The following is a 65,079-nucleotide window of genomic DNA, read 5'->3' on the forward strand; positions in this document are numbered from 1 at the left end:
ACTAATACGAATAGTTTGCATTAGTTATCACCTAAAATCTCAGTAAAATACAGTGATGTTTGTAGTTGCAAGCGTGACAAAAACTATGAAAGCATTCCAGGCACTCTAGATGTCAAGGCATTCAATTTTTGGTAATTACTTTTATGGATCATTGACATCTGCACACTTTGCATCCACAGAGCATGCAAAGTACTGCGCCTTGTGCAGAAACCCAAAGCTGGAGGTATACATTCTAGTGAAATTTTGACTCCCATTCCCCTCTTTCGTCAAACCCTTCAGATGGAAATGATGGGCTTAAAATGCCCAATGAAAGTGGCTACAGATGAGTAACAGAAAATCCTTGGTAGAGTCAACACACGGCTGCTGTCCAAACCACTGCTGTGTTTCGGCTTGAGAAGTCATTGACTGGTGTAATCTGCTGTCCAAATCTGCAGTTTGGCCCTGTCTGGTTGCTGTCTGGGTCCTGTGCACTTGGACAAAAGTGATGGACACCTCGCTCACCGACAAAGGCCCCGGCTCTAATTGGAGCAGACAAGGCTTGCTGATGGAGGCTTTTTAGGCAACTGAACTTGTTCAATAATTCTTAGAGGATCTGATGAAACATAAGAGACACCCAGTTGGGACTCTAACAACAGCAGGAGCACCGAACTGTCCTGTATCTGCCCATCAACTGGAGGACAGAAGTTGTGCTTTGACCCGTACCGCCCTTTAGCAAAAATAATGCCTCTACTGAACCTTTGAAGACTCTGAAAGTGTTGATATTGGGGGGAACATAAGGATTGGAGATGCTCCTCCTGCTGTCATAGAGAATTTTGGCTCAGGCTTTGAAGGCAAGCCCAAGTTTGAGCTTTCAACTCTCTTCTGCTGTGGTGCTTTCATCCAGGAATGTCACAGGCCCAGGAATAGGGCTTTTTTGTTTCCAGACCAAACGCTCCAGGAAGAACAATCTGTTCTTTTTTTTTTTTAACTCCGAGAAAGGAGACTGAGTTCCTTGTAGAGAGCCAGGACAACTGTGGATGGTATAACCTGTGTGGGCCGATGAAATTGCCTCAAAGTGAATAACTGCAATTTCAGCTCAGAGTTCTCACCACAGGAGAGCACCAGGTCTTTGTGATCACACATACCATGGAAAAAAACGTCCGCATTGTTCCCACTCTACTGGATTTTTGTTCTTCTGTTCCTGTGATTCACCCACAAAGACTTAGCCTCTCTGACCTTCCTCGAGCCTCACAAAAATGCCCACACAAGTCGCTGACACTGCATTTTATTGTCACCAAGTAACTTGACCAAGTCACATTGCTTGTTTTGCCAGAATACAGCATCCTCAATGTAATAGTTCTAGCAATTTTCTAGTCATACATACAACTCAAAGTACTTTATAGTCACATTACCCAATTGCATTCACTAAGACGTACAGTCATTAGGCAACTTTGGGTTAAGTGTTTTGCTAAAGGACGTATCAAGATGCGAAGGAAGCTGGAATACAACCCACAAACTTCTGATTGCAAGACTACTCCTCTGCCTACTGATCCACACTAGTGCCCAGCACAAAAATATCGTGTAGTAAAATTAGCGATTTGCTTCAACTTCTCTTCAAAATGAGAAAGAGAAATGAAGCTGACAAAGTAAACACGTGTTCCAATCTTCATGTTACGGAAGATGGCTTCAAGAAAGGACCAATCAGACTTAATGCGTCAATATTTACAGTCATAGCAACAATGAGGAGCTGAATGAAAACCAAAGTTTGTTTAGCCACTATGCTTAGCAAGGATGGTAAGAAATGGCAGAAAATGTAGCAAAGACTGCCATCTTGGGGTCACTGTAGTAGCCACCCTTTTATCCAGTCACCTATGCCTATACCCGGTTATCATTCCAGAGTCGTGGGGAGGAGAGATGTGGGGATGGCTGGTGCCAATCTCTAGCAACTATTAGACACTATCCACACACCAAGCTGTTTTTTTTGGGAGGGATGCCAAGAAAAAGCATTTTCTGTACTTCTATCACAAACATAACCATGTTGAGTTTACTAAAGACCAACACCGGACAAATATGTGGCAAGGCAGCCCATGTCCTCTGTCAAGTATTGTGGCAGAATCTCAGATGGCCAAACACTCACAGGCAACCTTTTGTGATGACTGTCAGACCTAGATCCATCAGGAACTTGTGGGGTGAGCTGAAGAGAATAAAGCTAAAGAGAGAATCTAGTCCACAGAAAATGACCCCTCTCTGTTTGCTCCAACTTTATGGAATGTTATAAAAGTAGCTATTGTACTGGCATAAAAAGGTTGTTTAGTTAAAGTATTAACAGCTGTAGTGCCAGTAGTTGTTCCATGAGTGATTTTATAAGGATTCTGAAACTGTAAAAGAATTTAATTAATAAAATGTAAGAGAATGCTATTACAGTTAAAGAGTATATCTTTATCAGGGGTTGAGGGTAAAAACAGAGGAATGATTACAACCTTCTTCTGACATACAAAGCTAAAGTAATGTTGCAAAACCCTGACCTAACTAAGTTAAAATTAATAATTCTACTGGTCTCTAAAAAAAAGAATGTTCCAGATGTATACAAATCAATGACAATATACAATAAGCACTAGGTAGGAGGAGCAGTTTCCCCACTAACTGTATGTTCTCTCTTTCACTTAAATTATCTCAGGAAAATGTGATTCTACCTCGGTCAGCTTCCAAAATAATGTTTTTTCTCACTAAAGCGACCCTGAAACAATTATTTCCTTCACATGGTAAAGACATTTTGTTTGCACTGAAACTCTCCATACATCAAGTAACCAGAGGTGGTCAAACAACTACCTCTAGTGTTGATAAATGGAGTTACACTGTCGAGCTCCTTTGTGGTCAGTCCACATAACATTCAAAGTACCAAATTAAAATATTAATAATGCTAATCATCAAGCATTGACAGTTTAATTCCCTTAAAAATATTACAGCTCAAATAAAAAAAGAGACTTTTATGCTTTTGCAATTCTTGTTGACAGGAAGCAATAAAAAAATAAAAAATGCGAAAATCAAAATTACTGGATGGAAAGGGAAACAAGCAAGAAAACATCAATAAAACAATACGCCTCTAGTCCCCCGTTATTAAAGTATCCACCTGGGTAAGTAATTGAACTATATACTAAAGCAGCTGAATGTTCAGATATTTGTTGCAGGACAAGTACATTTCCCCCGAACTGTTTACAAGACCATTTCCACGTCCACTTTGACCGTAAGGTGAAGTGACGTAGCTCGTAGCGTCATTTCCATGGAAACCGCCTCAACACTGAACGCAGGTCATGTTCGTTCAGCTATCTTCTTCGTTGTATAGCTGGGCACTATTTATCGATAACTTACTACCAACTGTACGCAAGACACGGATGAAAAGTGGTAATTACGCAAGGCCATTTTATTACTATGACAGAGAACAAGGACGTATGTGAAGCTAACTTACTAAGGCTTAATACGAATATAACTAAAGGAGACCCGGGCAGCTTCTACAACAGCGAGCTGGTGAGTCTAATTAATATGGACACAGCTGGCTTAATGAATGTTTAACTAACTTCATGTGAGTTGAACTTAAACTGGGATAACAAAACATCAGTACTGAAGTCATGCAGAAGTTTTCGACAACAGATGAGTTTTTGTCAGAAATATTTGTCAAGTTGACTTTGAACCCAGTCAGATTTGCAGATTGTGAAGAGAAGACAGCATGTGACTAAACAAGCTGACTATTTGATTCCAGGATGATATTCCACCTTCTCTGATCAGCTACTTTGAGATGTCAAAAAGCCGAGCAGCAGCCTGTGAGAAGCTGATCCTCGGGGAACTCGAAGGTATAGTTAGGAAGCAGTTCATTAATAGTCTTTTTTGGGACTTACTGTAATCCCATGGCAGAAATGTTTTTTCAGTTTATATTTATTAAATATAAGTCCTCATATTTAATATGTTCAGATGAGGTATTATTCCCGATCAAACTATAATGTGCATTTTTAGTTCATTTTGTGAACGATTAACACAGTTGTCCACAAGAGGTCACTGATGTCCATTTTTAGCTATCTTACAGACGGCAGGCTGTACAGAATCAGGAGGCCTAAATCGAAGAATGAATCTTTATCAGAGCAGCTAGATATTTTGGAAATGTGCGTATTACATATAATATATATTAGAGCTGATCATTGCAAACCATTAATCTACACCGTCTGCAGACAGACATTTTACAAAACTGGATAAAGTGCAGTGCAATTCCAAGAGGAAGGTGTACGTATATTCTCTATGTACGGAAGAGGATTAATCCCCCCAAAAATGTTTAGCCTTTTTCTTCTCGGGATTTTGAGAAAAAAGTTAGAATTTTCAAGAAAACTAACAAAAATAAAAAGATTAGTGTTAGAATGTTGAGATCAAAGTTACGTTTATTTTGTTCTCTGTGGCCCTAATCCTTTTCCGCACTTTTATGTTGCTTTCAAGGAGGTTTGCAGCTAAAGATTACACAAAGCAAATAGTAATTAAGAATATCTATATAGATTGATCCAGTTGATCGTGGGAACAATATTTTACAAGCTAGATTACTATTTCTACTGTTGTGATTGTTGCCACGCCTGTTAGAAACAAGAAATCCCACAAACAGATCTTCTCTGAGAGCAAGTAGGCTGAAGCATCTCAGAAAGCAGCAGCTCTACAAACATTCAAAAGATGATAAATAAAGGCATTGACGAAAGGAAATGAGTCCCACTGCATTTCTTAGGTTTTGGTTTTGTTTGGCCCTGTGGGAAATTCATCCAATGCTTCTGAATTACAACAATTCTGCACAGAAGACTAGAAGTTCCTCTTGTACAAGACTGTTGGTCACTTATTGTGGCACAGCCAGTTATTCGGCTTAGGGGCCAAGTTGGTTTGGTTTTCACCATTTAATCCCTGCATATGTAAAAACAAACAAACAAACCCTGACTTCAAAAGATTATGCAGAGATTTTTTTGTGATGTGATCTTTGATTTAAAATATTTGCTGTGATGAACTGAAACATGTACACGTGACAAAAAAAAAAAAAAAAAAAAAAAAAAGCATGAAGGGAATCTATTCTTCTTATTTTACAATACTGAACATTTAATGGACTGTTCACAGACGATAAAACAGAGACTGAGAAAGATTTTCCACTGAACCATCGGCCAGAGCGGGAGAAACCTCACCATGAGCAGCTGCAGAAAACAGAGCAAAGGCAGCAGAGAGAGAAAGACTTCCAGGAAGAGCTGAGGAGGATCACAGAGGCCGAAAAGGTACGCCACGGCGGACACGCTCAGCTTCAGTCTCATCATGCAGAGTAAAGATGGATGTTGGTAACACTGCCAGTGAAGGCAATCTGTAACCTGATGCAGATTGTTGGTTGTTGACTTTGACATTAGCAAACGGATGTCTTGATATTTTTCAATAATACCTGGTGTCCACAGTTTCAGCAGCTGGAACTTGAGCTCAGGAAGAGAAAAGCTCAGGAGAAACTTGAACAGGAGTTGCAGCTGCAGCAGGTATGTCTGCAGGTCGCATATGCTCCTGTTATGAAGATTATATTTTACGTTTTTTTGCATGTGTACACCGACGTGCCAAAGAATGTAGAGCTTAATTCAACTAACCTAAACCTCACCACTTTTTTTTTGTTGCAATTAGTGGGTCTTTTTTTCCCCCATTGTTGCCAAGCAGAAATTGTTTACCATTTCAATGCAGTTTGTAACATGATGAACCAGTCTTCTGCTCTACTGACTTTGCAAATTGAATAACCACTACTTCTTTACCAGGAGCTCCTCTGTAACTTCAAAAAGAAAGTGGAGAAAGAGAGGATGATGATTGAAGAGGAGGAAAGAAGAAAATCTGAGGAGGAGGCAAAGATAAGGGAGAAGAAAGAGAGGAGACAAAAGGAAGAGGAGGACCAAAGGAAAAGACGGGAGGAAAACCAAAGAGGCATCGAAGTGAGGCTTCAAAAAGAAAGAGAGAGGAGAGTGGCGGAAGAGACGAGGAAACAAGAGGGAGCTGAAAAGAGAAAACTCAAGCAGGAAAAAAACACTGAGGAAGATGGAATAAGGAGAGAGAAGGAAGAAATGAGACGACTGGCAGCAGAGGGACAGAGGAAAAAGAAGGAAGAGAGGAGATGTTTTATGATAACTGGAAAGAAGATTATGACGGAGAATGAAGAGAGAAAAAGGGATGAGGTAACACTTAAGGATGAACTGAACACAATACAAGAGAAGGATGATGAAGAAAAGAGACTAGATGAAGATTTAAGAATTAGTTCCCTTTGTGAGGTTAGGATGAATCGAGAAGAGATGAGGAAGGAAGAGGAAGACAGGAAGTCTTTAGAGAATGAAATGCAACACAGAGAAAGTGAAGATAAGAGAATGATGGATAACTGGAAGAGTCTTTGTTTGGAAAGTGATCGCCTTATAAGAAAGAAAGAGGAGACGGGAAGAGGCAAAGAGATCGGACAGAGGTTAGAGATTGTTACACAGAGAGGAGGAGAGGAACAAAGAAACACAAAACAAGAAACCAAAGTTCAGCAAGAAATGAAGGGAAGTAAAGGAAATGAACGAGAGAATAGAGAAGGAGAAGTTTTGGAGAAAACAGAGGATGAAGAGAAGATACAGGAAGAGTTGAAGGCTTCTGTAGAGAAAGATGACAACCAGATGAAAGACAATGGGACAAAAGGTGAGAACGTGGACAGAGCTGAAAAAGACGAACAGGTGGAGACAGCTGAAGACAGAGGAGACAATAATCTGAAAGAAAACAAGGGAGAAAATGACGTTTCAGAATCACAACATTCAGGAAGAACTGGTCAGCGGGTCTCACTAATGCCTGATCCAACACCCAATGAGGCCACAGCAAATCACAGCATCTGTGAAACCCCCCCTCTCCATCACCCAGACGACAACATCTCAGACACTTCCACATTACAAACTGTTGGCCAAATGCATCCAGAGTCACAGCCTGCTGCCTCTTCCTGCTCTCTGCCCGCTTCCCTTCCTGAGTGCACAGAGCTGAAGAGGTTGTCTTGGATGGAACACTGTGTGTCCTGGTCCGAATTGTCCCTCCAGAACAAAAGGAAGGAGAGGGGTTCCTTCCAGAGCCAGAGGAGGACGAGGAGGGCAGATGGACTTAGCGCTCTCATCCCTCTTTGTCCACGCACCCTGCTTGAGTCCACAGGCACAAAGTCCCTACAAGAGGTAACAGTGATGCTGACATCTGATGCCAAATAGGACCAATTTATATCCAAGTGCATGTTTCAGGTTTTAGCAGATGTACGCTGAAGTTTATGTTAGCTGAATCCCTGAAGTGGGTCATCCTCTTTGTCAGGTCACCATAGTGGCTTTAGAAGACCTGACGCCCTGCAGCCTGTCTACTCTCTCCCAGTGTGACCGACTGCAGTCCCTCACCCTCTGCCGCTGCGGCCTCCGGTCTTTGGAGGGCATCAGCCAGTTGCAGGAGCTCTGCTACATGGATTTAGGGGTGAGCGTAGACTCCAGTCATCAGAATACACACCAAATGAGTCAAGCGTTTTCTTTTTGTAAAAGCTGCGTTTGATCATTTGATATCCCAGGAAAACGAGATCTCCTTCTTGGACTGTGAAAACATGGACAGTTTGAGGGTTCTCCGGCTCGCCCACAACAAGCTGACTTCCATCCACGGTTTAAACGGCGCTCATAGTTTGGATGTTCTCGACCTGTCTCACAACTCTATCACTCGCATCGGTGAGAACAAGAGAAACTTCCACAAGAGGGCAGGATTTCCCTTCTTTTCCTCTGCCTCGGAAAAGGGAACGTCAGGTTCTATTTGCTCTTCCTGAGCTTCTGTCTGCACAGTTAGCTTCTAATTTTCTTTTTTCTAGCTGGTCTGGAGTCTATGAGGAGGCTGCAGAGGTTGTTAGTGGACCACAACCAGCTGATTAGTACCAAAGGCCTTAAGGATGTTTATACTCTCCACCACCTGGACTGCTCTCACAACCATCTGGCGAACGTTGAGGGTCTGGAGAACAGTGCTCTTCTCCACACTCTGGATCTAAGGTCTAACAGCCTTACTGAGGTAAAAACAAGTCCTGGTGATCAAAATAAGTGATAAACAAACAAAATCTAAAAGAAAAAACTCTCAAGAGAAGGCACCTTTGAATAAAAATGTCCTCAGCGGCTTTTTTAAAAGGTCAAGATTTCGAAGATAACTTTAAAAAAGAGGAGGTCTGGAAAGAGTGACTTCCTCCGACTTTTAAACCCGTTCCTCGGGAGTATGAGTCATTTTTTGCTTGTGGGGCAAATCCACAAGACTTGCGGCTCAAGTCTTAGAATGTCTTTTTTAACAATTCACTGACTTATCGGGCCCTGAATGTCAAAACCAGTATTAGTCTTTAAAATTGATTCTAAAATGAAAGGGTAAGCAGTGCAAAGATGTTGAAGCGAGAGTGTGGGCTATTAAGTTTGTTCTGGTTTAGACTCTTGCTGCTGGGCTGTTGGACCAGCTGAAAGTGATCAAGGGCCTTTTTGTTTTTTTTAATTTATACATCTGATACAGTAGAAGAGAGGAGTGGAAATAAATGCATGAATCAGCATCTAAAGTTCCTGTTTGAAACCAAACTTTTTAGTTTGGAAATAGTTCTTAACTGTTTTGGACAATTTTGTTTTAAATGACTTTCAAGAGAGACTGATTGTTCAAAAAAGCTTAAATTTGGCTCGACGGCCAAGTTAAAGAGTCTGACCTGCTTGTTATTTCTTTTAGGTGGTGAAATACTTTATTTTGAAAAACAGAAAGGAGCAGTACAGCAGAATGTCATCTGCATAAAACTGAATCTGAAGTAAATGATCTGGCCAATTCGGCGAGTATACATGAACATATGCTCCTCAATTGGCAACACTATATACATATATATAATATAAGTGATGTACAGCTCAAAATTTTGCAGGGAAGTCCCTTTGACTAGACATGAAAATTGGGAATGGGAAGCTTTTTCATCAACACGTTTTTTCTCTGTAATTGAGGTTAAATCCAGGGCAGTTACAAGAAAGTAAAGTGCCAAAATAAAGACCTAACCTGCCTTTCAGCAGACTGACTAGGACAGCCTCCTCAGTTGAAGCCCGTGCCGATGACAGTAACCACAGCAGGACTAAAGCAACTGACATTGATGGATGGGGTCAGCTAGTCGCTGCTGGATCAGCAGCAGCAGCAGTGTAAAGTTAGTCTAACCTCGCAGTGTGACTGGAGGGAACTGACAGCTTGTTTCTCTGTCAGCCTCCCAGCCTGAACAACCAGGTTCTCCTCAGAGAGCTGCTTCTGGACGATAACAGCATCTCTTCCCTGCATGGCCTCGCTGGCTGCTGGCTTCCTCTGCTGCTGCATCTTTCTGTCGCACAAAACAGGTTCACGGTTTGTTTTCTTCATTTGTCACTCGTATTTGTCCTGCTGTAACTCCTTTGTCGACTTGTACACTGGACATGAAGCCTTTAAAGATACATGCACTTATGGAAGGAATCTGTTGTGAAATGACTGTAATTCTCTATGTTTTGTAGAATAACCCAGCTGCCCTCCATGACTGACTTTGTGTCTCTGAAACATTTGGATCTGAGATTCAACTGCCTGTCAGGTAAAACCTTTTTCTGGGTAAACGGTGAGTCTGTTGTTTGTGTCATTTTTTAGTTTGGTTACTGTACTGATTCGGTTATTTAAATATGATGGCATTGCAATCCTTGGTTGTTTTTCAAATATCTACTTGCTAAGTTGTTTTGGTGTGCTCGATCAGAGTCAGGAAGTCCCCTTGAGGATCTGCTAAATATTCAGAATTTCTTTCACTGTTCCAAAGCTTTAGACTTTTATTTTAGAGCTACTAAAGGCTGTAAACTAAGCCTTTAGGAGCCTATTGATCTTAGTATGTTTTTCATCCTCTGCTCAAGAATCAGAGAGTTATTTGAAGCTTCAAACTGTTGTGGTGTGCAGTAGTGGTTGTGTTGTCATTTTTTTTAACATTTTTTATTAAAATCATTCTCAGAGATTTACAGGGTAGCCAATAATTGCTCTGAAGTGTTAGATAATTGTTTACTTAAGTAAAAGTAAACACACTCAACCCAAAATAAATGAATACTAAGCCATTGACCATATAATTGTGCAGTGTAACATTTCGAAAATAGATTTGCTTAACTAAGCTCATTTTTGCAATTGTACATTTTTTTGTGGCTTACATAATAAAAAAAGCTTGTTTTTTGCTAAAAGGTTTGGCGCTAGAATGATTTGGTTTTCCAGTCGTATTTTGGCCGTAACCTAATTTTTATTTCGCAAAACTGTATTGGGAACAGTTTCTTGCGTCACATTAGTCACGTGATCAACAACCGCATGTTGCCACCGGCGTTTTTTAATGACTTATTGTGTGAGCAAACTCTTTAGGACAGGAATGGTGTCTTAAAGGAATATTGGGAAATGAAGAAAACATAATGTATATTTGCATATTAAGTAAATCATTATTTAGTTATCTTCAGAATACAAAATAAAAAAAATAGAATTTAATAGATTAGATGTAAAGTAATGTTGCTACTCACTCATGTACAGTAGGTGGCAGACGTTTTATACATCATTGTGAGTCGTATGTAAAAGTTGAATTGCCTCCTTTAAGCGTACAGAGAAACAATCACCTGATGATCCTGATTTATAAATCTCTACTTAAGCTCTCTCTTGCATAGATCTGTTATTTCCTATTCTTTACACTCAAATGACATTTTTCTTTTGCCAGTTCCACATGTTTGAACTGAGAAGGAGAAGAAAGCATTCAGTGTTTTGGCTCCTTCAGCCTGGAATCAGCTCCAGTCTGAACTCAAGATGTCAGAACTGATTTCATTGGATTTATTTTGAGCGGTTCTTGAAAACAAGAAACAAGATTCTATTAAACAGTGTCACTGCTTTTAAATTATTTTCTATTGTTTTACACTTGTCCATATCTATTAATTTGTTTTCTTTTGTAACCAGGTTGTTGTGTATTGCAGATTTCTGCCCAGGTCCCTCTTGAAAATGAGATCCAGATCTCAATGGGGTTTACCTGGTTAAATAAAGGACATAAATAAAATAAATAAATTCAAATTTTAATTTCAACACTGCAATTGCGAAGTTGTGTTTTATCAACATCAGCGGAACAGTGACAGAATTTTGCACACATTTGTTTAGGAAGCGTAGATAATGTTGCTTTGCAGTTTGCAAAGAAACCAAGGCTTCAAAACAATCTTGGCATTATACCTGTAGAGACCCAGTTACAGGAAAAGAATTGGAAGTGAATTCCCATGATGTGTGTATGTAATCTTAATACTGTGTTTAAATTTAAATGTCCATATTTTTCCTCCTCAGAGTTACAAGATGTGTGTGAGAATCTGGAGGGATGTGGGTTTCTACAGGAAGTTCACCTGACCGGGAATCCTCTTCAGCAGGAGACTGACTGGAAGTAAGCTGAAGTTTTAATAGATGGATAGAAAGAGATATTGTTTTTTTTTATGTAAGTATGTCTAATAACTTGTACTTTACATCAAACATACCAACCACTGCTGGTCTCTTAAGCTAAACTTACCAATATCTGTTTTTGCTGCATACCGTGTCACATTTTTTAGCTCTCACATTTAAATGAATTCTTTGAGAAAAAGTTCCAGCTTCCTGTTCTCTGAAACGCCAGTTGCCTTGAACGACGTTCAAAGAGCGTGCCACCAAAAAGCCGATATTTGTCTATCAAATTCTTCTATTGGCTGATTTAGTGTAAACATTCCTGGAGAACATAGGCCTTCCTGTTCCCGTCCCAGGATTAAACATGTGATCCCGCCTGCCCTATTAGATTACTGTGAGGTCCCCTCCCCCCACACATACACACACACCCACACACACACACACACATCTGTATGTACTGAAGCCCACACCAAGTGTATATAATTCCCAAATTGTTGGTACAACAGACAGGTCAATTATCTTTGATCATTAATTTGTTAATTCATTTACAGCTGTTACATATTTTACAGATGTTTATAACGGTTGCAAGGAGTTGATTTACAAAAAAAATAATTGTCTTTGTGTCTCCTGATGACTGAAGGAAGCAGTCCAGTTTTAATTAGTTATGAAGAGTTACACTGATGTGCCAAAATGATATGAATATTACTAATTAGAATAGGTTTATTTTGGATACTTAGAATGTCTTCCAGTTCCAGTAAAATGTTAAATGTTCATTTGGCCTTTAGGTGCGTTTGACTGTGACCTTGCGGACTGCTGGTTTACAATGGTCCTTAGCGATTTGTTCGGGTTAGATGTAGCTTCGTAACAATGAGGAGACTACTGTACTTGAATTTAATAAAAATGACATGAACATGTCATGTGTCTCTCAAGTCCTGTTCATTTAAAATAAATTTTACTTTAGTATTTGTAGTTTATACTTCAGTATTTCTCTGACCAGAGTAACCCTCAAAGCTTTTCCTTCTTAACACCTAACTTAAACTTCACATTAATGTTTTACTGAACTTTACTTAACCTTACCTGCCATCTAAGATAGTAAACCTCAGTATTTCCTCTCCCAAGCCCTCACCCTTTTATCGCAAGCCAGTGATAACACTTGCTAAATTAAAGCAGCAAAAGGCAGGCGCTCAGAATTACCGACCCTGTTGGCGGCCCAGGCTGCAGGAGATGTAGATGATGATGAAAACACTGATTAACCAGCAGCACTTTAAGAAACGTTTGGAGGAAGTCTTCACTGAATGAAGTACAGTCTTGTTGCCCAGATGTGCTGGAGAAAAACTGTGAAAGAAAGAGAGCAAACTGCTTTAGAACTTACAGTCTCTTCCATATTTTTCTCACCAGTGTGAAACAGAGGTGTACATTTCAGATCAATTTACAATCCCTTACTCTAATGAGGTCATGAAACAACTCAAAAGGTCATATTTTAGGTTTGGGGCTTAGTTTAGTGACAACGGGCCAGACTACACGCCCGCAGGGCTGGAATCTAATCCCTGTTTTTACGAAGCGAGAGACCCAGCGGACCTCATACCGACTGGAACTTCCCTGACAGTCTTACGTCTTACTACAGACGTAAGACGCCAAACTTTTCCATGCCATGGCAACCGCAGAAGACACATCTCGTCTTCTGCGGTGGCGTCTTTCTGTCAGAGTGGTGTGGGAGAGTTGCTAAATAGTACAGGCTCACTCTCTGTGCTTGAGCCTGAAATGTCAAGATCATAGTATCTCCTGCTGATGTACTCTACAGTTAGGCCTGTAATTATTTACACCCCTGGTAGATTTATATACATTTATTTATTTGCCTTTTACTTTTACTAACATGTTTCTAAAGTCATATTAACATTTATAACAATAAGTCATTAAAAACACTTGATAGGCTCTGCTGACGGGAAGAAGCTGCATCGTAGCAGAGAAGAAGGCGGGGAGAGAAGAGGGAAGGACTGTGTGCAGTTTTGTTTTTAGAGCTGGCCTTCTTTAAAGACTGTAGACATCCACTTTACTCTCGGCTCCTCTCAGAGCAGGTGTGAGCTTCAGCAGCCTGCTAATCTGGATTAATAAAAACAACAAAGTCATCTACTGCAGGCAACTTACTGTGTACTAGGAACTAAAAAAAATCCCTTTAAGCATGATGCACCATAAAATTTAACCACTGATATCATTCAGGACATGTTGCTGTAGAGCACTGTCTCTGCTACTTACAGGAGCAGTCTTCAGTCAGAGGCCTATTCAGATTCGTTGCAAGACTGACTGCATATGCATATCGTCTTGCATATGATTGCCTACAGCATCACCATCCATAGCAACGTTTTTGAAAATACTTGGATGGCATGAGATACGATAACATTTATTTGCCCTTTGGGATAAATTCATCCACATGTCTAAACATGTAGATCAAGTATGTTGTCATCTGTCACTGAGAGACGAGGGAAGATGTAAAGATGTGTGATGCTGTAATCATTTTGGCAGGAGTTCAAGTCCTGATGCAGTAAAATATTTTAGTGCATTTTTTTTGCAGGTTTTATTGTTGGTATTCCCCGGTGTCCTGCAGCGTTCCCAGCTCTGTATTTTCCCACTGATCACTGACCACATTTGGTCAGTTTTTAGTTGCTTTGAGCTCTGAGTCTACTTCTGGGGCAGATTCTAGAGATTTCTGTTCCGCCTGCACATCCTTAGCCTCAGGCTAAAGAGTTACCTCTTTCACAGAGCCTCAGTACTCCCTCTAGTCTAAGGACAATGCTACATGCTTATGTAATGCATAAAGAATTTTTTGAAATCTGGAAAGAGAAAAGCGTATAAACCTAAGCTTAATTGTTTGTGAGGGAGCAATCACATGCAAAAGATTTTTCAGATGTTTGACTCTGTCTGCCTCTCTTCTCTGAGGTTCATTACAAACTCCAAAATGTCAACACACCAGTAGACGCTTTTCAATTAACCATTCCGAAAATAGATGTGCCAAATGGAAACAGGCCAATTCAATCCATTTTTTTCAAGAAAACCTTTTGGCTCTTGCATGAGGCGTTTTTTTCAGCTGTATTGAAATTAGTGTTATTTTGCAAAACTGCAATGGAAACCCTTGTTTTGCATCACACGAGTCACATGATCAACAACAAGATGTTACTACTGGCAGAAAAGACAAAGAAGATGACAGGAAGTGGTTGGAGGATCACGGTGCGGAATGTTTTTTCACGTGAACCAACTTAATCAGGTGCAACTTTAATTGCGTTAATTATTTAATGAAAATGCCACAATTGCCAAAAATTATTATTATTTTTTTTACTTTAGCGGAATATCGGAAAAGTTTTGCACACATTTGTAATGGAAACGCAGCTTCCTATACTTTTCACTCGCATGATTCGGTGCTTCTTTTGTCCCTTTTGTTGCTGCCACTTGACCAGGACTTCCTTGAAAAAGAAAATGTTTTTTTTTTCTCAGTCAAACAAATATAAAAATAGTATTAAAAATCTTCCTGTTGAAAGCAGAGTAAAGCTGGCGTGTGTTTTGTTTTTCTGTCAGGTTCAAATTGCAGAAAGCAGTGGCTGGCCCGAAGGCCGCGGACGGCCAGCAGACACACTCGTCTCTCAGCTTGGCCACAGACAGTTTCCTCACGCTCTGTCAGGTGCAGCTTCAGCAGACTCAGGATTTACAACAGCGACTCAGCAGGGAGCTCAGGTAAGAGCAGACAAGACCGTTTGACACAAAGTTGTCACAAAGTTGACACAGTGAAATGTGAAGCTCCAACCCATTTTCCATCAGTTATCCTTTTGCTGTTTGGATGCAGATTTTTAGCTAAACAATTCATTAAAAATAGTAGAAATTGCTTGTTTGTTTTTGATAGTGCCGAGTTGTCAGAATGCAGCTGGAAGCTGTTTATAGGAATGAAGTTATGGTTAAAAAGAAAGTACATCCTAAACGTGTTCAAGGCCTTCTTTGATTTATGAAGAATTTGACCTCAGGACTTTGTAAAATACAGAGTTGGGTCTGAATAAACCACGAGACTTCTACAACAATGTCCCTTTTTTATTAGTGATGTATTTTGGTGTACATCACCTCTACACCAAAGTAGAAGTGATGTTTTAGCCATGCTTTAAGGACTAACAGCTCCTTAAAGTTGTATTATTCATAGAGTGTTCCAGTTCAGTCCCAGTCCCAAATCCAGCATCTACTTTACTTTACCAGCCAGAACACTTAGTTTGATTAGTCATATGCAAATAGAATTAAAGTGGAAAAAAATGATCAAATAACAAAAGATAAGACACATCAGTTGTCTTGTCTGTTGACAGGCATTTGCACGCCACTTTGTTTTATCTTGAGCCAATCAACCCGCCTGACATCAAGCAGCGAGGAATGCTTCCTCTCTCCTTGTTATGTCTGATACACAAGGCGCGGTGAGCCTAAAGACAACGTCCATCTATTTTCACAAGTCCTTCAGTGTCGAAGCCCCTTGCGCTACGAGGACCACCAGCGCTTAAAGCGGCGGTCATCGTTCTGCTTATCTTCCTGACCTCTCCGAATTATGTCACTCAAAAGATGAAACGTGGCAGCGACCACTGGAACGGGTCACGCTGAGGACTCTTATGGCTTGGGGGGGGGGGGGGGGCAGTGTGGTTCTACCCCCACAGATCCACCCCACACTGGGTATCCTCTACCCCTCTGGCCTCTGAACAATGAGCCATTTTGGGGGGCTTTGCATGAGCCGACACAGCCATTTAACCCCTGACCTGACCTTGTGTCAGACTGAAGCTTAGGGGGAGGTGAGAGCGGTGCCACACGCCAGTTCAATGGTGACTGTAAGGTATGAAGCTGTGGTATGTCTTCCATTGAGTTGAATGCAGCTTGTGTTACGATATTGAGTTTGTAACAATAATAGTTTCAGCAGTGCTACATTTTTTTGTAATTCACAAACAACACAGTATGGATGAAAATGTGAGAGTCCTTGTTGGCAGGGATTTATTTCAAAGTTCAAGCTTGGAACAGTTACCTTAACTTGAAAGATTTATATTTATTATTTTTTCTACTTCTTGGGTGCCCCAACCCTTTTTCATGCCACCATGGGCAACTATAACATATAGCCCAAATCAAAAAACGCCTCTGTATGGACGGTTTAAAAAAAAGTATTTTACTGTCTCAAACCAAACTTGTATGAATAGTCTCTGTTTTCCAGGTTTTAATATTCAGGAAAGTTTAAAGGAATTCATTTTATTGTAAATGTTCATTTAGAAACGGCCCTTCCCATTAAATTTTTTACTTGTTTGATGAGGCAACAGTTGCTTGTCCTCATCCAGCAGAGCGACTGGCTGAATTTGTGCGTGTAAAACCTGGAGCTTGTACAAGTTTAGATGCAACAAAAGTTACAACTTTCTTGTGTTAGATGTAACACAGGGAAGTTGAAAATTGTTCAACTTTTGTTGCTGTCTGCTGTGGCGGAAACCTTCCACCTTTCTCTGTCATCCGTCGCTCCCAGTGTGCCATAAAGTGCTCCCGGGAACTGGTTAACCGTCCGCTGGAGAGAAGCTTTTAGGTCAAAATAGGAAGTGTGATTAATCTGCATTTTGTAATATTAACACGTTAAAATTTTCAGATACTTTTCAAGCTCTCTCTAGTTTTGCAGCATGGCAACACATATTAATAATGTTGCAAGGCGCTGTCAGGTGTAAGCTAAACAACTGGACATTTTTTTGAATATACAGCTCTGGAAAAAAATGAAGAGACCACTGCACAGAAGCCCATTGAAAACCGCATATTTATTCGACCAATTATTATGTGAACTCTTCTTGAGTTAAAACATTAGCATTGTTGTTTCCATATGAAGATGAACTTATTTTCTTTGCATTATTTGAGGTCTGAAAGCACTGAATTTTCATTTTTTTTATTTTGACCATTTCTCATTTTCTGGAAATAAATACCACAATTTTGCTTGGAATTTCAGAGACATGTTGTCAGTAGTTCATAGAATAAAAGGACAATATTTATTTTACTCAAACATGTACCTATAAAACATTAAATCAGAGAAACTCATTTTCCAGTGCTCTCAATTTTTTCCTGAGCTGTATGTACCAGTATTCTGCTTTCTTGCTATCCATGTTGTGTGTCTCCAATGGTGACCTTGGAGTGAACCAGCAGGTACAAGGAAGAAAGCTCATTGAGGTCACAGTCTTCCACAACCCCCTGACTCTGTTCTCGCTTGTCCAACTGGGAATGAAGAGCTGAACCTTTGTGGAGAAGGAGCTATCCCCCTAAAGACTAGCGACCTTCCAGACAGAGAGTGTGTCTGCCGCCTCGGGGTTGAATTCAGGGGAGGGGAGTGGAGCAACAGAGCAAAGCATTGCTAATAGATTCATTACGTTTCCGTTGAGGAGGCTTTGTAGAAGGTTAATCCTCTCAATGAAAGAAACATTTTTAACCGGAACTCATGCAGAGCAGGCGGGCAAATCTTTTGTCTTCTCTGAAATACACCCACACTTACCTGTGAGTGTGATCACACATTTAACCTCACAACATGGTGAAAGAAGCTTTTCAAAGAGAATGACACTACAATGCTAAAAATATGTACATAATAAATTCATTAGTGGATTTTTTTATATCAATTTTTTTTATGTGAGTCTAAAATAAGTACGGTGGATTCCAACATTCATTACACTGAAGTGAGTGGCTCTGCACTAGCACAGAAAGAGCGTCTGTATAATGTAGTACATTATTGTTATGTCATAACAATAATGTTATGACATAACATTATTCCAGGTTTTAATATTCAGGAAAGTTTAAAGGAATTCATTTTATTGTAAATATTCATTTAGAAACGGCCCTTCCCATAAAATTTTTGGGTGGCAGATTGAGGACCAAAATGGCAACATTTGTTACTTTTTCAGCTAATGTTGGTCTCTTTCTTACTGCACTGAGTCAAATGATCCAAACTAATTGAAAAAAACTGTTCCCCTCCTCGCCTGTGGTGGCGCTTTACCAAGAACTACTGAATAAAATGACATGAAAACCTCTGAAGAAGACACTTCATAAAATGTAAACAAAAATGCAGTGGCGTCAGATTTTAGTGGTTGCAGGATTTCTCTTTTGTCTTTGGAAAAGCCCACAAGCCTTTTCGCCCTCTAGTGCTAGGCTCACACGTTTGCTTTGGTTCTATCGACCTAGAATGCATTGCGCTATAATCCACTTCCTGCTTCTGGAGCAGTCTCTGGTAGGCTTGCATCAACTAAATCATGCTAAATCAAAAATATAATGGACTGCTTTAAATGCCATAAAAAGCAGGTAAGCTTATGTTTTTACACTTCAATAAATGACATGAGTAATGAGATTTACTAAAATATCTCAGGGAAATTCAGAGAATTTTTCTTAGATGCTAAAATAAACATACTCTAGTATACATTTTAAAATGTTTTCCTTTGTATGTGTTTTTTTTTTTTTTTTTTTACAGAAACGCTTCATCTTCTCTGGATGCTATGAAAAGCTGTTGCCATCACTTTACTCAGGCTTTGCAGCTAGCTGAGGACCAGAGATTCGCTCATGAATATGGTGACATCACTCTGTCTGCAGTCCAAGCAAGGCCCGAGAGACCCCCGGACATGGACGGTAGACGTCTGGGAAAGCTCACAGATTCCTTGAAAACCGAGTCTGCTACCATGCGACCTCCCGACAACCTGAGCAGAAACGAGCCCGGACGTTCTGAGGACCCGCCAGATGGAAAGAACCCACAGGATACATTTGGAAGTGTTACAACAGGTCAGAGGTCGACAACGGAGTCAAATGTTGCCAGAGGTTTTGTTGACTTTCTCCCTTCAAATGGAGAAAGAACCTCCACCAGGTTGGACATGGAACCAGACGACTTGGACAGTAAAAAGTAATTTACCTAATCTTTACATCTGTTTAAGGAAGTTCTACCCAGTTGACCAAAAAGCATTTGATTTAAAGCTGCAGTATGTAACATTTATAAAAAGAAAACGTCTTTTACATATTTATTAACATGTAACAAATATGTCACTATATTGTTACACCATAATACAAGACAGATAATCTGAGCTATTATTTCCGTCTTTAGAAAAGCACCGGTCATGGTCAGAAACAGCCAATCAGAGCCAGGAGAATGGCCTTTGTGCTGTCAATCAATTTTGGGTTATGTGCTGCTAAGTGTGCTAATGGTGGAGAAACAGCTTACTGTTCCAGGAAAACTGTTTGTCCACTGTTATTGCTAACTAGCTTTAGCATTCACGTCAGACTGTGCTGACTGGGAGAAGTCGTATATACTTTTATGTTTCGGGTTATTTTCATGTATGCCTTAGTAGGCATACACTTTTGTATCGACAGTACCAAGAGCGCTTTTGGAGAGTACCTCCGGCATCTTGTGGTCTGCGTTCATGATCTACCTTTTATGTCACGCTCCAGCTGAAAGTTTTTTGAGACATCTTGAAATTCCTTACCAGTCATACACTGCTACAATCTCTTCTCTAAAGGCTTAGGAAAACTCGTTCCGTTTTACCATGGTGAAATTGAGAGAGTTTTCCATCAGTCTTTCCATTCTTACATCAACAGCCAAGAGCAGACCAAACGTCTGAGGGCAAAACTCCATCAAAATTATGAGTAACCGACATGTTCTTATGACGTGTTCCTCGTCTGAATTCCAATATGTAATTTCTGCCACTTTGAGTGGAAAATTAAAATGGGTATTAATCCAAACTTGAAAAGAAATCTATGAATAATATATATATATATATATATATATATATATATATATATTTTAACGGTTGAACTGTTAAACAAAATTTACTTTTTGAATGTGTTTGTACTTCAGTTTGGGTCTCTGTTGCCTCTCAAAACATTCCAAGCAATAAATAACAAATAACATTTGTGGCAATAAGTCAACATATTTTGGTGTCTGGAAATCGAGCTGTTTCAAAAACCTCCCAATTATGACATCACAACCAGGCGGCTGGTTTCATCGCTGTATGATGTACAATGGCTGCTGGAAAAGACGAGTGCTCTGTTGCTACAAAGCACTCGTCTTTATTATTAGTACATTTTGACTCCGGGTCGAAGATGTATGATTGCATCAATTGCACATCCATCTGCTGCTATTTTGATGTGTATAAAGTAGAAATATTGAGTTGGGTTAATTCCTTTTCTGGGTTGGAATAATAGGAGTCTAAAAGTAGTTGCTAAGGTAGTGTAGTCCATAGACCCACCCTAACCTTTTTAAAAGGAATCACAATGAGGTCTCTTTGAAATATATTTCCTTCTGTTTTTTGCCGTTCATCTACATGACATACTTTCATGACATTTCAGTGTCGCTAAAGTCTAACTTAAATATCCATATGTTCAAAAATGTGAAGAAAACCACACAGGCTGCGGTGTGTCTGCATTTTTTTCACGGGACTGCGTGTGATTTACTTTAATGGTACAAAACTGAACACAGCTGGAACAAAGCAAACACGTCACATTTCATCTCATTTGCTTCGTAGCAGCTGAACCTTTTTATTAGTTTCTGCTGCAGACCATTTGTCATCATTGGAGCCTCTTTTAGTTGATTTACAGTGAGAGATGTTGAAGATCTCCTTCATTTTAACACACCGCCTTATCATTAAACCTCTGCTATCTTTGCTAGGGTAATAGATCTTTGGTATGAGCCCTGGCTCAGGACAAGCCTTGTCTCTCATGAGTTCTTCACTCCATATTTCTGCTTCAAACCAAAAGAAAAGTCAGTTTTGAAAGGTGGTCAGTGTGATATTACTTACCTTGTGTGTTTGTCTATGTGTGTGAATTGTCACTTGAGCAGTGCAGCGGCCACTGTGGTTCAGAGGATGCAGAGGACGTCCGAGGAGAAATGTGGACATGCTGAAGCCTCGGCTATTAGAGGAGATGCAGACAAGCCGTTGTTTGAGCTTTCCGTTAATAACATGAACCCCGCTGGTGAAAACCACGCAGCAACTGTCATACAGGTAAAACCTTCCTGTCCAAGACTCAAAGTGTAGCTTCACGGAATCATTTTTAAGCTTTAGTAACACAAACCAAATGTTTGTCCACCTGAAGATTAATACTGGGAGGGAAAAATGACATGCGTAAGTCCCACAATTTCATCCATCTTTCCAAAAGTTCTGTCCCTGCTGAAGAAAACCTCCACAAACGGTGACGTTTTCTGCACAACGTCAGTGTTGGTCCCTTCTGAGCAGAGAGCCCCATATTCCATCCACTAGTTTCAATTGAGTTAAGTGACGTTTCTTAACATTTCTTCATTAGGACTAGATATTGACCTAGATATTGGTATTGATTGGTATTTGTTGTGGCTCTCTGCAGAGTTACTTTGTCCTTCTTGGCTCCTCTGGTTAATGCGCTGCTCGCTCTGCCTGTAGGTGTACATGGATGATGAGTTGGCAGATGTGCCATAATTTCAGATGAGGGATCGAACAGTGCTCGACATTCTGTTTTATAATGTATCTAGTTAAAACGTCTCCACAGCTTTATGTCCACCCCTAGTCTTCGTTGGTCAGCTTTTAATTAAAACAGTGACAGCAATGAGTGATTTTCCTTCTGCTTTGTGTTTGTCCACTACATAAAACTCCAAGAAAACACACTTCGAGTTCAATAAGTTTGTGGATATCCAAGGGACGCGAGCACTTTTGCAAGGCGATATATTTTCAATCAAACTCAACCAACCTGCAAAGCCTGTGAAATGTTTTAGGAGGGTATAAAGAGACCTGTGGATTTGTAAATAATGGCCGGCTCTGAAGCCACTTTCACACTTTGGATTTATGAATCTATACGTACACATCCTCGGTCATCAATCTGCTGGCCCCCAGCGTGTTCGGGACGTTTACTTGGCTAATCCTCTTCACTTAGCCGAGCGCTGCCGCTCTGAAAAAACACGCTACTCGCCACCTCTCTGATATCCTCTCTCAGCACAAGAAGTGTTTGATGAGTCCTTTAGGATTCTCCAGAGGAGAAAGCGGGGGTAGGAGAGTTAAAGGAACAGTATTTTGGGGTGTGTGTGTGTTGGATGGGTACGGAGTGATTAATCAGATTCCAGCGACGTGTGGTAGTAAGAGCTCTAGAATTCCTGCGAGGTTCGGCTTAAAGTGAAGCGTGCCCCCGCTCCACCACTTCCCTACAACCCTCTGCCTCCCCAGCTCCATTGGGAATTGGAGGATTTAGAGGCGCGCTGGAGCTCCATTTGTCTCAGAGCAACATGGAGTCATGCAGAGTTCAGAAAGCAGAACGTTCAGCAATTAAAATAAGGTCTAACATGTTTTATCTCTCTAATGGGATAACATGCAGTATTTACGTTTGGGGCCGTGATTCATAGACGGTGTTCAGACATTTTTCTTTTTTTCCTTTCCGCTCGTACCTCTAGGCATTTTGGAAGGGCTGCGCTCTGAGGAGGAGGCTCGCATCCGCCCTCGCTGCCTTCACGTGCCCTGACGCAGGAGAGGACGACGCCTTCGAAGAGCTGGACGTGGAGAAATTTGTCGTCGATGAGGTACGCAAGTTTGTGTTTACCTCTGGCCTATGGAAAATGTACATAGAGTATGAACCTTGCTTAAGAATTCAGGTCTGACGACTGGTTAAAAACCCAGCCACATTCACACCAAAAGGTGCACTGGTTAATTGACCCCGATTTTCTTAAATTGTGGAGATTGGTGATGGCCGATACTAAGGTTCGGCAATATGTCAGATTTTTCCCATCTGATATTTGTCAGTTTAACAAATTATGACGTATTCGTGCAGGTAACGTTTGGACTTCTTTTGTTTTGGACAAAACAATGTAAACGGGCATGTACTGATTTGCCGATTTAGATCAAAAATGTCCAAAAATCTAGGAACAAGTTGCCAAAAAATACAAAGTTGCATATTTGGGATTACTTGGGCTTCAAACGGGATGAAGAGGTAAACCACAGGCTGCTGCAAAGGACTCAAACCATCTGGTTGATTACGTTACGCAATCATTGTGTGCTACAGCTCCATCAACAAGCTGAACAAATGGCAGGAAAACATACATACAATTTTTTGCATGTCACGCCACTATTTCCAACTCAACAATTTTGTTGCTATGTTTAGCAACTTTTCAGACAAAAAAAATTGGAATCAGCAGTGATCGGGCAGAAAATTGCAATCAGTGCTCTCTTTGCTACATACTTACTCAGTTTGTATGTAACTTGTAGGTGTATTCTGAAATTGTGTAGATAAGAAAAAAAAGTCTGCATTAAATTCAAGTGCAAGCTTTCAAATTGAGTTAAATATTTAAGTTCTCTATTGATTCACCAGCTTTTCTCCGTGGAAAAAAAAATTATTTAAAAGTTCCAAATTAATACAACCCACACTACAGATAGGCAAGTTATGTTTAGTATTATGTACTGCATTATGCATAAATATTTGTTTACCATTTTCTGCTCAAAGTCAGCACTGGAGGAACGCTGGACATTGACCTTCTCTGAGGATTCCCCTCCTATGCATCACCCTGTGACAGAGCAACACTTACCTCCACAGGTAAACTCTTGTAGTTTTCTTAAATCCACTTAAATTGTGAAAATGGCCAGTTGTCATTGGCCAAAAAATTGTGATTTACCAGCCTATATTATGAAAATTTAAAAGCCACTTTCTTAGACCTGTTCCTTTTACATCTTACTTAACCCACACTACCTCACCTCTTCATCCCCTTTTCCTCAGAGCTTACACTCCCCCTCCCTGATTGATCTTTAAATTTATTCTTTTAAAAAAGAGGATTATTTCCCTGAGGGACTGAAGGTTGCTCAGCACCAGCAGATGTCATTTATCACACTGGCTGAAATGTCGTCCAGTTTTTTTCTTTTCTCCCCCCTTCTCTTACCTCTCGTTGGATCTTTTCTTTGGAGCATGCTCAGCACAGTACATCATGGTAGCCCACTCGGGCCAGCTGATGTGCTGCAGCTGCCGGTGTGGTCGGCTCCAGTCTGTGGAGGCTGGGCCGAGGTGCACATCAAAAGGCGATGATGAACAATTCCGCACTCGGACGGAGAGAAAACGGGACCTGGAGAGTGATTAAGCTGTTCGTCTGAGTTACAGTTGAGAGTTTCATGAGTAGGAAAACTGACTTGCGGTGAAATGTATCCATTAAATATTTAACATGAAAACAAACTTTTGATTTAAAAGTAATTGCCTGTTATTGTGTGTAGTGGAAGACAACAGTGCAGCAGCTTAAAGTACCTTCCACAATTATTTAGACCTCCGGTTAAGATCTGTAAAAACCTTGTCAATGCGTGTGTGTGTGTGTGTGTGTGTGTGTGTGTGTGTGTGTGTGTGTGTAACTGCCAGAAGGATGAAAACTTCTAAGGCAAAACCCAAAGAGAGAGCCCCCCCGAACCCAGCAGTCCAGGAACCTATCCTGGCATCCTTTTTTTTTTTTTTACCAGAACATAGTCATGTTGGCGTCCCAGCTCCCGCACCGACAACTGGCAGCAAGATCGCCTATTAATGTGTTAAACTCAAGTAATGTTGGTAATATCACTCCCAGGTTGTATTTCAGCCAACGCAGGCCTGGGTGGCTGACGAGAAAGAAGAAGAAGTGGAAGAAGAAGAAGAAGAAGAAGAAGTTTCAGCATGGAATTCTACTAGGTAATAAAGTGCAAAGACTCATTCCATTGACTATACAATTGCGCAATTGTACATTTCTAAAATAAATTTGTTAAATGGAAATATGGCAATTTGGAAAAAAAAAAATCCAAATCCTTTTATGATAAAAACAATTGGGTGCTAGGGTGAGGTGGGGCCTTTTGCCGTATCGTAATTATTTTTTTTTTTTTCTACAAAACTGCAATGGAAACACTTTTTGTGACACACGGGTCGCGTTATCTACATTGCATCAAGTTGTGGTTTGCCACTGCTGCAAACCACAAAGAAGACGACAACAGGAAGTAGTTGGAGGATAATGGTGCGGCATGTTTTTCAATGACGTATCGCGTGAACAAGTTGATTGACATGTGATTTTAATCATGCTTCTTATTTAATGGAAACACTGTTATTGAGACATTATCGGAATATTGACAAAGTTTTACCCTTTTGCAGCTACTATTGATCTAATGGGTTGAATTGCCTAATCTCCATATCAGGAAATTTTGTTCATTGAACTTGTCACAGAGATCCAAACCAGTTCCACTAAAATAGGAAATAAACCATAGTTGATTTCACATCAAAGTGAAGTTAAATTCTTTCTTAACATTTCGGAAATATGTTTGTTATGAAAGAAATGGATGATTTTCTGTAAAAGTACCTTACCCTAACTGTGAAATTTCCAAAATAATGCCAACATTTCTGAATCTGGCATGTTCCTTTGTTTTAAAAAGTCTTAGACTTTGTGGAAACCTCTGTTTAAATTAGGTAGCAGCTTGAAAAAACCTGACATAGACGTATCTAAAAAAATATAGCTTACAGTTTTTGCGCCTCCTTTGACTTCTTTTATACACACTCAGTTTGCTACTGAAAGTAGTAAATTCTAACTATTATTCCGAGGAATATTGTTAGCATGATTTGGTAGCATGCGACCAGATCTTGCTAACAACTGGCCATATTGAAAAACTTGAGAGTTTCAGTTCCTAACTAGTTTCTCATGCATCTCTGATAGTTTTGATTCATAATGTGTATGTTTTAAAAAAATAACTAAAAACTTTAACTTCTAATGTCAATTAGGTTACCAAATCTCGACATTATGACACAATTAAGCTAGAGATAGCCATATGTGTTAAAGTAAGCAAAAATTTATGCAAAAAAGACATGTTCACTTTTTTGTGATAATGAAAATATACATTCTTTTTAATATTGACATTTTTTTAAATATTGTAAATTTCTGGTTTTCAGAAGCAAGACTCCAGCTTCAACCTGGATTCACAGTGGTCTGTCTGAAAGATCAGAAAAAATTCTACAAGAATGGTAACTCATCATTATGTCTCATACACTGTTGCATTGTCCTTTATCAGTATAATGTGTGAATTCAATACAACAGAAGTTTTAGATAACGTCTCCGTCTCGCCGTCTGCAGGGGCTTTACCAATAGCCGCACAGCTTTTCTTATGCTGAAAAGGGCTCAGAAGATGAAGGCGACCAAAAAACCGCAGAAAAAACACGGAAGTAAGTGTGTAGCCCAACACACTGTAGAGACCGTAACTGCAGCTAAAGTTTGTTTGTTTCTTCCACTTCACAACTACTGCTTTTCACTACAAATAAGTTGAAGTTTGGATTTCTAATGCAAGAAAACTTGGACAAATCCCAATGGGATGTAACTACCACTTTACCTGTAGTCCCTGTTTTGTTTACTGGTTGAAGAAATTGATGGTTGGATTGTTTTGTAAAAATGCTCTTGTGTTTTAATGAAGATCTGCTTCCCTAACAACTTATTTTGTTAAATTAAAACAAACAAAAACAAAATCACACACAAATACCTCTGCCTATTTTTTTTTATTTTTTCCATTCTCATGTGCTTTTCTCCCAGTCTTGCCTCAGCAGCGGTGACCCTTTCCAGCCAATGTACACTAATGAGCCATAACAGGCAGCAGAAGCGGGGCCTGTCGCCTCTCATTGGCCCGTTTTTTTAAAAGCCAGCAAAATAAATAATAATTGTCAGGAGAGCTTCTGGCGAGTCGTCTCGTGACGACTTTCAGTCCACCTCGTCGTAACGGCTCAGCGTAGCCGCGGTGAAAGTTGACCTCACCTCTGCTCTGCTCTGCTCCGAGACACACTGCTCCTGACACGGATATCGTGCATGTAGGTCATGTACAGGGAGGCTGCTCTTTGATCATAATTGCAAATGCATGACTGAAATTGCGGCTCTCTTGTCATCTTGCGCCACCAACACACAGGTCTATGTCGGCTGTAACTGCTAATGGCATGTCCCTCAGTGGAACCAGAGCTCTGCTCTAATACTTTCCAATTCTTTCATCTTGTTTTTTTCTTTCTTGTTCTTCTTGTTTTTGCTTCTGGTTTTAAGCCTGCTATATCCCTCCTTGATGCTCTCTTTCGGTTCCTCTTAGATCCCTTTTTCAGTGTTGCCTTCAGTGGATGCAATTACCAAATAAACTCAGCAAAGGCGAGGAACAGGACTTCACGATGTGGCAGACTAACTTTAGGAGGTAGGACTTAAGATATGTTACAGTCCAGATTTTTAAGTCTTTGTTGTGTTTTCTTATGTTTGTTAAAAAACGTATATGTCTTCCATTTTTCCCATACTAAGCCCTTTACAGATCAAAGATTTTTTTTTTACCCAAGGGTATGGCAAAATGTACTTTCATGTAATGGCATGCAACGTAATGTATTACACATGCAATACACGTATTACCCTGCAGGGCATAAACCAAACTCCAGCGCGGTGGTTTTGAAACTTTTCAGCTATCGAGAAGAGCTTGTAGCATTTCCTGTGGACGCCTGGTATTCACAGGGGTTCAGGACCACAACCATTTATGAATAGCTAAAATCCAGAAATACTTGGGGCACCTCTAATAATCTTACAGCTTCCTATTTATTAGCTCAAACACCAAATTCACCTTCATATGCATTAATATGCACATTGGAAACCGCCTTAGCACTACAGCAGAAACTATCTTCTACAGGCAAGAAAAATAAATGGCGTTCCCTCTGATTAGCAAACGACAGAAAAATAGCTTGTCAAGAAGCATTGCATCTAGTTATCTCTCCTTCTCAAGCTGCCTTTTCTTTAGAATATGATCTATGAAAAAATCTGCAAATAGGTGAATTTATCTGCAAATAATTCGGAGTTAGGTTCCACGGAAAAATCTGTGAATACTATACCACGAATAGGCAGGAATCCACTGTTGCAGAAATAATAAAAGTGGTCAAAGTTTTCAAATGATTCGGTTCCACATTTGTATTTGTACAACCTCACAGTCAGCTGAAGTCAAGCTGAATGGGAGAAATCCCAGTTGGAGCACCGAATGGAGATGAGAATTGAGTGGAATTGCATAATAAGACAATGGCGATGCCAAAGAATTTCAATCATACTGTAAGTTTGAGTCAATGAGAGTCCAAAGTCAAGTTTGTTATAGCTTTATGTCCTTCTAAATATTTGTATTCATGTCTATCATACAAGAATTCATAGTGTGATGAAATAGACTATAAAGACAACACAAAAGATGTACATTTCAAGTTGACGTTGTTGTAAATTGGAAGGTTTATAGCAAGAGAATGTTTTTGCAAGTATCAGCTGTGTTATTTACCTTTATCACAATAAAGAGCTTTAAGGCTCAACTGTTGCAGGTTTGTGATCCCCAATGAGTTCCCAATCCTAACTTTTGAAGACCGTAATCTCAACATGAGCTCAATATGAGGGAGGAGACTGCGTGCGTTGTGAGGATCGAAAGGGGTGGGGGTGCGCGTTGTGAGCTGGCGCAAGACTCAACCCTCGGCATCCGGTGTACGATTTTCAAAATAAAAGCTCCTCCAGACTCAATACATAGAACGGACATATTTAATTATTTCTTGCGCGGCCCGGTACCAATTGGTCCACGGACCGGTACCGGTCCGCGGCCCGGTGGTTGGGGATCACTGATCTAGATGAACCGGAGTTTTCCAGTTCATATTAAGCTGTTGAATCAATTTAAACAGCTCCATTAGCTGGTCGTGTCACCTGGCATTCATGGCTAGTTCACAAGTGATTTTTTTGCAAGTCCAAGTCAACTCTTATGTTTTTGATCTCAGGTCTAAGTCCAGCCCCAAGTCTTTGATTTCAATTCTTTGATCTCAAGTCCAGGTCAACTCAAGTCTTTGATCTCAAGTTCAAGTTAATGGGCTGTTGTTGTCTCAACCTTCCAGACCACTCAGGTCTTGTGGTTCTGACCCACTCTACATCCGCAAAATGGCCGAAACACTGAGTTCCGTTAAATCACAACTAAAGACCCACCTGTTTAGTGTTGCCTTTGACCCATGATCACTGGAACATTGACCAACATACTTGATGTGAATTGATGATTTTGATGTTGGCACTTGAGAGAATGTAACGTTTCTTTCTGATGACTGCATGATGATGCCTTGTTGCTGAAAAGTGCTATGCCAATAAACTTGATTGATTTAAGAGATGACCATGAGTTGACAAAAAGGATAGACGAGTCGTGGTTACACTCCTCTCCTGACCTGTGGAAGGCCCCCCCCCACCTCCTCCGGATCCTTTCCCAGTGCCCGGGGCCTCGGCAGCCTCAGCCCAGCCCGGCCCAGTCAGCACTCCCCGGCAGGGGCTAACGTTTCAGGCTTTGACTCAAGCCCCTTCTGGAGGTGATTAGCCCCAAACCCATGACAGATTCTTTCCGAGATATCTGACGCGGCATGTTTATTTTATCCGGGCTCGTTGTGTGGATGTGCTGGACATGAGTAACCCACTTGAAATGGGTATCGGCTTACACGTGCAAAGAGAGACACAAGAGAGACGACGGTGCAAAGACTTTGAGAAATCTTCTTTTTTAAGAGCAGAAAACCGAGCTATACATTTCCCCGTTTTATTTAATTTGTATCTTTCACTGCGAGAATGCTCCGTGGGACGGAGATGTTTCATGCCTCCGAGCGCTTCTGCTAATTTCCACTCTTACTTTTCCACCGACAGCTTCCACTCGTCGCCTGGAGGCACACACTCCCACTCTGTTCCAGTCGAACTTCAACTTCATCAAACATCTGTCCTCAAGTCACAGCGCCTGACGGATCTGTGTTTTTATTTCAGCCGCGGACCCCTACCTCTTGAACACTTAACTCGGTTTCACACTTCATGTCATCAACAAAGTCGAGCTGAAACTCAACCGCTGTGTTTATCTCCAATCCTCCAAAATACCTCAATCTTATAACATTTGCCGCCTCCCATGTGCTTTCAGTTCACAAGCTCCTATATACACTGTCCAAAGGAGAAAATCTTCTCTCTGTTTAGGAAGTGTTGGCACACTTAAGAGGCGAGCAGAGCAGTTGGAGCAGTCTGAGCTACTAACATGGATAGACATCCTACTGAAAACACTAAGTCAGTCATGTCTCAGACATGCTCTAATTCATCTTCCACTTTGCACATGCCATTTAAACTTTAAACACCGCTTGTAATGCACTTTGAAATGTCTCAATTTAAGCGGGGTGTACAGACAGGACCACATTTAGATTTTTAGATGTAGTTGGAGGTCGTTCTTTCCTGGTTTATCTCAGGCAAGATTTCGTAAACAAGTCTGTGATGTATTTTGATTTTGGTGAGCAGAATGTAGCCACTCCACCCCCCTAGTTGTGGATGTTAATTTTTATTTTTATTTTTGTCATAACTGTGTTGTTTTTCAGAGTACAACAGGATTAAAAACAAGAATCAACAAACAAGAATGCCTGGCAGAAAATGAAACAAAATGCAGATTTGGTTTTAAATGTTTGATCAGCTGATTGTCAGTGTATTTTCAACAATATTCTTCAAAACCTCAGGATAAGGTACTGACATTGTTTGGCCCATTACACCTTAATTTTTTAAGGCATTCTGTTGTAGATTGACTGCATTGTTTGGGACTTATTTTCCCACTTTATGCAATGTTTGGCTAAGCTTTAGCTTCATATTTGACTCTGGAATATGTTCGTTTACTGAGCAGTTCAGGGTTCAATCAATGACTACAGGTCCTGTGGCTGCAAAAAAACCTGAATCATACACCTGCTTTCAAAATGCTTGGGTATTAGGATGAGGTCTTTGTTCTGGTATGTCAATTGATTTCTGCCAAACTTGATTAAAGTTTACCCAAATACCTCTATTTTGAGCCAGATGACATGGTTGGGTTTTTGTAAATTCTATTGATATTGATTGTTCTGTTCCTGGCTCTCTTAAAGGGACAGTATTATGTAAAATCGACTTTTTCAAGCTTTACATCATGTTGTGATGTTATTCCCTCATCAAAAACATACCTGGAGTGTTGCTTTGATTATTTCATGCATGTCTGAGAAATCTTTTAATCTCCCGTGGCAACCATTCAGCTGTGCAAAACGCCTCATTGGACCTGGCTCTGCCTTCAAGGACAAAGTTCCTCCTCAGGGAAGCAGTTTCCAAGAGCAGCACTCCCCCGCTGCTCTCCTCCCACTCAGCTCCTTCAGACTAGCCAGCAGCAATTAGCAAACACCTGGTGGAACATCTGCTGAACTGATTAAATGAGCTGTTTCTCAGTGAAACACTGGTGAAGTCGTTGTTAAAGGGCTAATAGAAGAGCCATGTTCTGATGACTTCCTGAAGACGGAACGTAGGAAAGAGCAAGAGTTTCTTAAAGGGACAGAGGCCCAATTTGAATGTGTAAATTATAATTTTAAGATGTTCAAGTCATTTTTGATATACTAAATGAAGGTTACATAGTTACTTCAGTGTGCCATGACATGATTCCATATGGCTGGAAAAAGCATAATACTGCCTCTTCAATTGTCTTAAATTATTTTTTTTACTTGTGAATAATCTTTTTCACTGTTGAATGCTGGACTCTAGAATTGGTTTTCTAACAATTTCTTCTTAAAGACTTCTTCTGATGTTTTTCCTCCTGGGTGATTTACCCAACATTCCCTCTGTTCCAGAACAGCAAATTGTCAAAACCCCTGCATTTTTCAGGGTGGTAATAAATTAAATCAATTGCTACTTTCCCTCCTTGAACTTCTGAAAGCAGCAATTTTGTTTCCAGTTTTACTGTGTACTGTTTTTTTTCTCCATTTATTTAGTTGAATAAAGAGAAAATCATTTCTATTAGAGCCTGATAGGTGGAAACTAAAAAGAGTATAACTTGGCTTTACGACATGTGACTGTATTTGCTTTAGATATTCAAAATGTATGAATGCCAAGCACATTGGATGTTTTGTTAATTTAACCTTTTTTTCTTTTTTTTTTTAGTGACAACAGGTTTACAATGTGCAAAACTCTATGGTACCATTCAATTTACTGTTTCGTAGAACTGCACAAATTTCATTTTCCCTGGCAGATACTGAGGTTGGACCTGCCAGTTCTGATTCCTGACAGATTCTGATTCAAGAACCATAAAACATTAAAGACAAACAAATATTTGGCAGGTTATTTCATAGAGGTAGTGGTCTATGGTCAGATTCAGGGTTACGATTACCTAAACTATCAGAGAATTATGGAGTTATAAGGTGATCCTAAAGCTTTTTCTTTTTTCTTTTTTTTTTTTGTTAAACAAACAAAAAATGTTTTTTTCGTTTTGATTCATTTGATCAATAGGGACAAATGGACTTGGGAAATAAAATGTTTTGATTATAAATATCATCACCTCCCTAAAATAATGGCCAAAGTCATTTTTGCCCAAAAGTAATTTAGGACAAAAAATTACCATTATTTCAGAAAGGTGACGACACGGAAAATGAAAGTTGTTTAAGTATTTGACCTTCTGACCCAAGCTGAGAAATCAGAGCAAATCAGAGGAAAATAGTTTAATATGTGAAATACTTCTGATCCATTCTGATCCATCGCAAGAAAAAAATTGGACAAGGCTTTGCGGTTTTCAACCGATTCCTTAAAGGGGCAGCGTTATGTAAAATTCATGTTTTTGAGCTCCATGTCAAGTTGTAATGTTATTCCCTCCTCAAAAACACAACTGGAGTGTTGCTTTGATTCCATCACGCATTAGACACCGCTCCTCCTCAGCATTGCAGTTCCCAAGCTTCTGACTGAGTGGGGAGGTTTCCTCAGCTCCTTCAGACTAGCCAACAGCAATTAGCAAGCACATGGCAGAACTGCACATCTGCTGAGCTCATTATAAGAGCTACTTCTCACTGCAACGCTGGTGAAAATGTTGTTAAAAGGTTAATAGAGGAGTCATGTTATGATGACTTCCTGGAGGCGGGGTCTCAGAAAGAACAGGAGTTTCTTAAAGAGACAGAGACTCAATGTCAAGGCGTTAAATATCAAAAGCAAATTTTTTTTAAGTCATATTTAATATTTATTGCATTTTTATAACAACTGACCTTAACATAATTACTTGATTGTGCTATTGATAGGCAGCTTATGCCTGGAAAGTGCATTATGCTGCCCCTTTAATTGCCCTCGGTTAGCCAGGGGGGCTAAAGCCTCCTAACTTTCTGATTCAGAGTTATTTTAGTAGACACTAGATCACTTAATGTGCCTATGAGCCCCGTTAAATAGGCGTGACTCCTACAGGCCCTGTCTTGATCTTGATGTCCAGCAGAGGAATTGGCAGGGATTCAGAAGGTTGGAGAAGGTCAGGAAGGAGCTCTGGGTTTTCTGAAGGGAAAGGGACAAGAGAGACAGGACGGGAGCTGGAAGGGCGGGAGTTGGTTTGGGGGGAGTGAATGCTAGACGAGAGTAGCATTAATGCAGACTGTATATCACCGAATTCATCTTGGATTACCTCCACACAATGAGAATCACAGTGATGGTAAATTATCATTAGCTGCTTTTAAACCATTCATATAAAACCCTGATTTAATTAGTGCGTATAAAACAGTTTATGGGCAATTTTTGAGTCATTCAGTGAGTTATTGGTAATTATTTAATTACTTTAATTGTCCGGTTTTAAGAGAAAGCAGCTGCAAAATAAAAAATAAATAAATAAAAGAAGAATCTGTAGCAATTTGGGCTGCAAATGCTGCGTTTCTCTCTCAACTTTCGGAACTGCGTACAGCCATTTCCTGGCCTTTGTTGCCCCGGAGGGAGGCATCCATCACTTGACATTTTTAGTGGGGCCTTTCAATTAACCCATGAAAACTGTAAAGCCTTTCTCCTCTTTTCTTTTCGGGTTTTTTTTTTTCCTCTTTCTTTTTTTACAGCTCCACAAAAGCGAGTAAATCGCTTAAATAAATGCGTCATTAGTTCCAGCGCCGGACTGTCAAAATTCATTATCAGTTTACACCCATCCACTGCGGCTTTACTGTCACTGCAGCGTAAATGTTTACTTTGAATTATGGCCTTATTATGGGATTTCAGCACGTGTCGTAAATCAGGAGCCCTTTCAGATTTCCCTCCGCAACAAACTGCTACGTGTTGCTTTGATTGGGTTTCACAAAAGGCTGCAGGCCCTCACAGAGCTGCAGGAGAAATGACAAAGAGGCTTTCGTCAGCATCATTTGGATATTTTATGATGATCAAATTAACGGAACAAACCTGGCTAACTGTTACTAGCATTTCCTATGATGAGCTTGCTCTGTGCATACAATTTAGATCGTCTCATAAATAAGAGCGAGCAAAATACAGGCTTTTCACTTTTATTTCCTGGGTTTTGTCGGGTGCAGGCGGCGAGGCCCAGTTGGGTCTTCGGTGGGCAGAGCAACCGGAGCAGACGAGGCGGCGACAAGCTGAGCAACAGCTGGAGACGCAGGTCGCTCTGCGTGAGCGGCACTCAGAGAGGTGAGGCGACTCATGTTGCTGCTGGATGTGTTTCATAAATAAATTCAAATAAATTCATCTTTTATCGTCGCAATGTAATCTCACGAGAAAGAAAAATTATTTTTTTTTGTTTTTATAAAATTTCTTTTTTACCAGACTTACTGTTGTACCTGATCATTTCTGTAACATAATCCAACTTGAGATGTTTTTGTATGTCTTTATACATACAAAAAAGACATATGTTGATGTTGATCTTATTAGCTGCGTTTCCATTACAAATGTGTAAAAATCTTCATATATATTCTTCAGATCTTGAAAAACACAATTTCACAATTCTATTGTTTCCATTGAATAAGAAATTAAATTAAAATCACACATGAATAAGCTTGTTCACTCCATAAGTCATTAAAAATCATGGAAGCGACGGATGTAATGTGAATATATTTGTATTTCAGCCATGGTACTAGCGTTCATCGTCTATTAGCCATCAGCAGCTATGTACGGGGTGTTTTGGGAAAATTGTAGTCAGTGAATTTACAGAGGAGCTACTTTTTATGAACTGTGTGATGCTGCGAGTGAGAGTTCGGGTGGAGCCAGCTGCACATTGTCCGAAAAAAAACAAAAACAAACCATCTTCCTCCTACTACTTCCTGCTGCCTCTTTAGTTGTTTCTGCCAGTAGCAACATCCTCGTGTGATGAGAAAAAAGTGCTTCCATTGCAGCTTTGCAAAGCACATTTATTTTGATACGGTCAAAAGCTCACTTCGTCCTAGTGGAGCAACGTTGTTTTTTTTTTTTTGCAGAAAATGTGAGTTTTTTTGAAAGTTGGCGTGTTCTCCTTTTTGTGATTTCAATTTTCACAATTTTATGGTTAATGGAAATGCAGCTAGCAAATACATTATGGAAAAGAGCCCCATTTCTACTACGATTGAATATTCCCATATTGAAGGCGGTTGGCTACAAGTAAGACTCTCCTTGCTTAAACTCGCCCTTATTTGCATTCAGAACTAAAAGTTTTAAAGAAGTGGAACTGTGAAAATCGAGGCTGGAAGCAGAGCTACCGCCTTCCTACCTGTCCTCATATGGACTTTGTTTCTGCTGTAGTTGGAACTGGAGAGAACTCTGTGTTCTCTCGAGCTCCAAGTTTAGATGAATGATCTAAACTTTTGTTATTTTTATCCCCAGGGGACAATTTTTACCAGAGATAAGATCATCCATTGTGAGCAGAAGTACAGTTCAGGTTGCGGTGAGTATTGTCGCTTCCTGTCTCCTGGATCCTGCACGGTTGACCGTGAATTGTTATCAGCACAGATTCTTCAGGTTTCTGAAGTCAGAAAAAGACACAAACTTTGTGATTTTATGGTGTTTGCAGGCATTTGGAGCTCAACCCGACGCCACAAGACTCTGCTCCTACAGCGGTTTGATCGCCCCACTCTGCAAAGTGAACAGAAGCAGCGTGACTCGTGCAGGTCGGTTTTAGGCACATTTTTCTGTATTATTTCAATACAGATTATTAAAGTGATTTACTTTAAAGGAGATATGTTACAAAATGTGTTAGAGCAACAATTCCCAAGTTCCATCCACTGTGGTGTCCATCAAGGCCTTTGTGATTATTAATTTATGTTTTGTAAAGGTACAGTAAGAAAAAGTAACACCTCCCAGAGCGGTTTAGACATGCTAATTGCAGATTAGGATGGCTTATTTTTGGCAACCTTAAAAACTTTTAGCGCAAGTAACTTTCCTATTATTTTTCAGGATAAATTCTAAAGGTTTGTAAACTGTCAGCTGAAAAAAGTTTAACGTGTGTTGAAGTTTTGGTTATCAACTGTTAAAAATTCGTCAAGTAGTTTATCTTTATGCTCAAGTTTTCTCTCCCTTTCCCCCCCGATAACTTTATTTCAACCAAGAAAGATTCAGGAACAAAATAAAAGAAGAACAAGATGTAAACATAAGTAGAATATCTCATAAACCATGAAAATTATAACGTCAAAATTAGAATTGGCGCTTGGGGGTTGTTGTCTTTGAAAGGCAAATATATTTAAAACTGAAGTTAGCACTTTAGCATTAAAAACTAATGTGCTTCAGCATTAGCTAACGTACAATGTTTATGATGATTAATGTTTATGATTAGATTGGGAAGTTTTAAAGAAAAAAAAAGTGTTAATTTGTTAGGATCCACAAAAAAGCTAAAAATATTATCAAATTGTTAGATTTTAACCACATAAATTTAAAAAAGTTTTTTTTTTTTAAACTAATTATAATTAGTGAAATTCAAAAATGATTTTATGAACTGGACTTTTTACAATTCATGTCATTAAGATTTTAATTAATATGAGATATTGATCACTGGCCAAATTAATATTCATAAGATTATCAGCTTCACAGTCACTGTGGATTTTGTATGACTGAATTTAAATCTCCACACCATTTACCGAGCTTTTGATTTGGAACTTGGGCTTATGTAGAAGCTTAAGATACATTGTTAATTTAAAAAACAAACAGATCTAATCTGTTTCTATAAATTGTAAGCAGTAACATTCAGGTTTGTGTTCCTTCGAAAGTGTCAACAAATAAACTGTTCAGACGGAAAAGGATGTGCCAGTATGAAAAAAAAACAAACAAGCATTTTATTTGAAAAAAATATGTGTTATTACCTATTAAGTGAGTGTTAATCGAGTGTTATAAAGGCAGGTTTAGTGCAGCTACATTCAAGCTTGCTTTTTTTTGCATGTATGTGGTGATATTGATGGAGTGGTAGGGGAGGCGGGGGCCACAGGGGTCGGGCTCGGGACAAGGTGCCGTGAAATCTGTCCTGGGAGGAAGTGGACAGTCATTCAGTGAAGAATGACTGGCCCTTATGTCAGGACAAGTGAGGCACTCAGGAGTTGGAGTGACAAAGATGCTACTGACAGACTGACAGCAGATGACCGCTTTAAACAAGCTCAGGAATTCCAGTGAAGGAGAGCCCTGTCCCCTCCTCTAACGAAGCCAAATTGAATTGGGCTGACGGTTTCCGAATCATGTCCACGAGGTGCAGCGGCTGCCCAGCAAACACAGACGCTGCTGGAGAAAGAAGACTCTCTCTTTGTCCGAACGGATGAAGACGGCACTTACAGGAGCTGTCCAGGGCAAATTGAAATATGAATGTGTGTTTAAGGCAATAGCATTTGTAAATAATAATAAAAAAAAAACCAAACAATTACTGATTTCATAAACTGAGCAGGGTATGAAATGGGCTCTGTAAGCAGTAGATATGTGAATCTTTCCTTGTCCTTCAATTCCCATTTTTAGGGTCAAGATATGACTCAGGAGGGATTTTTAATTAAGAAATGAATTTTTCTATTAAGGCGTACAGTAAAGGACCCTGTGAGGCAGCGGTTGGTTGAGTTGAATGAATCGCTTGGTGCCGTTTGACCAGCGTGGGACGGTGTCAGCTGGACTTTATGAGTGTTTGGCAGCGGCAGGCGATCCAGACCCACCAACTCTGAGCTCAGTCCAACACCTAGTGGAGGATTTGTTTTGTTTTTAAAGTCATTGAAGACGCACAATTGGACATTACCTAACACAGCAACAATCTTTACTAAATCACTCTCAGCCCGCCTGGCTGTTGCTCACAACAACGCGGTGCCGTCCCTTTAAACTGTTTCGAACTAGACTAATAACGCCAAATTGACACAAACACAGTCCAAACCTAAAGAGATTTTATTGGGTTTGACTTGTGAGCATAGATACTTCATACTTTACTTTGCTTTTTGGAGTTGGATCAATGCCCCCCCACCCCCCACCCCCTCCTCCAACTAAATATGACCCCAACACCCCCAACTCCTCCCCACCCTTAAATGTTTGTCTCCCTGTGTGGGGAAGCTGTGGAGACCAGAGCTCTACACGTGGAACGCATCATATGCAGTGAAAACTCAGCCTTTGTTCTGTGTGTATGAAAAGCTTTGTGCTGATCCTGCGCTGAGGTGACGCAGCTTTACCCAGCTTCTGCAGGGCCCAGTAGAGAAACACTGGATCTTACCCACCGCACACTTTGGCGTCAAATTCTGTCAGCTTCTGTCAATTATAGGGAACTTTTATTTTGTTATTAATTTAGTTTTATAATTATTTGATAGACCACATGGGGAAATAATGAGTAATTTTCAAAAAGACTCAAATATCACCTGTTCAAAAAAAAAGAAAGAAAGAAATAAGTTTGGTGCTAAATATGTAATTTGATTTATTACGTAAATCAGGGGTGTCCAAAATGAGGCCCGTGGACCATTTTCAGCCCTCAGAATAATTTCTGGCGGTCCGTGGTCACAGCTCTAAAATAGCTTGTACTTTCACTTGATGTAGAGGTGAAATTTTACAGATGGCAGGCTGTTCAGAAACAATACAATTACAATGTAAAATGTAAAGGGCAGCACAAAGTAGTCATCCAGATTTTTACTTTTAGTTTCAGCGACCAGAAACATCCAGTGGCTTTTCAGAAAGTGCAGTTTTGGTCATTTAATACACTCAGCAAAATAAAGGAAGAGTTAACCACTTATAGATTTTGCTGCTTAAAAAATACCAAAGAAAAAAAAAGAAAAATCTGAAAAAATGAAAACTTTAGGCCATGGTTTTGTCCCCTCCTCCCTTCTGTTTTTTATCTAATGATTTGGACATCGCTTGTCTGCAGAAATCTTATTTCTTTGCTTCTTTTATTAAAATGTTCTGTTTACATTGCTGTTTGTTTAGCAAGTAAAATGAAAAAATATATTATTTTTTCTATAATTAGGAAGAAAAAAATACAAAAATGATAAGTTGTGGCCCTAAGTAGTTTCAACTTGACATTTTTGGTTAGTGATGGGACTTACGGCTCTTTGAAGGGAACCGAATCTTCATCATTCGTTCACCTCAAAGAGCCCTGCAAATTATTCCTTTTTAGAAAATGTTACTTTTTCTATGAACTATATTACCCATAGTATAGTTTTGCATTGACAAAGTGTTTGAAAGACAGACTCAAGTCCTGTCGTTCAGGTTAAAGAGCCTTTGAAAAGAATGGGATCGTCTGTGAACGTCCCGTCGCCGTTTTTGACCCCCGTGCCGAAACGTTTAGACACCACTGGCCCAAATCCTACAAATGTTTCATATTAATTGTTGATATTTTCCTTTCCCCCTTTTCCCCAGGTAGAGACGCTCTACCCCCCAGACGAGTCGCATCCCCTGTGCTAAAAAAGGAGCGCATCTCTTTCCGGGACAACCCCGTCCAGCTGAGCGGCGGCTGGGGCGGAGGCAAGAAGAGGGACAGACTGCCTAAGTAAACGCCTGAAGATATCTCTTTACTTCATGTTTTCTAAAGCTTTTAAATGTGTGTATTCCTCGTAAAGATTGACAGATGTTAAGATTACAGTTGATGTCAATAGACATAATAATAAACTGGCAGAAAATGGCCTGTTCCTTTGTATTTTGCTCTTGTAAAAGTCTCTCCCCTCTGCCCCCAACTCAAACAGAAAGTAACGGGGCCTCTTAGAAATGAAGACGGACAGGAACCTGAAGCAGCCCAAATATCTCCAGGCGTTTCCAGAGCTATCAGTGCCTTCGCTCGGCGGCAGCCAACTCGCATCAAAACACGTGGAGGAAAGCCACAAAACTCTGGGAAATTACTCGCTTCACATGCAGATGATGGCAGGAAATGGAAACCAGGATCCTTCAGTACCTGTGGGTTCAAAACGCTGGACTGTTATTGTAATTTTGTTCCTGTGATGTTTTATAAATACGAACCTCGACAGAAGAAAAGCCCCTTCTCGTTAATCTCACAAGAATGAACTCAAATTAAACTGTCTCTGTTTTTTTTAAAGGTGCAGTATGTAAATATTGCAAAAAGTCTGTTTTTTTTCTGTATTTATTAAAATTGTCATCATGTCTTGACGCTTTGAGACATAATCTGACAAAAAATTGAGCCCCTCCACCTTTTCCCTGAGCTACTACTACTGCAGTCTGGAAGAATGCAGCGCTCTCTGTCAATCACAAGAGAGTGATTGACAGCGTTAAAACCCTCCTCCTGGCTCTGATTGGTGGTTTTTGACTGAGTGGTTTATTTCTGTAGTTTGTACTGAGAGAAGGCAGAGGAGCTTAATTTATTTATTTTTTTACAGATCATTTGTTTTACACTCTGGACATAATGAGAATTTAAAAAAATTTTTTTTAACTCTCCATATAAATGTGGATTTGAAATTTGATGTCACGGTAACTAAAAATAATGAAAACAAACAGAACATTTTTGTGAACTGAAATAAATAAAAGTGGCAATTATGGGGGGGGGGACTCCATCACGCATTTATGAAACATACTGAGATTATATGTATAATATCCCTTGATCATGTGTGTTTACGGATCTATTTATCAGCCTTTCGAACTGATGTGAAAATGATTTTTCCCCCCCACACATGCAGTTTATGTCAACTGTCAGCAGATTACAGCGCTCCACCTCTGCTGGTCCACAAAACGGTGACAGCAAAGGTTGGGAGAGAACGCCAGTTAGTTGATTGCTCAATAATTAAAAACATTTTTTGAAAATGATATCTTCTGCTGAGTACTCATCACCGAATCGATGTATACAAAATCGCAATACGATGCTTTAAACCTTTTTCAATTCTGCACCTAAATTTGGACCAAAGTATATATAAAAACTAAAACTACTGCTACATCTAATAAAAACCATATTTAACTAATAAAACTAACAAGCATAAAGTCGCAACAACTTAAAACCAAACTGAAATGAATAACTGGTAACGCTGGTGCGTATTCGTGTTTGGAATCCTCGGTGAAAGCGCACGCTGTCCCGCTGTAGGCGTCTCACCTCAGACGTTTGGGTTCCTCGCCTGAACTGCCATCTGAAAAAAAATTAAAAAAAAAGAAGAAAAAAATCATACCTTAATGAACCTCAAAACAAACAGCGAGGTCTTAGGAGTGGCTCCTTGGCAGGAAATGCGTGCCTGTCTGCTTATTTTCCTTGTATCTACCAGCGTCTGCGGGGAGGGCTTGGGCCGTGAGCTGGAGGGGATTTTCGGCACACGCCAGAGATGTGGAGGTCGTGTTTTTGGAAACATAAGAGCTCTGTCTTCTGTCTGTCTGGGGGAGGACGGGTTTGAAGTCCCGAGCCGTCTTCACACGTTGTTGTGCTGGTGCCGGATACGTTTTCATCAACTGTAGCGGATGGGTGAAAGGGAGAGGGCAGATTGTGTTCGAAACCAACTCCGAAACGCTACGGTTTGCTTCTGTCCCCAGAATTATATTTTGAATACGTCATCCGCTGCACTGCATAATATTTTGAAGTGTAGCTCCTCAAGCCTTTGCATTCAAATTACTCAACGTTAGACCTCCAAATGTATAAAAAGACTCCTCCTCAATGTGGTTTTAAGTTCAGCTGCAAATTCGTTCCATTCTTCTTTTTTCTTCATTTTTGTAGTGTCCAGAAACATTCCTGAAAACCTGTTGTTTTTTTTGTTTGTTTGTTTTTTTTTAAATCAAAACTTGTGTTCTGTCCTTGGATTCTTGGATATAACCCTGAATGACTTTCAACATGTGTACTTACAGGTGCTAAATTAATGCTGAAAATTTAAGTTATCACATTTTTATCGAATGACAACACACTCTATCGTGTTGAGGACAAGTGGGCAACTCTGATATGTGCATACAGGATTATGTATGTATTGGTTTTCGGCTTTTGAATCACGACTGTTGATATGAGCAAGATGAGATTGAATTAGCTCTTTCTTCTTCTGAGGCTCGGCACATATCTGCCTTACCTGAATGTCGTTTCCTTGTCTTCTCTGTTTTGAACATTGGGTAAGAAAATGTGGTTTCTGAGTCAATTTATGGACACACCCATGGTTTACTAAAAAAATGATAGAGTTTAGGATCTCTATTTAAAAAAAATAAAAATAAAAGATTCAGTATTTGATTGAAATACTGTGATGCCAACCAGTGTGTCATGAATGATTTTCTTAAGGGGTCAGGAAAACAGAGTCAGAGGCCTTTCTGGATTCGCTGCAGTACAGACTGCTGCAGGAGAACGTTCCTGCCCGCCGCCATCAAATTCTGCTGTAACTCTTTGAAGAGTCTCGAACTAACATAAGATACAGCAACATTTTATTTCCCTTTGGGATCAATAAAGTCTTTTTGAATTAGATTTTTTTTTTTTATAAATAGAACATTCCAAAATATGCCAACATTACATTAACGACGGAAGAAAGGCAGACAAAGCAAAACAGAAAGAGCGTTCAAAGCGCCAAAGTGCCGCTTTCACTTTTGTGAAACTCCTTCTCCCGGAGTCAAATGTTCCCGCCGTCTCTCAAGCAGCATTTGTAAACTCTGCACAGTTTGGGCTTAAGGGGCAAAACAAACTCTGGTTTGATTTTTGTGTTTTTGTGGCGAGCCAACGTTTGAAGGCATTTCAGGAGATTAAATTAGCGGTTTAAGGCCAGTGATGTCATGCTCGCTCTCTCTCTCTCTCTCTCTCTCTCTCTCTCTCTCTCTCTCTCTGTCCGCACGCGGGGTTCGGTCAGGCTGACCAGTGTTGGGTCACGTTAGAACCGACGGCACTGATCATTCATTAGAGTTTGATACTGAGCGCTGAAGGACTCAGTAAGTTGCTGCGTTTCCATTATAAATGTCCTCAAATCTTTGTCAACATTCTGCTAACGTCGAAAAAAAAAAAAAACATTTCGCAATTGGGGTATTTCCAATAAAAATAAATAAATCAATTAATATTACTGAATCAGCTTGTTCACTGGATAAGTCATTAAAAATGATGGCAGCAATGGGATGTGAACAATTACATATATATTCCTGAGAGCAGCTTATGGAGCCTTTAGGGGAATTTGTGGTGGAAAAGTTTACATTAAGCTGTGAATTCAGCACGTTCCAATGATACAACTTTGTTTTTTATATAAAGTGTGTGATGCTGCGAGAGCCACTGGTGGAGCCAGCTGCACATTGTTCGAAAAACAAACAAACAAACAAAAAAACAAAACAATCCATCATGCTTCAACTACTTCCTGTCGTCTTCTTCGTCGTTTACTCCAGCAATAAAGTCTGGTTGTTGGTCACGTGAATGGTATGAGAAAATGATGGTTCTATCGCGGTTTTTTCCCCGAACAATACATCTATTTTGAAACTGCCGAAAACCCTGACGGAAAAACATTTTCTCAAAAAATGTGCGTGCGCGTGTGTGTGTTTTAAATTGTCGTGTTTCTATTAAGCAAACTTATTTTTCACAATTTCACTTTACGCAATTTTATGGTTAGTGGAAACGTTACTGCTTTAATTTTAATTTTATTTTTTAAGTTTAGCCTTTCCGGTGGCTGCCGTGACTTACTTACCGCCGGCAGCACTTAGAGAATTAGTCCAACTGATAAACCTGCTGGACCAAAGTCAACCACAGACTTATTCTCTATTATGGCTGTCCTCTTCAGACACAGGGCCTGTAGCTAACCACAATGAACTTTTCACATTTTCTCCTCAGCATGGGCGAGTGCGCGGGGTCACCGTAGAAGGCCGTTGTGACAGATCCCCTCCCGCTACTTAAGAGCGCCTCGTATTTGTTTTGAAATCTTCTGCTGTGGCACCGAGCGGCCCCAGGTAACCGCCACTGACCCCACAGCGAACCGAAGCTGCGCCCGCTGGGCTTCGCAGGGCGGAGACGTGGAGCCGGGAGACGCACTGCGGTGCTGGTGCCGGCGGTAACATAACTCCTCCAATAAGGAGAGGATCTTTTCAGACGGGACCCTTCCTGCCGTTTCGGAGAAACTCCCCGCAGAGCCCGGAGTGTGTGTGTGTGTGTGCTGCTCCTGCAGGGGATTCGGCGGAATCCAACTTTCCCGCGTGAAGAAGGAGGATGTTTGCTCTTTAATTCGATCTGTCATGTCTGGAACTGTCGAATTTCAGGCAGAACCTGAATTTGACGCCGTTTCCAATAATTTGCTCCAAAAGGTCTTCCCACATATTAGAATTGGTGCTTTTTTCATAATTCAACAAGTCAGTCATTTAAGTAAAAAATTACAAAATTACATGCATATATATATATATATATATATATATATATATATATATATATATATACATATATATATATATATATATATATATATATATATATAACAAAATAAAGAAAAAAAGTAGAGAATGAGCAGGTGTGTTCGCTTCCAAATCACGAAGTTTGAATTAAAAGTCGTAATTGTAAAGCATTCTTCTGAATGAAATGTTATTAATCATTGTCACCAATTATTAAAAGAAAATTGAAAAGAAAAAATTGGTTCAGCTTTTTCCTTTTCGCTGAGCACACAATGCTTAAAAGGCAGCACGCTGTAAACATGCTTTTCAGCAAACACATTAACACACCGGTTGATTTCTGCTGGCTAATATTGTGTCAATAGAAATTAAGAGCAAATGAACTTTATTCAGTACGAACGAAGTTGGCTAAAGTATTTTACAAAATGATCATTTAAAAAGAAATAACAAAGAGAAAATAAACTTCGTTTTTTTTAAATGAAATATAAGCTTTGAAAGGATAAAACTGTCAAAACTTAAAGGTGGAAGGAAACACGACAACATGAAAGACTTCATGTGTCTCAGGCGGAATTCACTCCAAGAACTGCGACCTTTGCTGCAGTAAAAATAGAACAGAAAGCAGATAAATTTACATTAACAACCGTTGCATTTAAAAAGATATTATTATATTGCGATTTATTCCACTTTCTAATGTAATCCCCTTCCCCTCAATATTTTGATCATTAACTGCAAGGCTGGATGACTTAAATCTCTCTGACAAGGATAAAGCAGCGCCTACACGCAGCCTCGTGTCCCATACGTCTTCATATTAATCAGAACATTTTCCTGTCCGCCTCATTTCGTTTGGGTTTCAATCCTCCTCCGCTCCTCCTCCTCCTCCTCCTCCTCCTCCTCCTCCTCCTCCGACGTGAAGCGGATTAACCGCAGCGATCGGCGGGTCCCGACTGAGCCTCATCTTCTAGCGCAAACCTGCAGCTTCGGATAAATGATTGCCTCATTTCGGCTGTCTAAACATGTTGTAAGTTAAAGTCACTTTTGATTGCTTCCTCGGTGCGGGTCCGGAGTCGCGTCGAACTGCTGCTTGCCTTGGATTCGGGCCTCCGTGTAGGAGGAGTTGCGCGCTGCTTCCGTGCACTGTAAAAAAAGAAAGAAAAAAAAAAAAAGCTGAGGCTTTGGAGGTCGGTGAGTTTTTGTCGTCACAACTTTAAATCGTAATCAGGCATATTAATTATTAATGTCTGAGCTCTACAACTGAATTGTTGAATTTTTAAATATTTTCAATCGACATCGTACTGAAGACCTGATTGGTTTGTCATGTCCTGTCCAACAGAGAATAGTGATGGCGATATGTTGATATAAACTGAAATATGGCTATTTCAATTTATCTAAAAGTGAAAAAAGTCCCACGAGTCCATGATAGTCGAGGCATAGACGATCTCGATAGCCATATTTTTTCCAATTCTTAAAAGATTTTTTAAAATTTCCAATAGGGGAAATTAAATGGTGTAGCTCACATGATTCAAGTTCCTCGATTGATTTGTTGAGGATCTCCTGTATCAGTCTGTGCTACAGTGGTCCCGTGAAAAGCCTCTGACTGAAGACTCAATCAGATGACGTGTTTATGCTGAATCTGAGTGAATATTAAATAATTAAATCAAAAAATCAACACTCGTGACTTAGAACATGCTAGTGTTGGAACAAGAATCTAAGATCAGAATCCAGCATTAGCTTAGCAACAGATTAGTAATAGCACTAATGTTCAAACTTGCTAGTCAGTTAGCTTTTTAAACACTGGTTGCCAGAGAACAAATTTAAATTGTTTGATTCTGTTCCACTATTTTAATACCATATTCACAGTTGCTTCTACTATGGCTTAACACCGGAGAACAAACAAGATTAGCAAAAATAATTTTTGAGTGATTAGTTACAAGTTACCTAATTTAATTCATTAGCTACATATTTTTTCTCAACCAATTAAATTATTCTTAAACTGTTTTAATTTCTCATCAGAAATACTGAGTAACGTATGTCCAAAAAAAAAAGTTTACAAATTGCTTGGCCAAATTTATTGATGAAACTCTAACCGTTTGTTTTGTCAGTGTATTCAGGAGGAGGAGGGCTGCGTCGGGACCTTTAAGGATCTCATAGCTGCTCTTCAGGTCTATTAGACGTCGGGGCTTCGCCGCACAGCAAATTAAAACTCCGTTGGCGCTTTATTGAATTACAGGACACCTCTCCACTCATCTGTTTGCGTTTTTTCCCCTCCCCACACACATTTTTTTTATATATGTATATATAAATATATATTTATAGATGCTGACATTTAATTAGAGGGAGCACTTTATTGGAATTATGATGGAGTACATAGAGGATAAGTTCGCCTTGAAAAGCCAGGCGATGAAGGCCAGCGAGTACTACATGGACCAAGTCATGGAGAGCTTGGACAGCGCGCAGTACTTCAACAAGCCGTCCCCGAAGTGCGCGCAGGCCTTCGGACTGCAGGGCGCCGAGCACCGCTCATCGCCCTGCGGAGATCAGAGCGGTGAGTCGGAACTTTTTTTTGCGCTCCAGTGAACGGCGTGGTGCGCATCTGTGTGCACATTAGAGAGATATATAATATAATATAATATAATATAATATAATATAATATAATATAATATAATATAATATAATATAATATAATATAATATAATATAATATAATATAATATAATATAATATAATATAATATAATAATTTTGTCTCCTATCAGCCAGTTACGGCGTACCGAAAACGGACGAGGACTCCCTGCGCTCGGATCTCTCGAGGTCCATCGACAGCTGCTGCTCCCTGCGGGCGTCTCCGGTCACGAGCGGCCCGGAAAAGACCGAGCTGGAAGACGTGGGGGACAAGTGCGACAGCAACGTGTCCAGCAGCAAGAAGAGGAGGCACCGGACCACCTTCACGAGCGCGCAGCTGGAGGAGCTGGAGAAGGTGTTCCAGAAAACCCACTATCCAGATGTTTATGTGCGGGAGCAGCTGGCCATGAGGACGGAGCTAACGGAGGCCAGGGTACAGGTACTGTGCAACCTAGCTTACCTTTGGGGGGATTTTTGTTGTTGCTGTTTTTCTTTTTAAGAACATTTTCAAGATAGCTACGTTAATTTTAAAAACAAAGCAACAAACAGAAACATTAAATTTGTTAGTGAACTTAAAGCTAGTCATTTTTCTAACCAAAACTGTTTAGTTTCTGGATTTAAACTGCGTTGTGTTTAGTTTTTTCTTTTCTTCCTAATTTCTTCCTACTAGGTTTGGTTCCAGAACAGAAGGGCGAAGTGGAGGAAAAGGGAGCGCTATGGACAGATCCAACAGGCCAAGAGTCACTTCGCAGCCACATACGATCTATCGGTGTTACCTCGGTCCGACAGCTACACACAGGCGAGTTTCTTTTAAACCAGGTGTTTCTATTTATTTTTTTATTTTTGTTAATTTTATGTTTCGGACTGAAACTGACTGCTGTCGGCTGCTCTGATAAAGCCAACTTTTACAATTTAAGACATTTGCAGACGTCTTTCGGGATAGATTTTAATCTTTTATTTCCGAAACGAAATTATATCAGTGTGTCACATTATATCAGAGTATAACGTCAATTCACAGCAATTAAAACATATTTAATCGATTTGAACCCAGTTCTCAACAAAATTAGTTGAATTTTACCCGATTATTTTGTCTACAAAATAAAATTGACAAAAATCCTAAAATAACAACTTGCTTGGATTGAGGCATACAAGTGAATAGAGGAAAACTAACCAGGTGGAATGTGTAGCTAAGGCTGCCTCAGGCTCTAATAAAACTCAGCTTACTAGCAAGGTAAAATTCACTGCAGCTAATTTGAACTTTCTCTACTGCAAAATGAACGACAGTTCTTACCTTATATGAACTCCATATATTAATTCATAATCAGACTCATATGAATCAATCTTCATGTTCTCTGTCAGACAGAAACGTGATGCTTGTCTGAGCCCCCCCAGCCTTTTTAAAATTTGTGATTTTTAAAAAATCATTAAATTCTAATGAGAGAAGTAGGGAACAAAACTCATGTTTACTGTTTTAGTGAACATTGGGCGTACAAACTAATATCCTTAATCAAAGTAATAATAATAAAAAATTTTGAAGTTTAATCATCTACTAAACTCGTTTTTTTTCTTGCCTGGACCTATTTTGTGTGTAATCCTCCAACTTGGCCTCCAATCTTTCCTCGGCCCGCTCACTTTTGACAAAAATGCACAACTTGCGTCAACGGCTCGTTCGCCATGAATCACTTCCAGTGAAAGCCATCTTCAGATAAGAGCCCCGGAGCGCTGATTAGAGCCCCCGCGAGGTGTCACGTCGGAATGAATGGCCCTCATATCAGATTTCATGTCGGCCGACCATTAATCTTTCAGTTTGAGCAAAGGTCAGGTACAAGATGAGGTGAGAGGAGACGCGGGATGTCAGTCTGTCCTTTGGTTAGGCGTTCCCCTCTCACAAACTGACACCGAGTCTCCAAAAGGAGTTCCAAGTGTTGTGGAGCTTTTTTTTCTCTCTCTTTGTTTTTTTTTATTTTATTTTTTTAAGTTTTTCTAAGATGCTCTGAAATGAAAGTGGAAAAGAAGAAGCGTTTCGTTCAAAACTCTGCCTGGGCTGCCTCGCGTTTTCTTCCCAAATGTTCCTGAAGGGCTTCCTTACATACCAGCCTTACTGGCACAGCTGAAGCCAATTATGGATCTGCTTTTAAAAACCCATCCTGAGTTCTTGTAGCTCTTCGATGTTAGGCCGGTCTTCTGTTGGTGCTTTTCTTCACCAAATGTGACGCATGTTTTCCACTGGCCTCTTTAGAAGACTTTTAACTTAGCCAGGATTGTTCCTGTGGTGCGACCACTTATTGTTCCTGCAGAAACAAGTCAGTCTCACTGTCAAAGTGGACTTTCACTCTGTCTCAAACAGTGGTTAGCTCGTGTTCTCTGTTTTCTGAAAGCCACACTCGGGCAGAAGGGGTTAAGTAAACAACCTTCAGTTTAGGTGTTTCTTTACATCCACTTTCGTCTTTGCCTTAAGAAAGTTTGCGTATTTAATAGATATTATTTAGACTCAATGTAACCAGGAACAAATGCATGATTGTGTCGTCTTATTTCGACCGTCATCTCGTCGGATGGCGTAACATCGAGCAGGTACGTCCAAGGTGCCTCGAGTCAGAGATCCTGGCTGAGATCTTGCTAAATGTTTTCTTTGTCCTCTGTGCTAAACTTAGAAATGGTCACTGAACGATTAACTTTTCTGCAACCTTAGATTTCCAAATGAGTTCGTCTTATGGGTTTTTCCCCTTTAACACCTTTAAACCTTACACTACAGGCATGTTAACCCAGAAATGGAAGGTATTTCACTTCCTGTTCAGCTTGTCTGGTCCATGAACTGGACATAGGAGGAAGTCATGGAGGTAGATTTCATTCATCAAACCGTTACTCCATTGGTCCGGGCTAAACGTCGTGGCAAGTCAGGCTCGGTTTGCTCATCTGATCAACACCAATCACCTTCCAGTTTATTTAGGCATCGGTAGAAATCTTTATCTGGGTCTATTTTCACATTTCACTCCTCAGCTGAAATCTTTTTTATAGTTCAAATGTATACTTTTATATTTATAATGTATTTATTTATTTGTCAGGCTTCTTTAACCTGGACCTCGTTCCGAATGTTGTACCATAAACACGCAAACGTGATCTGGTCTGACAGTAAAAATCATCTTTTAATTCAATTCAGTTTATTTCTATAACGTCGATTCGCAGCAAATGTCGTCTCAAGGTACTTTAGAAAAAAAGAAAATCGTTTGAGTTCAGTCACGCACACAGTTGATCCCATTTATCAGACGGTACTTTATGCTCAGTTAATTATTGAGAGTAGCTTAAAAAAGTCCGGTTTTTATCTCTGTTGAATGGCGGTCTGCTCAGCTGCAAGCTCCTGGAACGTGACAACTTGTATTTTTAATGACAGCATGCTCCACATTTATTAGTACACCTGGTGAGCATATGTAAAAACAAAAAAAATAAATTATAATACTAATTTCAGATGTTATTGCAGTAGCAGAATCACACATACAGCTGTGTTTCTAATGTTTTAACTCCTTTTTTTTTTGCAGCTTTTTATGTGAGGCTAATTTCCTTAGCTTCCCGTCTTTCTGCAAATAAAGAAGCAGGAGCTTTAACTAAATAGCATATTCTTCTGGATTTCCAATTTTAAAACGTGACTAGATTAAATCACCCTCAGAGTCGTATTTTATATTTATACTTTAGGATGTCACTGATCACTTATTGAAACTCCTCAACACTGATCAACTTCTGTCAAGTTTAAAAATGCTGCGGATTCTTTTGTCTTAAAAGATGTAAAGAAATCTGAGATTTTATTAAAGAAAAAAAATAATAAATGCTGAACGTAGATTTTTGTTCCCTTCCTTAATAAATGTTCTCAAATAAATATTTTCTTACATTGTGAGATTGAGCGGCAGCCATAATATGTGAGTTTATTTTAAGGCTATTAACACATCCACTAGAATTCATCTTCATAGATTTCATTATCCTGGAGATTGAAAAACATAGATTCAATCATTTTATTTCTCATTATATTCCTACAAAATAAATAAATAAGTAAATGCTGGCACTCAAAAAAAAAATAAAAATAAAAAGACCACGATTTTCCACTTAAACAGCATTTTTGTGGTAAATTCACACATATTGAGCGGAAAATGTAAATAAATCAATAGCATTTTAAAATCTTTAAGATTTTTCTGTTTGTATTAGGAAATGTGAAATAAAAATGAGGAATGTCAATATCAAACTTGGACCAAATGACCAAATGTTGCCGTTTTTCTTAATGAATACCTCTTGGTTTTTCTAAGAGGAGGACCGATTGCAGTTTTTTGGCCGATCGTTGATCACTGATCTTTAAAAAGCCTGACCTGCTGATTCAGATTCTAGCCAATACCAATTTATTTGTTTTTGTCTGAAATGTTGCTAAATAAAGCAAGACAATCGCTGAGTTTGTAACAGTGGAAGCCATGAAGGCGGGGCTAACAGCCAGACATCCGTCAGTGCAGAGCAGCCTTGATTTGTAGACTTTTGCTAAGGTAGCAGAAGTCTACCTTTTGGCTCCCAAAATAAAGGAAATCAGGTCCGACTTATCGGTGCCCCCCTAGATCTTCTGTAACATCAAAAGTCTCAGACTTCATCATTGAACATGCTTTTATTGCAGTGTTGATTTTGATATGTAAAGATCTCAGGTTAAAATAAAATACAAGCATAGCGTGTGTTTTTTAAACTTTAAGCTGTAATCTCCCCAATTCTGCTGTTTTTGTTGTCCTTCGTAAAAGAGTCAACACTTAGTGGATTTAATGCGAAAATATTCCCATCAGATCCCCAACAACCTGTGGCCGAGTGCGGCCCCCGGTGGCTCCATGGTGTCCTCCTGCATGCTGCCCCGGGGATCCCCTCCGTGCGTCACCTCCTACTCCCACTCCCCCCGCGCCGCCGCCGCCGCCTCTGCTGCCTCCGCTGCCGACCACGGCTACGTGGGCTTCGCCGGCCAGCAGAACCAGTTCGGACACGTCTCCCTCAACAACTTCTTCGGCGCCGACTCCATCCTCACGCCGGCCGCCAACGGCCACCCTGCCTTCGAGGCCAAGCCCGAGTTCGAGAGGCGCTCGTCCAGCATCGCCGTGCTGCGCATGAAGGCCAAGGAGCACGCGGCCAACATCTCCTGGGCCATGTGAACCCGGTTCTGAAAGAGGGTCTGAAACCGGAACGCCTGCTGAGGCAGGGTACGGACTGTTTCTGGAGTTTCCAGCTTCCCGAAGAACACAGGTAGGTAGAGGTGGAAAATACACCTTAACTCATGGGTCCATACGACTTTGGGAGAAACTTCAGCTCAAGTTTGACTGAAGAGGAAATGGCATCGAGGAAAGTTGTAGCAAACGACAGAAAGACGGTTTAAAGGGGTAGTATTATGTAACATTGACTTTTTTTGAGCTTTACATTGTGTTATAATGACATACCTGGAGTGTTGCTTTAATTCTTTCATGTGTGTTTGAGGAATCCTTTAGTCACCGTAGCAACCATCAAGCTCTGCAGAATGCCGGGGTGGACCTAGCGACGCCTTCTAGACCAAGCTCCTCCTCTGAGCCGCAGTTTTCCGAGCTTCTGCCTCACAGATCAGCCCACCCTCACTCAGCTCCTTCAGACTAGCCAGCAGCAATTAGTAAACACTTGATGGAACTGGGCATCTACTGAGCTCATTATACAAGCTTCCTCTCAGTGCAAGGCTGGTAGAAACATTATTTGAGAGGTTAATAGAGGAGTGCTGAGGTGATGGCTTCCTGAAGGCGGAGCTTCAGAAAGAGCTGGAGTTTTAAAGAGACAGAAGTCCAATTTCACGGCATTAAAATATAATGTCGATTTTCAAGTCATATTTGATGTATATAGCATTTTTATGACAACTGAAGGCAAGATAGTTACTTGATTGTGCTGCAAAATGGGACTATGTTCCTGGAAAACACATAATACTGCCCCTTTAAAGAGTCCATACACACACAACCTTGTCGACGTCTTGATTTTTTTCACATTTTCTTCCATCGGAACCTTAAACTTTGATGTATTTTACCATAATTCCATGTGATAGATCAACACCAAGTCATGCATTGGTTAAAGTGGAGAGATAATAACTTATTAAAGAAAATCTTTGGGGTGTTTATGCAAGCAGCAGTAACATTTAGTAGAATGGAGGGTCGTGAAAACAGTGGCAGACGTGACATTGGGTCACTAAATGTTCACACTGCAGCAAAAACCCTCCAATATTTTCACATATTATTATAATACATAAAATGTATTATTATTATTATTATTATTATTATTATTATTATTATTATTATTATTATTTAAAGTTTATGCGTTCATCTCGATTTTGCAGTAAATCTAACCATCAACATCCAGCAAGATTTACTGTAGATTTGGGTGAAGGAGTCAGTCGGACCTGCAGTGCAATGAAAAAAAGGTCACAAGAAATTATTTTTGTGATTTCAAGGTGACAAATTTGGCCACAAAGTTAGAACACCACTATCTTACCGGATGCTATTTTCATATCTGTTATTGTGGTTAGGCTTTTCAAATAATTATTAATTCCACATTTGATTAAACCATATAAAACAGTCTTGGCTTTTTATGAGGAATGGTGTGGTGTGAGGAGACCTTCTTTTTGAAAAATTAAGACTTTAATAATCTTAAGACAGGTGAGTATAAAAGGCCAATAATTTGATAAGCATTTATAATTCTTCCTTAACAGTTTGGGGGTTGTAACATAATGTTCATTGTAGATCTAAAACTTTAAAAAGTGATTTTGCGTGTTGCAAGTTTCAGTTTCATTTTACCACATCATTCTCTTTGATGTTTCTGCATCTGCAGGTTTTGTTGCCACTTTCTTTCGTTTTTTTCAGCTCTTCTTAACATTGGTTGCACTGGATTTTATTTTTGTGATGAAGTTAAAGGGGCAGAACACAAACGCACACCTTTCCGATTTTTTATTTGGGAAAAATGTGGAGACAGTCTGCAGACATCTCACCACTTTGTGTTGGTCTATCACAAAGAATCCCCAGTGGAAAACATCGAAGTTTGTTGACGTTTGTGTGGGAATTTTTTTTTGAAAAAGCTCAACGGGCATGAATGTTTTTTTTTTTTTTTTCTTTTTCAATGATTCCCGTGTTAATGTTCTGTGCGTGTTTGAGTTCCTGGTCAGAACAAACATTTCTTGACCTCTCGTGATCTGCGGAGGTGAGAGCCGCCGTGAAGTCTTCCTCCGCCGAGGTCATGGAGTCACTTCCTCACGACCGAGACGTAAAGAAGGACGACAGGAAGCAGTAAAAAAAAAAAGAGAGAAAGAAACAAAATCCCAAAGGCTCTTTAAAGAATTTGTGAGCATGCGGTCGCTTTTTGGACTCGGACTGAAAAACTTTCTGAAGCTTTCCTACGTGTTCCTGTTTGACTCTGAGGTCCGGACTGGGAGTGAAGCGAACCGAACCGACTGTTCGTACTAACATGTCTGTGTGCTTTGTAGCAAAGCTCTGAATCCCTATCGTCTGCCTTTGGTCTGCATGGCACAGTGCAGGCCAGGCAGGCAGGTTCTGGAACTGTATTTGTGTTTTAATATGTTTGTGGATGTGTAATAAATGAATGTCACTTCATGTTGGAACTGTTCTTTTTTTTGTTTGTTTGTTTTAAAGGATAAAGATTTCCACAAACTGAAATTAAACCACAAAAAAAGAGACAGAAAAGGCTAAATAACATAAGAGCTTAAAAAAAAACACATTTATGTTTATCTGGACTAAACAGGCTCAAGGATTAACTGATATTAAAAATGACACACAAGTGATATATATTTTATAATGGGGGAAAATACCACATTAAGAAATAATCTGCTAGTTAGTGCATCTATTAGCATATGCTAATAAATGTTAAGAATTTGGTAGGAATTTCTTGGCAATTATGGCAAACACTAAGAAGAGTTAGCCACAGTGGCTAGCAAATAAAAGTAGATGACATGTTTTCATAGCGCATTTCATTTTTAAATGATGGGATCAGTCAGAAGGTTTGATTAGTGAGGACGAAAAATGGTCAAACTGAAATAAAAGCAAAAAAACAAAAAAAAACTAACGGGAAGGAGAATCTAAATTAGCACACAGAACCGGGCACAGGCTAACCGTGTACGGAACAACATTAAGGACGAGAATCTACAACACAAAATAATCCAGATACAAAACCAAGTGACGACCAAAACCACATACCCTTCGATTATGCGATCAGGTCAAAAAAGGTGTTTGCTTTGTTAATAATATAAAACTCTTATGCCACGTGCCAAACTCAAGGCCTGGGGCCAAATCTGGCCCGCTGTAGGGTTTTATGTAGCCCTCTAGACAAATAAACAGACATTTCAAAATAACTTATTAAAAAAAATGATCAATCAGATCACAGGAGTTTTCAACTTGAAAATATGTTCAATATTAATTCATTTAAAGGAGTACTCATGGAACCAAGAGGCAGATATATATTCATATCGTAACAGTTTATCAATGAGTAATTTTATCAATACATACTGCACTGTTTGTAATATTTTTTTTGAAGTTTTGTAAAAGCGTGCAGTGAATATGGACATTATAGATGGTCAATGAAATTAATAAAACATTAGGTAAAGTTCTTGCTTGGTGCCTGTTAAGTGCATTTATTTATTGAGATTTATATATATAGTTCTGTTTTTATTTATCAAAAAAAAAATTCTGTCTTTGTCAGTTTTGATTCTCAATAAATGTCAACACTTCTGCTTGTCTTGGACAAATGTTTTCTTTTACACTTGATTTAAGGCTTGTCTCATATTTGATTGAGAAAGAACAATAAATGTATAATATTTGAAATGGAAATGTATTTTGTGTAATTATTTTTAGGAAACTGGTAAACTTGGCATTATTAGTGGAGAAAGTGAACAATATTTGGAAATGTTAGTTTACTTAAATTGTAATTTGAAGTTCAGTAGCTGCCTTAAACTCTTGAGTAAAATTAACTCAAAAAGGTAATTGGTATGAATACAGTTAGTCAGTTTAACTTTAAAATGAGAGTTGAAAGTAGATATAATTGTTTGCTACTTTAACAAAATAAAACAAGTTTTTTGAATGATTGATGTAACTTTGCAAGTTGTTTAAACTCAGAGAATGAAGTTCATACAACTAGTAGTCATTAGTTAGACAAGTGGTATAACTTAATTATTTAAGTTCAAATGGAATATGATTGTAATTTTACTTGACTAGAGTACTCAATTTTTGGAGAATGAATAATGTTCTATAGTTAGTCATTTCAACTTATGGTATCATATTTAAACAACGAATTATCAGCAATTGGGCTACTTTTCTAGCTCGACATCCTAAGTTGGAAAACAACATTATTTCAAGTTGTGTTAACTTGTGCTTTTAAGGCAGCTGCTTAACTCGAGTTTTTAAGTTTAAACACCCTAATTATTTTTACAGTGTACAGACTCTCACTGCCGGCGGCAACATTGAAAATATTGAATAGGCTATAGCTATATTGGAAATCGAAGCATTTAAACGCAGTCAGTCTTACGACTGTTCGGGTTCCGCGATCGATCACGCTGCCTTATAATTGACGTCTTCCTGCCTGTCTTCTCTGACGTCATGCTTTTGTCTCAGTCAGAGGAAAGCACTGCGAGGGAAACCCTGTCCGTGGAAGCGTCGGGCTTGATTCAATTAGTGCCGTAACTCGGATCAGATGCCTCGGATTGGAAACGACCCTGTTTCCTTAGGTCCTTCCTGCTTGCTGCCATTTGAACCCACAACACCAGGCGCTCCATCTGCACGCATCACAACACTCGGGCTTTGACAGAACGGGTTCTCCCCTTATCTGGTCAACACAAACCCACAAAAGAGATGTGAGGATTTTCAGTGGACGTCGTGGATTTAGCTTCACCATTAAAATAGTTGACTTGGAGAGAATTGCACAGTTTGGTGGAAAGCTTAATTTAATCTATGAATGGGTTATAAATGTTAAGACGCCTTTATAAATGATTTATCCTTCCATTACACGTTGTCCTTTTCAACTCACTCATGCATGCAGTGAGTTCTGAGTTTTACAGTTCTCAAATAAAAAATAAAAAATCTGATGACTTTTTTATTTTATTTGGTCAATGTACAGCACTGTGTAAAACAAAATACCATGCTGAAAAGTATTCACACCCCTTGAGTATTTTCACTTTTTGCAACATTGTAACCATAAACCTCAGGGTATTTTAATGGGATTTGATGTTGCGGACCAACACAAAGGAATAAGTAATAAAATAACCAGAAGGCAGAATGAAAAGGTCCAGTTTTTTCTTTATACAAATCTGAAATGTGTGGCATGGATCTGTGATAATTCCCTAAACCTTTTGTTTGTAGAACCGCGTTATGCTGCTTTGAAAGTTGAGATTTTTTGTGGATGTTTCTTTACAGGCTATGTATATCTGCAGACAGAAAATGTCAGCGCAAACCTAGACGATGAATGGGCAGAATTCTCAATTGAATTTAGGCCTGGAGTTTGACTAGGCCATTCTAACACATGACCATGCTTGGATTTCAACCGATCCAGTGTCGCTCTGGTCGTATGAGGAAGCTGAACACCGTGTTTTCTGGCAGCCTTCCTGGATTTTTTTCTCCATCCAACTTCAACTCCAATCAATTTACCCACAGCATGATGCTGCCATCACTCTTACAGTGGAGATGATGTGTTCAGGGGTGGTGGACAAACAAATGTTCCCTGTAGCAAACTTTCTCTCGCTTTCTTTCAACAATGACGTTTTCCACTGCTATTTAGGTGGACGTCCATGTTTTATTGGTTACGCTAATAATAAAATAATAATAATAATAATAATAATAATAATAATAATAATAATAATAATAATAATAATAATAATAAATTAACAATAATAATAAAGTCCAGGTCCATCACAGTCAGTTGATTACAGGGCAACCTTGATGCTCTCTGTGAGATTTTAATTGGTGCCCGCCCCATTATATCACCAATTTACTTATGCCGACACTAAATACTTTTCCCCTTTTTTCAGTTTAGAAAAAAACATTTGTTCACCAAAGCATAAGTTATAAATATTCAGAAAATGCTGAAAATACTCTGATCAGCTAGAGGCGTGAAGGTATGAACCCTCTACCTTCATCTAGCTAAGTATGATTATTTTTAAATGTAGTATTTAATATTATTTCCTGTGCAACTAGGCTGCTGTATCTTTGATTTTAAGAAGTTATATTTCTTTTTTACCCTGTCCTTTATATGAAAGTAGGCTGACAGGAAAGGAGGAAGGAGAGGAAGACATGCAGCAAATATCGCCGGTTCAGGAATTGAACCCACGACGTCAGGACTCATGGCCTCCAAACATGGCTGGCGGTATCCCCTACCACCACAGCACGCCCTAGTAGAAGGTATATTTCTACCTGCAAGATTTAAAAAGAACAAATTATGGCGCTCCTGGACAGCTGGCGCCCTCAGCATTTCTCTACCAGTCTTTACTTTATGAAACCTTTTTAGCTAACTGTTCTTTGGGAATCACCTGGTTGCCACTGAAACACCATGTTTTGTTCTACATTCTTTTCTAGCTGTTACCTCAGAGAGGGAGACACTCCAGCTTTCTCATCTCTTCAGTCTCTGACACACAGCTGAAACTTTAAGGTCTGGTCTGATCTTCTCCTCTATACATCACGTCTTCTCCCCCGCCGTCTTCGTTCCTGCTCCCTGCTCCTCTGGATCATCCTTTATCTCTGCCCGGCCGGGATCATCACAGTCCGACTGGTGATTGTACAGCCAGCTCTGCAATGTGTGTGTGTGTGTGTGTGTGTGTGTGTTTGTGTGCGTGTGTGTGGGTGTGTGTGTGTGTGTAAGAGAAAGGGAAAGAGTGAGAGCTCCTGCAGACCAGATCCATCAACAGCTCCAATGGGTTTGACCCCTCCAGGTTAACCGCGACCATTAATACAAGAGCTTCCCTCCTTTGCCTCCCTACTTCCCACACAACCTCACGCGGGGGAGTGAGTGAGCACGCACGCACGCACACACACGCATGCACGCACGGCCATTCACAGACAGAGGTAGATCAAACGTCCTACTGACCAGGAGGCTGGAAAAAATGGTGTCGACGGTCACGTGCGTTCCGCGGCGGAGATCTACGTTCGGTGTCCGCGCGCCGTTGTTATTCTAATCACTCACCGCCGATGTTCCGCGTCTTCCTCTGCTCTGGAATGGACCCGGCAGCTATGAAAGCAGACATTTCTCATGAGCCTTCACCGTTTCTCTCTGCTTCACAGGCATGTCACTTTTATTAAATGGTCATCTATTACGAGACTTCTTCCCGCTTTGGCAAAGATACATTTATGAGCAACAGAGCCAGTAAGCTATCAGATTTAGAATCCTCCGTTATTTGCGAAAACCGGGGAGGGGGGCGCGCAAAATTGGAAACTGTTGTTGAGGATGTGAAACGTACAGAGTTCCCCAAGAACAATGTACCAATAAGAAAGTTATTGGTAGCGGCGTAATGTTACCTTCAGAGAATATTATTGTGTAAATGTGAACCGGAGATTTTAGCAGGATTTTTATTTTGACATAACTACCTTTTTATTGGTCTTCAAAAACAGAATAGAGTTGTACCAAATCACACCCTGTCTTTTCTTTCTTTCTTTAAACTAATCAATGCATATTTTATCAGTTTAATTAATTACCAGTTTTCATGGTAATTAATGACAAAAAACAACAACAACAACAAAACTTTGAAAGTCTTTGAAAGATCCTTTTGTCTGTCCACGGGAACAGACAAAAGGAACTATTTTAGTTTCAAATTATATATTAAATAATTTACATTTACTAATACCCAGTTACATATATTTCCTGTTAGATTTGAACTACAGATGAACAAAGGAACTGTAGATTCTAAAAAAAAAACAACAACAACAAAAAAACAAACGAACACGAACTGGGATGTTGGTACCAATTGTCAGTGGAGTCAGGTGATCAGAACTAAAATGGATCATATTGGTTCTGCTTGACCTTGACAAGTCCTGGGAAAGGACTTAAATCTGGAACAAACTTCCAGAAAACTGCAAAGACGCTGAAACACAGAGTTCCTTTAATTCAAGGCTAAAACCTCACCTATCTGTAACTACCTTTGATTAGCAGTAAGTGGATCATTGATCAACATATTTGATTTATATTTGCTTGACAGGTTTGATGATGGCATTTAAAATGTAATGTTTATTGCTTGCTTCATAATTGGTGACTGTATGATGTTTTTATGACGTAAATCACTTTGAACTGCCTTGTTGTTTAAATATACAAATACAAATAAACTTCAGAGTCTCCTGCTGCGGGAGGTGGAAGAGAAAATGAAAAAATATATCTTCATATCCCTCCAGTTGAAAATCCATTGAAAGCCCTCTAGTGGTGGAAGACGTAAACTGCTCATTTCAAACATTCTTAGGCGTGAGGAAATACAATTATGATGAAAACAAGGTACACATTTTATTATTACAGTGTTTTGCAAGTTATGAAAAAGTAAAATGATCTGGTCCAAAAGGCTGGAAAATGATTGAGAGGTGTGAAGAAATGTGAAGAAAGCCAAAGCAAACAGATTCCAAAACTCTTTTTTTTTAGCAAAGATGAAGCCAAAATGAAAATCTACATTACATGTACAAAAAAAAAAAAAAGAAGTACACCATAGAATTTAAAAGGGAAAGTGGTAGCTATATGTTGATAAATAAATGCAGTTGAATAATGGATTATAGAAGCTTTATGTCAAAGCTGGAGTTTAGTGCAGTTTGCTGCTCTGGATGGAAGCTAAGGGGTTAAGCAAAGAAAAAGAAAAAACTTCCATAGTGAAAAAAATACTTTAGTATATTTCAAACATACTTACATTTGCACTAGTACATTTTATGTATCCTGAGTATTAAGTGTACTATATATAAATATATACAAAGTATACTAACAGTACTCTTGTAATTTTGGCGTTATAACTGTAAACGCATTTAAATATAATTGTACCACAATACTCTTGTCAGAAACATGTTAAATAAAAGTATTCTTTAAGTGAACAAAATATGTATTTTCTGAAGTGTACCAATGAAAAAATGTGCTATTAAAGATACTTTGTGTGTGTTTTAAAATGTATCCTCAAAATCCTCAAAATAGAATTTTTAAAAATTCCCTTAAGCTTACTTTAAAAGTCAACTATTAAATATACTGAAATTTTGGTATGTTTTAAATTACATCTCAGTGTTTACTTTAGGCCAATGAAGTATGCCTTTTAGATGCCTAATTATCTTTCACTATTTAGTTAAAATGGCCAAGAATACAAAAAACCCCAAAACAATCCTGACAGTGGAACTTGATGTAATGTTGTTTAACAAAATAAATAATGTGTTCATGCCTAAAAAAAATCAAACATTGACAGTTTAGTGACAGAGGTTCCACAACAACAACAATACTTGTCCTTAAGACTAAATGTAGCAGGTACCTTCAGTTTTACGTCTCTCCGAATGTGATCTGTAGTTTTTAGGTTTTTAACTAAAACACGGAAGCTGCCTTGGTTCAATCCATTATCAGATGTATGATATTAGATCTGTCTATTAGTGAAGAGCTTTAGCTCCAGTTCCCACTCCAGAGCAGATGGTGGCGGTATTGCACACTTTCAGTTTTTTTGAAAAGCGTCATAAAAAGAAGAACAGCATCACCGTGAAGCCGGAGAGGAGAAGAGGTGCTTTTCAAATTCGACACTTTTACTCGCACAATATTGCCTTAAAAGTAGAGAGAGCCTTGATAATAGTTAGTAATTTTGGTAAATTCAAGTTGGTGATGTCCTAGTCCAAGTTAGACAACAACACAACTGGACAAGAACTGGATGGAAATGAAATGTGGACCACAAAAGGAGCCTGAAGGGACGAAGGGTTCTAACGTGTTGCTAGCCAGCTATGCTTCACACCGACTCGTTGCCATAGCAACTGATTATACACTAGTGAATCATTCAATCATTCAACACCAAAAAACATTCAAACATTTCCCACACAAAGAAGAAAACATTCAGTCCGATACAGTTTTGTTTTCAGACATGATGTTTAAAGTGATTGCTGGAACACTGTTGTGGTTGATTAGCTAATTTAAACACCTGATCTGTCAGAACGTGGGTGTGTGGGTTGCCTTATTTTTTTAACTGAACCAAAACACCAGATTCTGCAGCACATCTACATGTTAAGGTTGTCAAAGTCAAGCTAGCATAACTGACCTACTTCCTTCTCCCTTGCTATTGCTTTTTTAATTAAAACGTTTTATCTAATTGTTATAGTGTTGACAGTTAGCAGCAAAGCTAACTCAACACACACACACACACACGCACAGACACACACACACACACGCACGCACACACACGCACACACACACAGACACATATATATATCATGCATATATTTAAGATTTACTGCTCAATGTTGACAATTTGACAGGTGAAACCGATGGTAGTCATCATGGTTAAGCAGTTTATTTCCCTCCAGCAGGGAGCTGGGGGCAGGATCTTTTGAGTGTGAGGTCAATCTGCGACATGTCTGTATGTCTTTGTATGAACTGAACATGCCTGTGAAGAGGCCAGCATTTTACCAGGGATGGCAATAGCCCCCTTCCATCCCCCCTTCAGGGGCACCACTGCTCTCCCTGTCTTTGGACTACGAATTATGTTAATTTCACAAAGTCTGAGTTGCCTGTTTCACTGCTAATCATATTCCCATCCTGTTTTCATTGTCCCTCAAATATAATTTTAACAGAATCTTTGTGAAACATGCTTCATTGCAAAGCGAGTGTTGCTCTTTTCACTTCCTCTTTTTCATTCTGTGCTTAAATTTAAAGTGAAAGCCTGAGCAGTTCAAAGGGCTAAATAAATTCTGATCTAACACAACCAGGGACGTTTCCCAATCTTTTAAATGATAAACCCCTGTACCTCATTTGTCTCTGTTCTCTCTTTAAGGTTGTGTCCTGTTGTCACAACCCTTCAGAATCTACAAGTACCTAATAGTCCTGAGGAGTCAGGGGACCCGCAGCCAAGAATGCCTTTCAGTGTGTCCCTGGGTCCCAGTGCGGGGAGGAAGTGGTCTGCCGCTGGCCTGAGGGGGGGAACGTTGCTTCACAAGAGGCCTATTAGATGCCTGTGGCAAGATGCCTCACAAATCCAATTAGGACGAGCCGGGCCTGGATCTGGACTTCTACTGCAGGCTGTCACTCATGGCAGGAGAGGGGGGTGTCCGGTTACCAGACACTGAAGTGTGCATCTTCGCCAGTTGATGTTTTTATGAAAGAATCTGAGATTTTTTAACATTCTGTCTGTAGCAATCCACACAAAGGCCACATGCTAACATGGCCACTGTGGGAAAAGTGCAGGCCAGGCTCCTCCAGGCCCCTCCAGGCCCCTGGTGAATGAAGCCCAATTCCACTGGAACCAATGAAGAATCTAGCTGACTGTTGCTCAAGCATGAAGTCATCTCCCTGCAGTACATCACAACCGACTCCAGCTCCAACTTTCTCTCAGGCTTTTTAAAGGGGCAGCATTTTGTATTTTCCAGCCATTTTATAGCATAATCAATTAATGTTACTTTGAGTTGGTATAAACATGGTGAATATATGAAATATGACTTAAATGTATTTTGACATTGCAAATTAACGCCTTGAAATTGGGCCTCTGTCTCTTTAAGAAACTCTTTCTGAAACTTCACATTCAGGAAGACTTCACAACATGGCTCCTCTATTAACCCTTTAACAATGTTTTTATTGCCAGCATTACACTGATAAATACCTCCTATAATGAGCTTAGCATATGCTCAGTTCTACCAGGTGTTTGCTAATTGATGCAGGCTAGTCTGAAGGAGCTGGGTGCCTCTCTGAGGCAGAAGCTCCATAGTTTGGAAAATGCAGCTCAGAGGAGGAGCAGGGCTAGCTCCACTCAGGGTAATCAGTGATTGAATATGCATTCTACATTGTTTGTTGAGAACCACCTTACATTTCTTCATTACCACAAAGTTTTTTTTTGTTGGTCTACCACTAAAACACCAATAAACACATTGACATTGTGTTTTATTGGTTTATTGTGTTTTATCCCTTCGGTGAGGGATGCTGTCAGGCTGAAGAAGGAGTCCTATTGGGCCCCTTTTGGCCTGTGGGCCTCTGGAAGCAACTGATGGGTATTGGCGGGCAAAGCGGCTTCAGGCTCGGGTGGTTGCTGAGGCAAAAACTCTGGCGTGGGAGGAGTTTGGAGATGGCATGGAGAAAGACTTCCGCACGGCTTCGAGGCGATTCTGGTCCAGCACCCAACATTTTGGGTAAGGGGAAGCGGTGCAGCACAAACACTGTTTTTAGTGGGAATGGTGGGGGGATATCCTGCCCCAAGTGGAGGAGTTGGTGCAGCATCTGCGGTGAAGCGGGCACTGTACCGGTCTGTCATGGTGAAGAGAGAGCTGAGTCAAAAAGCGAAGCTCTTGATTTACCGGTCGGTCTACGTTACCACCCTCATCTATGGTCATGAGCTTTGGGTCATGACCGAAAGAACGAGATCACAGATACAAGCGGCCGAAATGAGTTTTGTCCGTAGGGTGTCTGGGCTCTCCCTTAGAGATAGGGTGAGAAGCTCAGTCAT

At 39.8% G+C, this 65,079-nt stretch overlaps 2 protein-coding genes across 5 annotated transcripts; both read left to right on the forward strand.

Moving 5' to 3' along the window:
• Positions 1 to 3,273: 3,273 nt before the first annotated feature.
• lrriq1 (leucine-rich repeats and IQ motif containing 1) lies at positions 3,274 to 42,663 on the forward strand. Of its 4 annotated transcripts, none has more exons than XM_044125065.1 (25): positions 3,274 to 3,504; positions 3,737 to 3,827; positions 5,113 to 5,264; positions 5,436 to 5,510; positions 5,778 to 7,196; positions 7,327 to 7,479; positions 7,571 to 7,721; positions 7,859 to 8,052; positions 9,247 to 9,374; positions 9,525 to 9,598; positions 11,341 to 11,434; positions 14,995 to 15,150; positions 18,908 to 19,212; positions 21,265 to 21,422; positions 22,832 to 22,957; positions 23,875 to 23,964; positions 24,968 to 25,068; positions 26,308 to 26,379; positions 26,489 to 26,577; positions 27,477 to 27,575; positions 34,693 to 34,807; positions 35,972 to 36,032; positions 36,159 to 36,255; positions 39,941 to 40,070; positions 40,264 to 42,663. In XM_044125065.1, the coding sequence occupies exons 1-25, from the start codon at positions 3,409 to 3,411 to the stop codon at positions 40,268 to 40,270; spliced, it is 4,233 nt and encodes a 1,410-aa protein (XP_043981000.1). In that variant the 5' UTR covers positions 3,274 to 3,408; the 3' UTR covers positions 40,271 to 42,663. The 4 variants fall into 4 exon arrangements, with proteins under 4 accessions (XP_043981000.1, XP_043980998.1, XP_043980997.1 ...); XM_044125063.1 differs by having other exon boundaries at positions 18,908 to 19,330; positions 21,260 to 21,422; positions 39,941 to 40,121; positions 40,264 to 42,662; XM_044125062.1 differs by having other exon boundaries at positions 18,908 to 19,330; positions 21,260 to 21,422; positions 40,264 to 42,662.
• Positions 42,664 to 47,129: 4,466 nt separating this feature from the next.
• On the forward strand, positions 47,130 to 52,889 carry alx1 (ALX homeobox 1). The gene is made up of 4 exons (XM_044124336.1): positions 47,130 to 47,366; positions 47,576 to 47,880; positions 48,112 to 48,240; positions 52,244 to 52,889. The coding sequence occupies exons 1-4, from the start codon at positions 47,177 to 47,179 to the stop codon at positions 52,598 to 52,600; spliced, it is 981 nt and encodes a 326-aa protein (XP_043980271.1). The 5' UTR covers positions 47,130 to 47,176; the 3' UTR covers positions 52,601 to 52,889.
• The last annotated feature ends 12,190 nt before the right edge of the window (positions 52,890 to 65,079 follow it).

The sequence above is a fragment of the Gambusia affinis genome, linkage group LG08 (assembly GCF_019740435.1).
Source record: "Gambusia affinis linkage group LG08, SWU_Gaff_1.0, whole genome shotgun sequence".
Taxonomy (NCBI): domain Eukaryota; kingdom Metazoa; phylum Chordata; class Actinopteri; order Cyprinodontiformes; family Poeciliidae; genus Gambusia; species Gambusia affinis.

Coding starts and splice junctions, on each gene's coding strand:
- lrriq1 (XM_044125062.1), top strand. CDS start 3,409: ATGACAGAGAACAAGGACGTATGTGAAGCTAACTTACTAAGGCTTAAT. Junction 9,599..11,340: donor GAGATTCAACTGCCTGTCAG/GTAAAACCTTTT, acceptor TTTCCTCCTCAG/AGTTACAAGATGTGTGTGAG. Junction 22,958..23,874: donor AGAAATTTGTCGTCGATGAG/GTACGCAAGTTT, acceptor TTCTGCTCAAAG/TCAGCACTGGAGGAACGCTG.
- alx1 (XM_044124336.1), top strand. CDS start 47,177: ATGATGGAGTACATAGAGGATAAGTTCGCCTTGAAAAGCCAGGCGATG. Junction 47,367..47,575: donor GCCCTGCGGAGATCAGAGCG/GTGAGTCGGAAC, acceptor GTCTCCTATCAG/CCAGTTACGGCGTACCGAAA. Junction 48,241..52,243: donor GGTCCGACAGCTACACACAG/GCGAGTTTCTTT, acceptor TATTCCCATCAG/ATCCCCAACAACCTGTGGCC.